The sequence below is a fragment of the Sminthopsis crassicaudata genome, chromosome 3 (assembly GCF_048593235.1).
Source record: "Sminthopsis crassicaudata isolate SCR6 chromosome 3, ASM4859323v1, whole genome shotgun sequence".
Lineage (NCBI taxonomy): Eukaryota > Metazoa > Chordata > Mammalia > Dasyuromorphia > Dasyuridae > Sminthopsis > Sminthopsis crassicaudata.
Window position 1 is genome coordinate 148397990 of NC_133619.1, and position 60948 is coordinate 148458937.

Sequence of the window (60948 nt, forward strand, 5' to 3'; positions counted from 1 at the left end):
ATCCTGCTATTCTGTGAATTTTTTGATACTGCATCTCTGAAGGTACTAGAGTTGCCCATCTAGCATCCCACATATTATTTCCTTTTTGGAAGAATCCAAGCCCCAAAGTAGGGAGAGATACTAAATGTCTACAAAGTTACCTGGTATGAAAGTGATACTTATCAGAACTGTTACTTGACAGCCTGGCTTTGTTTCTCTTCTGAGGGGAGCCCAAACCACAGGGTGGTGCTATGAATCTTGAGGACATTACAGGACTTTGGGGAAAAATGAAGCTCACCACAGGGAAGAGTTATATAAAGATCTTTATTAGACTTTTATGTATTTTCTTCTTTTAATTTTGGAGCAGAAAAAAGGACATTTTATGCTTGCTATGCTTCTTGAGTACTTGTAACAGAGCTAGGGCTCGTTTTACTTATATCTACATCTATGAAAACTTAGAGAAATTCTAATTTCAATTGTTGCCAGAGCTATCCCTAAGGAAATTCTGGATAGGAGCAAAATAGGTCAAAAAGATATGTTTTTTAACGGCCCCAAATTTTTGACCCAGTCTCTTTAAACTTAGAGATATTACATATCTATACTGTTGATACTATGTAAATGAGAGCAGCTAGGTGACACAATAGAGAGAGTGCTGGACCTGGAGTCAGGAAAACCTGAATTCAAATCCAGTCACTAATTAGCTGGAAAAGTCACTTTATCATGTTTGCTTCAGTTTTCTCATCTGTAAAATGAGCTGGAGAAGGAGAGGACAAAATTACTCCAGTATCTTTGCCCAGAAAGCCCCAAATCGGTGATGAAGTAGGACTTGACTGAACAATAACCACAAGAACATCTATGTAAATGAGGAGGGAGTCATAGTCAAGAAGCCATCTTAATATGGCTAATTAAAATTTAAAATATACTTCACTTAAAAGTCTCTTGGAAGTATGGAGGTAACCTTAAATTTTCAATGGGTTTAATGAAGTACTAGCTCAGTTTTTGCTAATTTAGGAAGACTTCAATTAAAAGCCAGATGACAGACTGTTTCATCTGAAAGCCAAGTAACCAAATTCATATTACCAAAATCGACCACAAAGATGTCAAATTTTTGGTCCTAATAACTTAAGAAGACTACCTAGTGATGGAAGAATAAAGGAATTATGGTCTGTGCTAGTGGAAGCAGGAATCTTACTGAAGAAAATTTTGTGCCCTTAAAAAACATATTAATTGTTGTTGTTGAATTGTTTTCAGTAGTGTTTAACTCTTGATGAAAGAACTGAGTCAAACAAGATTTTCCAAGTTATACAACTAGTAAGTGTCTGAAATCAGGTTTTAATTTAGGAAAATAAGTTTTCCTGACTCCACATCTAGTGTTCTATCTGCTATACCACATAGCTGTCTATTATTTTAAAGATTTACTATTTTTTAAAATATGAATTTATTATGTCCACAAGCCACTTTTAAGAAGAATGAATCTTTGATTTTGTAGTGGAAATCAATAGGAAAATACAGTAGGATTTAACTTGGCCAAAATTTAAGAGTAAACTTTTCAGGAAGATAATTATTCCATCAAGCATTTATAATTAAATATAAACTTAAACAAATAGTAGTAGCCTTTTAACCTTATTTTGTTATGAAGACAAATTATTTTCTTCAAGAATATGATCTTCAAGTAATAAACTAAGAGAAGAATCACAATATATAATGAAAGCTCTGGATTTGAAATCAGGAGATCAAGGTGTGGATCTCAGTTTTGTTACTCAAGAAATTGTGATCCTGGACAAGTCATCTGTCACTGAGCCTCAATTTTCTTATCTAAAAAATGGGACAAAAGGGTAGTTATGACTAAAATAATTTGCAAACTTTAAAATTCTATACAAATATTAGGTAATATTATGATTTATTATTATTATTAAGCACCAAATATCAAACTGAGGATATGTGCTGTTTCCTGTCCATATCAGGTCACTTGTGGTTTTTCTTTGTTTTCTAAAGCATCGTCCTACTGAGCTTTAAAGGTGTAATCTTGACCTTTTAACAAATGTTTACCTTCGAGAACTATTCAACACTGAAATCTGCTAGGATGCATCTCAAATTACAAAAGATCAGTTTTCTGCTGCTAGCAAAATGTGAGCCCTACTGCAGTCAAGGTAAGTATGTTACTTTGGACAACTTGGAAAACTTTTAGAAAACTTCCATTCGTTTCTTACCAAGTTTGAATTGTAAACCTGGATCTGAAAACAAAAAGTAGTATTAATTTTTAAAGTGGACTGTCTTCACTTTATGTAAAATACAATCAAGCCTCTAGCATAACTTAGCAGCTTAAGCAATTGGAATCATGAATTAAGTTTTGTTCATGTCTTAGAATTCTGCCTCTTGCTATTGAGACTGACAATACCAGTTTACTTCCAGATGGCTGAATGCTTTGTTATTTCGTTTGGAATCTCTTAAATAGATGTTTAGGATTTTTTTAGTTTCAAGGTTTAGAAGTTGAGCCTTTGCTAGAGATTTTCTGGTTTCTGAAGACTGTTCACAAAATAAAATAAAATAAAATAAATACTAGAAATGGCTCATGGAGATGTCTCTTTCCATGATGAATGTGTGCTTTGGAACCTCCTGAAGAAGGGCCACGTGGCTCAGTGGGCGAGGTCACTGACTGAGAGTTCAGCAGCTGGAAATTCTAAATTTGGCTCCATCGCTCACCTGCCATGGGACCTTGGGCAAGTTATTTAATTCTAGCCATGAAAATAAACACAAGCTCCTCTGCCCTGGGTCTAAAGGAAATCAGGCAGTGAGCATGACATAAAATGAACACAGTCTGGGCTCTCCCTTCTAAAATCTTTTTGTTTGGTTTTCCCTGGTTGGGGGAAGGGAGGAATTTGTAGTGAATATTCTTCAGGCAGGTGTTTGTGCTCTTTTCCTTTAATTACAGGACAAATGGAAGCTGAGCACACGAGGAGGAAGAATTAGAGAAGCTGTAGGAGATGTGGACAGGGCTGATGCAAATTTTTTCTAGTAGAAAAACCAGGGGCCTACATGAGCCTAGGGAGAAAAGGGTCAGGTGATTTCTTTCCACAGCTTTTTTTTTTTTTTTCCTCTCTGCTGATTTTGAATGGGTGCAAACTGTCCCAGAGTAGCCACAGCCTTCCTTCTCTCCCTCACTTCCCTCTCATTTTTTTTTTTTTTTTTTGGCAAAGTTCAGAGTTAGTAGGCTTTAGGGAAAACTAGTAAAAATGATTGATAAATGAGGACAAAATCACTCCCGTTTTCCTACATTCCCCAAACCCTAAATCTAAGGATTTTTGAAAACTATTTTCAAAATGGATTTATAATATCAGGATCATTCTCACTCAATCACCACATATAGGTAGTTGTTTGCCAAGTTTTATAGATTCCATTTCCATAACATATCTTTTACCTTCTCTCTACTCACAAGGCCACCATCACCCTAGTTCAGTTAAGGTCCTCTTCGTTTCTCCATTACCTTTTGCAGGAACCATCTGTAATTGTACATCAACTAAATTATTGTGTGATCCTGAGCAAGTCATTTACCCTCTCTCAGCTTGTTTTCTTGTCTGTACAATGGGGATAATAATAGTACCTATTTTATAGAATTTTTGTGAAGGTCAAATGAAGTACTATATGTAAAGCACTTTGCAAATGTTAAAACACTATATAAATGCTAGATAATGTTATTATTGCTATTTTTAATATTACTGGTTTATCAACAACTTAGGCTCCCTGCTACCAATCTTCCCATTTCTCATTCCATTTTCCATATAGCTGAAAAAATTATCTTCCTAAGTTACAGATTTAACCATGTCACTCCTCTGCTCAGACTTTAAGTGGTTCCCTACTATCTCTAATATTGAACATTGAAAGCTCTCCACAATTCTGCTTCTATCTACCTTTATATACCTATTTTATATGTTGCTGTTTCATAAACCTTCAATCTAGCTAAAATGAACTATCACTATTCCTTGAACCGAATCCTTAGTCTTCTTACTTCCCTCTCTGGAATGCATTCCTACCTCATTTCTGCCTCTCAGAATTCTTTCCTTCTGTCAAGTTTCAGTTCATTTGCCACTTCCTCTATGAAGCCTTTCCTGATCCCTCTTAATATTATTGTTCTTTCGCTCCTAAGATTGCTGCATTGTATTATAATGTGTGTTTATGTGCGTGTGTTACATGCCTTTTCCCCATCCCTACCCTCAATAGAATGTAAGATGCTTGATGTCAGAAATTATTTTGTTTTCATCCTGCATACCTATTAGAGCCTTGCACACAGTAGGTTTTTAATCAATGTTTGTCAAATTGAATTTACCTCTGTGCCTGTTTGCAGTTCTTTATTTGTAAAATGAGGTTACTAGCAGTTTGTTGTTCTTAAATTCACAATTACACACACAAAATGCATGCGATTTCAATTGACCATAGCAATGTTGTTAAGCTGACTAATAAGAAGAATAGAAATAAGTGGAGCATGCTATAAAAACGATTTTGTACTTTTAAAAGCTACTGTCCCTGTCTTGCCCCATGCAAGTACAAAATTCTATAAGTTATCAGTTGTACTTCAAAATATATTTGAGGTTTAGTCATAGTTTCACAGACTGACAAACTAAAGCTTTGTCATCTTGGTTTGGCCAGTACGAGATGTTATGTTTGCCTGAGCTGTGCCAAGGAAAATATTGCATGAGCAGTGTGCATGTCACTTTCATTAAATGACTGAATGCCATAAAAGGAATAAGCAAAAAAAGAGCCAAATTCGGATTTTTTCCCCCAAGAGTACCAGCAAGGAGGAGATATCAAAATCCAACACATGGAGAAGTCTTCTGTGTGTTTTCCAACACAAACAGCCTGGTTTTGAGTAATCTCTTATTTGTAAGGGAGAGCCAGTGTCATTGTAGATGTATACATAATGTTAACTGGACTCCTGCCTAGTACATCTGTATTCTAATTCTCTTACCAGATAGAGTTTGTACTTTTTCCTGGGCCTTTAATTTCTTCCCATCTGGACTGTCTAGGATGAAGAAGTATTCTGCTAGCAAAAGCTGAAGATACAGACAACGTGATGATCCTGAATAAAGATTCAATGCCTTCTTCACTATATAGATGATAGAAAAGTTGCAAGGTATAGCTCAGAATCCCAAAGCCTGGCTGTACAACAATTAAGACAAATCAAAAGTTGCTGTCAAACTTTTAAAAACAAGAAATGTCTATTTTTTAAAGAAAAAACCCCCGCAGTCTTACTGGTAAAGTCAACTAATAGTTAATATGACCAACTAAAGTAGGAGATCCTGAAGTATTGTTTTACTCTATAATCTTAACCAGATTATAGCTTGAGAAAGCTTGTAAGCACCTAACTTTTAAACCATTTTAGAAGATTATTTACTATAAATAGCTGATAAAATTGGGAGTTGTCTTTTAAATTTCTACTTTATATTTTACACAGTAATTTTATTCACTTGTCCTTTGTGTTCTATTCAGTTGAAGAAGTGTTATAGCACACCTAATTTGCACCTAGCAATGTGCAAGAGCTAAGCTTTAGTAGCTTCAAATTATATTAAGACTTTTGGGACATCTTGTATTTTCTGCTTTGGGTCATACACAATATGTTGATGCATTTGCTATAATGCATTTTTATTTCAAATTATTCTTAGTAGTTTTTATATGTAAGTAAACTTTGCTTTTACTTGAGTTCCTGCACCTATATAAATGATATTAGTCTTAGTAAAATGTTGTACAACATATGTACTACATTGCACATCTTAATTTGTGTTTACTTTTTAATTTTTTTTTTAACTTGGCAGAAGAATCTCTTTGGGAAATAAATATACTGATTAGCTTTTTGAAGAACAACTCCATGGACTAATGGTAGAAAGTAGATAATCTATATCATTTGTTTTTAGGAATCTTTCTGTTACTGGTCTTAATAGTTGCATGCAAAAGAGGACTTGCATTTGGCACTCAGATCTGAAACCAGTTTCACACACTCACACATACAGAGAGAGAGAGAGAGAGAGAGAGAGAGAGAGAGAGAGAGAGAGAGAGAGAGAGAGAGAGAGAGGGAGAGAGAGAGAAGGAGAGAGGGAGGGAGGGAGGAAGGGAAGGAGGGAGAGAGAACACACACACTCCTTTGCTTTAGCTTTGAAGTACATATAAAGATGCATTATCTGCACAGTCTCTTTCCAACATAAAATGTCATTGTTTTGTTGTTTCTTTGTATGTTATTGTTGAAAATTTATTTCCATAGAAACAACTAAATATCAATTGGAGCCAGAAGGATTTTAATAATGGTTTAATTATGATTTACTTACTAATAGCTTTGTATGTCTCAGATAAATATATAAAGAATATCAGTTTAAGTGTATGACTTCAAAATTTTGCTAACTCTTCAGGATATGGAAGCTGGGACACGAAAATAAATTAATTTTCAAATACATGAACCTTATTTTTTTATTATAGCTTTTTATTTACAAAACATATGCATGGGTAATTTTTCAACATTGACCCTTGCAAAACCTTCTGTTGCAACTTTTCCCCTCCTTTTCCCCACCCCCCTCCCCTAGATGGCAGGTAGTCCCATACATGTTAAATATGTTAAAAGAAATACATGAACTTTAAAGGATAAATACAAATTCAGTTTTTCTGACTACAAAAAACATTGTTATATTTTGTTTTAGTGAATTTATGGTAGACATGGATTAAAAAGAGATGCAATAAGGGCAGCTAGGTGGCGCAGTGGATAGAGCACCAGCTTTGAATTCAGGAGGACCTGAGTTCAAATCTAGTCTCAGACACTTAACACTTCCTAGCTGTGTGATCCTGGACAAGTCACTTAACCCCAGCCTCAGGAAAAAAAAAGAGAGAGAGAGAGATGCAATAAATGTAGAGAGCTGGTCCTGAGATCAGCAAAATATGGGTTCACATACAGCTCCTGAAAGATGCTAGAAGATACTTGGGCAATCTCTAAGAGTTCACATCAACTCATCATAAACTACAAAAGAATTGTCCATCTGAATTGGAGGGAATGGGATTTCCTATTGAGAAAATTCACATAAACAAAAAATAAAGATCAGTTCAGGAGACTTTAAAATTATCATACAGCTCTATTTTTGTTTCATCATCTTTAAGCCATTTTTAATTAAAGAGATTAGCTTAGTTTAAAGTAGTTAGACCCAAATTCAGACAGAGGGAAAAGGGGACTTTAGATTGCTGTGAAAGTTATAATTGAGCCTGGAATAATGGACAATGTGATATATGGAATCAGGAAAACTCTAACTAATTGTGTGTTGTATCTAAGCCAGTTTACTAGGGATAATATTTACCTCAAAAAATGACTATATGATTCAAATGACTGTGTAAAGTACTTTGTAGATTTTAAAGTGCCATATGTCTAGGTTATTATTATTATTTGATTACAGTAAACACTGTTTATATTTACAAAGAAAAGGAAAAATATATAAATTTAGATTTTTAAGAAATTTCACCTGAAATATACAAATAATCAATGCAAAATAAGCTGTAGAAAATTGTCGTAGTTTGACATTTTACTTTTGAGTGTCATTATAGTCATAAAATAAAATTATATTGATAGAAGTCTCCCTTTAAAAATTCATTATGATTTATTGTCTCTTAGGTTTAAAATTTTTTTTTGAAGAAATAAGTTCTTATGTACTTTATTTGACCCTTTAAGTTGCTAATTGTTGATTTTACTTCAAATTTTCCCACATGAAACATGCTAAGTGGAAAATGATTTCTAAGTAGCCTTTTCAGAAACAACTAGTTCTCACAACAGTGAAGTTAAAGAAGAATAATTATATATATATATATATATGCAGATATATATATATATATATGTTTATATGTATATATGTTTTAGGGATGCTGTGCTACAATTTTTACTTTGTGGTCTTGGTAAATGTCTTTGCTAAGAATTAATTGTATCTCCTTGCCTATTCTTAATAGGAAGTATGCTGGCAGAATCTTATGAACTATATATAGCATTAGGAGTTAAGTACTCATTGGATAATTCCTAGAACCTAAGTGTAGCAGCCATTTTCTCCTAAGTACCTAATACAGTTGTGTGAGTAAACATGGAGGGGGGGGGGATATTTCTGAGAAAGTCTTCCATCAACAAAATAGATACCACTAAGTTGGGCTTTTATAGACTTAAGAGCAAGCAAGTTTTAAGTATAAGCAAAATGGATACATGGGGCCTCTGAAAATAGTTCTACGTATGAATATGTAAATAATTGCAACATATTGTCTTCTGTAATAAAGCTTACATTTGTTTTTGTATCTCCAGTGTATCTAGCACAGTATCTAATGCATACAATATGAGCTTAACAAATATTTTGTAACTGATTTATTCCCTCCCTTCAGACTTTTCCTTCTCTTCAGTTCCCTCTGTCCTTCTATCCCTACCTGCCTGCTTTCTGAATCTCTGCTTTTCCCAAATTACATTGCTCTCATTCTCATCTTTCTTCCAGATCACTTCTTTCTTATTTTTATCTTCCTTTCTTCAATTTGGATCAGATTTCTCCTTTCCCCCTTTTTTTCTGATCTGTCCATCTCTACCTATTATGTCTTTCCCTCTATGTCCTTGGAGGTAAAATTTTTCTGGATTCATGTTAAAGGCTAGATAATTCACCCTAATTGTTTAAAGTCATTTTTAAAAATATTAGAGAATTTCTTTAGGAGTTTTATCATTTTAAATAGAGGAAAGAATTACAAAGAGAATGTGACATAAATTAGCATGCCACATGTTCTAGTCAAACTTACATCCTGAAAAATGAGACACCAGAAACAAAGATATGTTTTTACCTTTATGATAAATGTTATATGGGAAAAAATGTAAAGTCAGAAATATATGAGAAAGAAGTATATGGCCAGGATAATAAAGACTAACTTTGCCTATTTTTCCTCCTTCATCAGTTATCAATAATTGAGGTTCATTGAGATCAGTTTTATTAAACTAGCCCTCTCTAGCTAATAGAACATGGTAGTTGGTTTTTGTTCATATTTGTAAAAAAAAAAGTGATCCAGAGGATCTTAATGTCCCACACTGCTGGCTAGGCTAGTTCTGTGACTTCCACTGAGGAAGTTGTAAGCATTTCCAGAGCCAGCTCAAAACTCTTATGATAGTTCTAGAGCAGAAATCATAGACAATGTCACGTGCTTATGTTCCTGTTCTTTGAGCTAAGAATGGATTTTACAGTTTTGTTTAAAGATGTAAAAACCATTCTTATTTGGGGGCTGTACAAAAACAGACTGGAGATGAAATTAGGCCTGTATCATAGCAAGTGTGCCAACCCCTGTTCTAGAGGAGACACTACTACAATTTCGGACAAATTTAATTCAATTTACCAAGCACTTATTAAATGCTTATAAAGTGTGATGAACACTTATCTAAGGACTAAGATTAAAAAAATAAAAATGAAAATGCTCTCTGTCGCAAAGGAGTCTAAATTTTACTATACAAAGATAATAAATTACATATAAAGTATATAAGCATCAAAATACAAAATTGATTTGATTCAAAACAAAAGATAATTTTGATCATCTACCCCAACCTATCACAGAAGTAATCAAATACACAATGATAATTTGATCATTTTAGAACTTAAGATATATTTTAAAATTTAACTGATTCAATATTGATTTCCCAGATTATAATATAAAACAATATTCTCTATTTTTTTGCCAAGTAAATTATAAACTTCAAATAATTGGTGCTAATGATCAAGATAAAATGAGAAATTAAAGTAATGGTATCTGCATCAATTTCTTCTTTTTTTATGGAATTATAATTCCTTGATTTGGGGTCACTCATTTGTCCAAGCTACCATATGGTTATGAATATTTTTATGGCTTTCCTACCTAATCCAGAAATCCATTTTATTATTGCTATATTCTGAGACACAATTTGATGCTTAGACAATTCTTAATACCTCTGTTCTTCGGCAGGTGAAATGTATCTTAAACAAAGCATTTCTGCAAATCTGCTTTACTTGGCTAAACTGGTTTGCACTTTTTAAAAGCCTTGAACTGACAATTAAAAGGGGAGGGAATCTTCTATTTTTCTTACAAAATCAGAAAAAGCAGAAAAAATGAATTACAATGCTAATCACAGTGGTGTATGTCTCAAAAAATAACTTAGATATTTCATCTCAAAGTACATAGCAGTACTCTAAATCTTTTCGGTCCAGTTTTATTAACTACAAAATGATTTTTAGCAATGAAAATAAAATCACCATTTAATGTTTATGATAAAGCTAAATATTTGTCAAATTAGAAATATGTAGTCATGGAATTTCAGGAAAACAATGAAAGAAGAATGTACTACACATACATTTACTTTCTTCCAAATTTCATGATTTTTTTTGGTGAAGAATCTGTGACCCCATGACCTTATTAGTATTCATGATTCCTTTACTAGTACAGAATACAATTCATATTTCAGTAGCCTAAACAGTACAGAAAATAAGAAACCATTTATCCATGGAAATATATTTTGTGGATTTCAGCTCTCCAAAATAATCTTCAACCAAGATGATATAATCTCAAAGTGAAGAATAATATTCAAACTTTGCTTCTTATCTTAATAAAATTGTATTCTGTTTTCAGTTTAAAACAAAACATTTTAAAACCAAAATTCCTTCATGTATTTCATATGCATTACTTTTTAGCAAAATGTAGGATGGTTTCTTTTAGTTACACATGCCTGAACTAGCAGAGTAAGATTTGAGATTCTGAAATGACTAACTCTCCCACTGAATATTCTTCAACATTAAAGAAGGTTAATAACCCTTTGAAATCAAATAAATAATTTGGTTTCTTTGATCAGATTCTCTGAGCTCTAGAAATACAACTTTCAAGAACTAATAGCCAAGACAAGGCCCTAAAAGAAGGAGGAAGAAGGGTTTGGAAAGGCTCAATCCCATTGAAAGTAAAAAGACAAAGGATAAAAGTAAAAGAAAAACCAATCCAGTCCACAAGCATGACGACCCTAATCTGTTTATGCCAAAGAACAAACACTGCTGTCAGCTAGCAGTTAATTTATGGAATAAAAAGGACTATTTGTGTTGAATTTATGTGAATACATAAAAACTCAACATTATATATATGTATATATATAAATTATACAGAAATAGTTATTTTTCTATAGTATATTTCTCATACTTTTTTTTTTAAAAAGGAGAGTTTTGCACTTTATATTCCTGTACAACATTTAGTCTTTCTGCATATACTATGTATATGATTTTAATAGGAAAATAAAGCCTGTTACATTTGAACTATTTGCTCAAATAATCTGGAGAGGACAATAAATCTGCATTTAAGATGCATTAAAATTATAAGCACAAAGGCTCATAGCCACTGCATACCTCTAATACTTTCTAGGTTATGTTAAGGGAAAGTCGAGAGTCTAAAGCTAGAAAAATTATTGTTATTATGGCTCAGTTGTTTTCGGTGTCCAATTCTTTGAAACCCCTCTTGGGTCTTGGCAAAGACACTAGAGTGATTTGCCACTTCCTTCTTCAGCTCATTTTAATGATAGAACATTAATTTCCTAGGGAGAGCTAAATTGTGCAATGTATAGAGTACCTGGACTGGAGTCAGGAAGACTTGATTTTCTTGAATAGCATCTGGCTCATAGGGGTAGCTATGTAGGGCCAGGCAGGTGGTGCTGTGGATAGAGTGATAGGCTTGGAATTCCTGGGGTTCAGGAGGCTCTGAGTTCAAATCCATCCTCAGATACTTAAAAGCTATGTAATCCTGAGTAAATCAATTAATTCTCATTTACCTCAGTTTCCTCATCTGTAAAAATACACTAAAATCTTTGGTACACCTATATAAATTATAGTCATTATTATTGTTATGTCCATTAACTTCAGGCAATTTTAATCCTCCTGCTTCTACTCCTATTTCTCATATGTACTAACTGTATGACAATAGATAAGTCACTTACTTTTTGGCTCTGTCAGACATTTTTCTAAGGTGTAAATTATGGAGAATTTGCTGGTTTGCGTCAGTGCAGGGTGTTTCCCATACTGAGGAAATCACAGGTCTGGACAACATCAAGAAACACTGAATAAATCCTGCAATGATATAAAAACTGATGATAGTAGAGATTGCTGTTCAATCATATACACTCCACCACCACCACCACCAAGCTCTGTTTTCCCTGTGACACAATGGTGAAATTGGTTTTCAATATTCTAGCCGCCCCTTTCTGAAATCTTTTCTATTGCATTCTCAGGTCATGTTGAACCCCAGCAATTTCCTCCTCCCACTACCAGGTTTACTTGTTCCAGTTCTCTCCCCCTTCTCCTCCTCCTCTTCAAAAATTGCTTTTAGGAAAACCAATTTGAAATTCAAACACCTTGACAAATGACAGAGAGCTTAAATTCCTGAATCTCCCAATAATGTTTACATTTTAACAGAGATCAGGACCTTGAAGCAGAGGGATGAAGCTTCAGTGGTGAGAATTTACACATAAGAAAGCTATTTTTTAGGAAGAGCACTGACCATTTAGTTGTTTTACTCCTCAGTATTCACTCATAGAATTTCTCTACTATATCAGGGCTTATTACTGACTATTCATTCCAAATCTGCCACTAACATCACTGTATGTATGACACTAGATGAGTCACTTTATCTTAATGGATTCCATTTTTCCTCATTGAAGAATGAGAAGTTTGAACTAAATTCAATTCAATCTGACAAATGTCTATGAAATGCCTACTGTGTGCAATATAAACTTTTCTTTTTGAGAGAAAAGCCTTTAAAAAAATTACAAATATCCTTGTGTTATTATTAATGAAAGGTTTCAAGTCAAAGATGATCTATCTCTCTCTCAATTATTAAAATTGTCAGGCATTCAAGAAATTAAAGTTGCATTCTTCTGTGAGTTATAAAGGGTTTTGTCAGAAAGCTGCATCAGCAGAAATAAAATTGCTAGTTATACAGTCTGTGCAATGAATAACTAATAGAGATCTCTTAAACTCCATGGGCAGAGGTGGTTTTAAGGGATGCAGATTAAGTCATCAATACATTTAGTATACCCAATATGGAGCATTTATACTAGGATTAGGAAAAGGATGGGACAAAGAATGGGCAAATAGGTTGCAAACAATACTGTTGGAGGAAATGTCTACATCGATAAGATGATTAAAGTATCAAAGAAATATTTTTTAAAATAACTATGTTCAGCAGTGAGGATAATACTTTGGTACTTTAGGAATATCTCATTTTTGTATGTGAAGCCTATGGACCCCTTTTCAGAAAAAATTTAATCATAAAATTACAAAGGAAATCAATTTTAATGAAGTACAATTATCAAAATATTTTTAAAGTAAGTTCACAGATATCAAGTTAAGAAATCTTGCTTTAGAGCATCTGAGAGTTCATTTGTGTGGCTATTCCTTTTATCAGTATAGATCAGAACTCATCCATAACTTTTCATCCTGTGTGATTCTTTTCCATTTTTCCCATGCATCTAAAGGAAGTTTTCCTTTAGATTCTTTTATATTTCATGGCTAGCAGTGCACATTTTCTGTCCATCTGTGTTTTTTCTTTCATGCTACATAACTAATCCATCTCCTTTTCAAATCATACATTTCCTGGATGGCTTATTTCTTATGCCAATTCTCAGCCACAAACCTGTAGCTTATTTGTGCCCACCATGTTTCTTTCCATTGATCTTTGTGTGACCTATAATTTTGATTCCTCAAAGTCTTTGACATTCTGAGATTTATATACATCATCAGGAGAATAATACTGAAAAAATGAATCTTTGCACCGGGGAGAAATTTAAGATTACTAAAAGCACCACACAATTTCTAAAACACAGTCCAGGCTGCTGTCTTTTTCTTTCTCAATTTTGGGCCTGTTCATCTGCAATAGATAACTAACAATATCAAAGTTTTCAGAAAAATCAAGAAGATTTAGGACTAAAAAAAGCCATTGTTTTAAAAGAAAAGAAATTATGGGTAACCTTGGGGAAAACAATTTCATTTGGGTATTGGGATTGAAAGCCATATTGAGATGGGATTAAATGAGTGGTGATAAAGTAGAGATAGTGAGAGGGGAATAACTATTTCTAGGAGTTTGGCAGTGAAAGAAAGGAGAGATTCATGGCAATATCTCAGCTGTATCAAGTAAAGGCTTTTATTTAAACATATGGAAGATAAGAGTAGTTTTGTAAGTAGCAACATGGGGCTTCTGGTTCTAATAGTCTATGCCAAGTCTTATGCGTCCTTTCTTCCCTCAACCCACATAGAGACACATTCTTCAACAAAATTCTTTCTCTAGATGAGAAAATTTTTAATTTTAAAAAATTCTTGAGAATGATAACTGATAGAGTTACAGTGTAGTACATATATATGTATATATTTAGTTACCCCATCTAATAAAGTATATTTTAAAAATAATATTTTTCCAATTACATGTAAAGATGATTTTCAAGATTCATTTTTATAAGATTTTGAGTTCTGTATTATTTTCCCTCCTTCCCCAATTTGGCAAGCAATCTGCCAAGAATTATACATGTGCAATCATGTAAACTTATTTATACTCCACTAATTCTTTCTCCAAATGTGAATAGAATTTATCCATCATTATTAGTCTTTTGAAATTGTCTTGAACCATTGCATTGCTGAGAAGAACTAAGTCAGTTATAGGTGATCATCACACAATGTTACTGCTCCTATGTACACTAGTTCTGCTTATTTCACTAATCTCATGTTGTCTTTCCAGTTTTTTTCTAAAATCTGCCTACTTATCATTTCTTATAGTAAAACAGTATACCATTACATTCATATATCGCATTCTCCAGTTGATGGGCAATCCTCAATTTCCAATTCTTTGTCATCACAAAAAGAGCTGCTATAAGTATTTTTGCTCGTGTAGGTCTTTTTCTCTTTTTTTTGTAATCTCTTTAGGATACTGACCTAATAGTTGTTTTGCTGGATCAAAGGGTATGTACAGTTTGCTCTTTAGGCATAGTTTCAAAGTGCTCTCCGGAATGGTTGGATTAGTTCACAACTCTACCAATAATGCATGCAGCACAATTTCCCCACACCTTCCCCAACATTTGATGTCTATTTTAATGCATTAAATCCTTAAGCTACATGTTTCAGTTGCTTTTCTGAAACAGAATTTTTCTGCTCAGAATTCTTTAGTTTCTCTTTCTTGGTTACTAAAGAAAACAAATCCCTTTACCTACCTTCCATAATCTATGCAGTTTCTCTTTTCTTCAGCTAGTACCATCAAATATTCTGTGGTCCAACAAAACTGAATCTTCCTCTGACCACTGTGTAGTTTTTTTCTGTCTTTGTTATTATGTTCACAGTAATCCCTACTCCTGAGGTGCTATCCCCTCTTTGTTAATTCTTTCACCCTTTATTAATCTATTTGGGCTTTTAAAGCTCAAATCAAATATCATGTTTTTCTGCTTGAGCTCATATATCATTTTATGTGCCTCTTTAACAAACTTATCATGTATTATTTTGTATAGTTATCTATATCTGTATCATATCTTCCTGGGCACCTAGATCCCTGGAGTTAAAAGAACCTGAGTTCAAATTCAGCCTCAGACACTAGCTGTTTGACCCTGAACAAGTCACTTAACCATTTTTGCCTCATCAGTTCCTCAGCTGCAAAATGAGCTGGAGAAGGAAATGCCAAACTACTTCAGTACCTTTGCCAAGAAAACACTAAATGGGGTCATGGAAAATGGGAAATGACCGAATAAGAACAATATTTCCCCCTACTACTAAATTGTGAGCTTCATGAGAACAAAGATCATGTCATCTAAAGTTTTTGTCTCTTCAACTGATCGCACTGTAGCATCCATATAGTAAGCCTTATTAAATGTTTGTTGAATTATTACACCTTGCTCCATGAAGTAATACTACAAGCAATAGATAGTCATTACAGAGAGACTGACATTAGTTCAATAAAAGGATGGCAATTGTAGCAATTAGAGTATCCAGCAATGTAATGGTTTGCTTTTTTTTTTTAATTTTAATTTTATTTTATAATTATAACATTTTTTTTGACAGTACTTATGCATGGGTAATTTTTTACAACATTATCCCTTGCACTTACTTCTATTCAGATTTTTTCCCTTCCTCCCCAAACCCCCTCCCCCAGATGGCAAGGAGTCTTATATATGTTAAATATATTACAGTATATCCTAGATACAATATATGTGTGTAGAACCAAATTTTTTGTTGCACAGGAAGAATTGGATTCAGAAGGTAAAAATAACAGTTTACATTCATTTCCCAGTGTTCCTTTTCTGGATGTAGCTGGTTCTGTCCATCATTAATCAATTGGAATTGGATTAGCTCTTCTCTATGTTGAAGATATCCACTTCCATCAGAATACATCCTCATACAGTATCATTGTTGAAGTGTATAATGATCTTCTGGTTCTGCTCGTTTCACTCAGCATCAGTTGATGTAAGTCTCTCCAAGCCTCTCTGTATTTCTCCTGTTGGTCATTTCTTACAGAACAATAATATTCCATAACATTCATATACCATAGTTTACCCAACCATTCTCCAATTGATGGACATCCATTCATCTTCCAGCTTCTAGCCACTATGAAAAGGGCTGCCACAAACATTTTGGCACATACAGGACCCTTTCCCTTCTTTAGTAGTTCCTTGGGGTATAAGCCCAGTAGTAGTATGGCTGGGTCAAAGGGTATGCACATTTTGATAACTTTTTGGGCATAATTCCAGATTGCTCTCCAGAATGGTTGGATTCTTTCACAACTCCACCAACAATGCATCAGTGTCCCAGTTTTCCCACAGCCCCTCCAACATTCATCGTTATTTGTTCCTGTCATCTTAGCCAATCTGACAGGTGTGTAATGATACCTCAGAGTTGTCTTAATTTGTATTTCTCTGATCAATAGTGATTTGGAACACTCTTTCATATGAGTGGAAATAGTTTTAATTTCATCATCTGAAAATTGTCTGTTCATATCCTTTGACCATTTATCAATTGGAGAATGGCTTGATTTCTTATAAATTAAAGTCAATTTTCTGTATATTTTGGAGATGAGGCCTTTATCAGAACCTTTCACTGTAAAAATGTTTTCCCAATTTGTTACTTCCCTTCTAATCTTGTTTGCATTAGTTTTGTTTGTGCAGAAACTTTTTAATTTGGTGTAATCAAAATGTTCTATTTTGTGATCAATAATGGTCTCTAGTTCTCCCTTGGACACAAACTCCTTCCTCCTCCACAAGTCTGAGAGGTAAACCATCCCATGTTCCTCCAATTTATTTATGATTTCGTTCTTTATGCCTAAATCTTGGACCCATTTTGATCTAATCTTAGTATGTGGTGTTAAATGTGGGTCCATGCCTAGTTTCTGCCATACTTATTTCCAGTTTTCCCAGCAGTTTTTGTCAAATAATGAATTCTTATCCAAAAATTTGGGATCTTTGGATTTGTCAAAGATTAGATTGCTATTTTTATTCACTATCTTGCCCTGTGAACCTAACCTATGCCACTGATCAACTAGTCTATTTCTTAGCCAATACCAAATGGTTTTGGTGACTGTTGCTTTATAATATAGCTTTAAATCAGGTACACTTAGACCACCTTCCTCTGACTTTTTTTTCATTAGTTCCCTTGCAATTCTCGACCTTTTATTCTTCCATATGAATTGTTGTTATTTTTTCTAGGTCATTAAAATAGTTTCTTGGGAGTCTGATTGGTATAGCACTAAATAAATAGATAGTTTGGGGAGTATTGTCATCTTTATTATATTCGCTCGGCCTATCCAAGAACACTGAATGTCTTTCCAATTATTTAAATCTGACTTTATTTTTGTGGCAAGTGTTTTGTAATTTTGCTCATATAATTCCTGACTCTCCTTTGGTAGATATATTCCCAAATATTTTATACTATCGACTTATTTTGAATGGAATTTCTCTTTGTATCTCTTGCTGTTGGATTGTGTTGGTAATGTATAAAAATCCTGAGGATTTATGTGGATTTATTTTGTATCCTGCGACTTTGCTAAAATTCTGAATTATTTCTAATAGCTTTTTAGCAGAGTCTTTGGGGTTCTCTAAGTATACCATCATGTCATCTGCGAAAAGTGACAATTTGATTTCTTCATTTCCTACTCTAATTCCTTGAATCTCTTTCTCGGCTCTTATTGCTGAGGCTAGAGTTTCTAGTACTATATTGAATAGTAATGGTGATAGTGGGCAATGATTTGCTTTTTCAGGTAGTAAGATTTCTGTCAGAAAATTTTCAAGCAAAAATTAAATTACTTTCTGTTAAGTCTGTTATAGAAAGGACTTCTTCATTGAGTAGGAAGGAGATTCAATGAGATGATCACTAAAATTTTTTCTTACTTTACAGTCTACACTTACATGATTTCCCCTCCTCTCTTCACTCGTAGATATTACTACCTTTACCTTTTGCTCTCTTGGCAAAAACAAAATGGTAAAAGGGAATGAAAAAAATCTGAAGAAACCCAAGTTTCACTGCATACAAATTGGGAAACAATAGTTATGATGGGAAATTTAATTTAGAAAACTGGTTTTTGACCTAGTATTATTATCAAAGGAAAGAAAAACTTGAAATCAAAAATAATTAAAAGAACTTTGAAGACACAAATTAAAATAATAAAATAAAAGCTTATGTCTTTTTACTCAAGACCATACAGATGTTCCCAAATATTGACCTCAGATGTCTATAATTTTTGTGGTCACCTTGAATCATCATTGGTTTGTTCTTAGACTATTGAAGAGAAATGATGATACAACATACACACTTTGCAAATATAAATGTGCCTCACTTTAGATATCTGATATCTTGTTTCACAGAATAGAAACATATAATCATACACTGTTAGAGCTGGAAAGAAACTTAGAAATTAGCTATTTCAGTCTTCCCAGTTTCAGGTGAGAAAACCAAGGCCCAGAGAGTTAAGCAACTTATGCAGGGTAACCCAGCTTAGTCACAGATTCATTATGTAAAAACATTGTCTCTTGGATAGAGTTCTTTTCCATGTAGTTCAGACATCCTAAAAGAGGCAGGTTTTTGGTTAGTCTTGAGAGATGGGTAGGATTTAGACAGAATTGGAAAAAGACAAATGAAATATGATAAAAGACATATGTGAGAAATGAGTTTACTCTGGGACTATGAGTCCTAACACAGCAAACAGAATATAGAGAGAAGTAATAGGAGATAAGGTGTGATAGATAGGCTAAGATAAGATTACGGAGGGCCTTGAAATCCAGACAATGGAATTTAGACTTGTGGTAAGAAACCAGGAATTGCTCAAGGTTGTTAGGTTTTGTATGTTTTTGTTGTTTTTGAAAGCAGAATCTATAACCAAAATGATATTTAGTAATACCTAACAATTATATAGTATTTTGTGAATTGCAATGTGCTTTTCCTGTTAAGGAAGAGTCAGCTAGGTGGCATACAAATCTGACCTCACATACTTATTGACTGTGTAACTCTGGGCAAATCACTTAAACTCTCTGACTTAGTTTCCTCATATGCAAAAATGAGGATAATTATGATATATTTTATTATATCATATAATTTTATCTAAATATATATATACATATATATGACATACATATTGTTATATTATTTATTATATTGCTCTCACCTCCCAGGGTTTCTGTGAAGATAATTGGAGGTTATATTTGTAAAGCACTTTATTAATCCCAGTTTTCTATTATTAACGAAGATTAAGCTAGCAGTTGTTTCCAAGATATATTTGAGGGAAACTGGACAGATGTTATTGCAGTTATGCAAGTCTGAATGCCTGGAGTATAGAGCTGGCAGAAGGAAGAGAGAGTAAGCAGAGAAATGAGTTATTTTGAAGGAAGACTCTGTAGGATTCAGTGAGAAAATGTACAAGGGAAGAAGACTTTTTGACAATAGGCCTATTACAGATGACTTCAAGGTTTTAGTCCTGTGACACTCAGCTATTCTTCTGTGCTCCCACTTCTTTTATGTGTGAACCTAATCACAAAGGAAATATATTCAGCAAAAAGAGTGTGGATGGTGACACATGAGCCCTTCACCACTACTAGAAAACATAAGGCATAATATAAAGCAGGTAAGTCACCTTACCTCCCTTTATGAAAGGCAGGACTCTGATTAGAATTTTTAAGCTTATATTTTTGATTAAATCAAAAGACTGCATGTATGTTGATTCTGTCTTTTATTCAAGTATTTGGATAAAGAAATTCGGTTCAATGAATATTTATTGTGTCTACTATTATATGTAAGCACTATGCTAGGCACAACAATTCATAGTCTAATATGAAACAACCTTCAAGAAACTCATACTCTATTTGGAGGAAACCATCTGTACATAAGTAAATATAAAGGAAGCATAGATAAAATAATTGCAAAACCTAAAGAGTGTCAATAACTGGAGGGGGGGTCAGGAAAGGATATTATTAGATAGAGGTAAGAAAAGAGGGCATTTCAGACATGGAAAACATTCCATGTGTAAAAGTAGTGGGAGGAAATGGAATGTTATGAGTGGGAAAGAATTAGCAGGCCAATTTCACTTGAACTGGGAGTGTACAAAGTACATATATATGTATACAGAAGCTTCATGCTGCTTCCAAAAGCTGAGTCTGCTCAGTTAACCCTTCTTGACTATGTCATTTAGGTATAACAGGGTCAGTTTCTCAGACTTACCATGAAGAATTACAACTCCATAATGGAATAAGCTTGTCTTGTTAGACCTTATCACTTTAGGCTTACCTTTCCTAGCAGAGTACATATACACACAGAGCTGTCTCCTTTCAGTTTTAATAAGGTACTTTGGAAACCAAACTATTTGTCATGGGTAGGACATAAAGAGGATCTGTTCCATCAGATATGCTACATCCGGCTGCCCTTCTTCCCCTTCTATAATACCTCAGAACAAGGGCATTTCTTGAAACCTCATGTTCAGATCTCTGTGGGTTTTAGCATCTTTAGACCATCCCCCTCTAATAAGGGGCGCTCGTTGGGTTGGCAGGCTGGACCAGCAAACTAATATGTGTACTGCTAGAGGAAGAGAAAACAGTTACCGAGAGAGGTACATGAAGGAATGTGTTCTTATTGATATGGGCACCTCGCCCAATTTCTGAGGAGGGAGTAAGAGGGCACAGCAGAGTGGTCTTCTCTAACTAGGAGAAAAGAAAACCCTGCTACAGATTCAAGTTTGTGAAGATCCGGACTAGGGGGCAAGAAAATCGAGGAAATGACATCACCTCTTAGAGATCACTCTCTGTCCAACAAACCAGCTTTCTAGCATTCTCCTTACCCTCTTATGTCTCTCATGTTTCTTCCAAGGAAACCTGGCAGAGCTGAGGAGAAATCGCCCTGAATCTTCAGCGGCAAGGAACGGTGGGAGTGAAATTTGGGGCACAGCAGGACAATGAAGTTTTTCATTTTCTATCTCTTCTTCCTCCTCTCATTTAAAAATCATAGTCTATAAGGCCGAGTTTCTTAGTTTCCCTCTACTTAGAAGCAAAGTAAGGGGCGGGAGTTTGGGGGGAGACGAGAACAAGGAGCGGTGAAAAGGAGGACCTAGTTGGGTGGAGAGAAAGCCAGGGCTGGGGCAGGATGCTGTGAAACAAACTACTGGGACTCATTTCAGTGAGCTGGTAGCTCCCTCGACGGAGCTGACTGAACTGTGGGCTCAAGCTCCGGGGCTCTCTTCGACCCTCTCTTCCGTCGCGCTCCCTGGGGCTGTTGGAGGAGGGGACCCTGGAAGGAGGCGGAGTCGGGGGAGGGGTAGGAGTGGGGAGCAATAGAAGGAAAAGGCGCTAGGCTGGGGAGTGGATGCGGGAAGCTCTGCAGCAGCCAGCGGCATGGCGAATATGGCCTCAGAGATCATCGCCTTCCTAGTATCCATCTCCGGTTGGGTGCTGGTCTCCTCCACGCTGCCCACCGACTACTGGAAAGTGTCCACCATCGATGGCACGGTCATCACCACTGCCACCTATTGGGCCAATCTGTGGAAGACATGTGTCACCGACTCCACGGGTGTCTCTAACTGCAAGGACTTCCCCTCCCTGCTGGCGCTGGACGGTCTGCATCTCTCCTCCTTTCCCCCCGTGACCTTTCCCCTCCCCCCCAATCCCTGTCTCCCCCAATATCCCTTTCTCATGCTCTTCCTCCCTTTTCTTCCTTCCACTCCGAGAACTGCGCCTTGCACCTTAGCAGGGCGCACAAGAAAGGGATTGCGCGTAGCTGAAAGCAGCTCAGGACCTCAGGGGGCCACATTTTAGCTGGGGTCCGATACCTGTGTACTGCTAGTCCTTTAACGTCCGGCGGGCACGATAGGTTTCAGGAAGCCGGAATGTGGGAATTGTGTAGGGATAGGAAAGGAAAAGAGGGACGTACAGAGGACAGCATGGAGTTCGATTTCTTTTCGTTCATTCTCGTAATCTAAGGAATGGATTGCTCTAAAGTTCTTAACCTGGAGTCCGTGGTTACATTTTTAGGGATCCGTAAACTTGGACGGGGGAAAAGACTCATCTTTAATGTCATTAATCTCAAACCGAAATGTAGCATTTCCTCCAACTATTTAAAAACATTGTTCCAAGAAGGGATCCATGGGATTCTCCCTCCTGCCAGAGGGGTCCATGATTTAAAAAACTAATAATAATAGTAATATGGTTAAGAAATTCTGCTCTTGAGAAAGATTGAGAAAGTGAGAGAGTGAGCTGAAAGTGTCTCTGGTTTAATTGCCAGGTGTGAGCCAGCCAGAATGAAGGAAGGGAAGTAGCAGGTGCACAACTTGGGCCGCCCCTTCTAACTCAAGCAATACTCCCGAGATCGCTACCACCCCAGAGCGGCTGCCAAGGGCTGAGGTGACCCGCCTCCTGTCCTGCGCGTGTGTTCAACAAGACCTTGCACGCAGGAGAAAAGAAGGCGTTTGGGAGAAAGGATTTGGCAATCTGGGGTGGTTATCCCACTGCTAAGAATACCTTTATTATAGAAGAATTCTCTAGCAAAAAAATAGTGTTGTTGTTTTTACAGCTAGTAGCTATAAAATGATGCACCAGCCCCTCTATTTAAGGTTTCTTTTTTGAGGAGGAAATCATGGTATAGTGTTTAAAATTTTGCACGTAGTTTCTAAACAACCGTGGTCCAAATCCCACCTCAGATAATGTGTGTAACCTTGGTCGGATCATTTTGCTTCTAAGTACCTCCTAGCAGCTAACTCGCTAAGATTTATTGAAAAAATCACACCCAAGTTATGACCGGCGTTAAAGGAAAAAAATCCTCGCTATTGCTGAACTCACAGCTTTATCTGTAAAACGAGGAATTGATTAAAAGCAAAAATCGTTTGTCCTTACATTTTGGTCACATTTTTAAAAATCATGCATCAGAAAATTGTGCTTCTTTAAAATTATAAAATCGCCCAGTTGGATTTAAATATTTTCTCTAAGTTTTAAAATAATAGACTAACAATTGATTATTCCTTTCCAAGTCACAGAGTGATTGGTTATTATTCTACTGCTTCTGAAATCTGAGTTACAGCATGGAGAAGTTTGGCATAGAAAGAATACTTCCGTTTTCTTCCTCCTGCTTTTAATTTTATTAGTCAAATTTTTCCTGGTGGGATGATCTTTCCTACGTGGGTTTTTCCTTTTTCTTTTATTTGAAATAGACTTTGGTTTTTCTTTCAAACAGTTATGCATAAGACTAGATTTTTTTTCTTTCTTGTAGCACCTCAGAAAATCTACAAAGTTATTCTCAGATAATACCTGCTTTGTTTAACCTTGAGGACAATAGAGTTTTGAAGTAGAAATTAAGATTCTGATAAAGAGGGGGAAAAGTAATTGGCTGAACTGCATAAATTAACTGCTATAGCCTAAGAGGAACGATTACACTATTTTTAGTTTTAAGGTGATTTTTTTTTCTAATTGTAGTATTTCAAGTTTTTATTTACATAGCTGGGTAAATAGTAGAGACAAGATTTTGATGCCTCTAAAGTTGCACTTGTTTTAGTGTATGTAATTGTGCTCCTTGAAAAGCAAACTCTTGCTCAATGTATTATTTGAGGAGGACACAGTGAATAGGAAATGTAGTCATTGTTCTAAAAGGAACAACTTGAGTAGTACCTTCATCTATGAATGATCTGGGTCATGTTTACTCCCTAGACCTACTGTTGAATTGTCTCTGTTGTCCAAAACACAAAGCCAGGCAGATGATGTGAACAGGTAGATTCTTATTTCTATGCTTTGCCATTCAGGAATATGGGATTTACAGTAAATGTCCTGAGAGTATTCTTCTGTTAAAATAGTATTGAAAAGAGAGTTTGAGCTATATGAGCTTCCTTTTAAAGTGGCAGGGAAAAGGAGAGGGAAATAATAGCATCAAGAACATTATTGGTAGGATGCTGAAATGCTCACCTTCTCAGTGGAGGAAAAGTGATAGAATGGATGGATGGCTGACCAAGAAAACTTAAATGCTAGTGTTGAATGGTAGAACTAAGAGCAGTCAATTGTATCCATACTAAAATCACTTTGCCTTTCTATTTTGAAATCACTATAAAGAATGAAAAATTGAAGGGGAAAGGGAGGAAATAAAGGCTTGATGCTAAAATCCAAACAAATATTTATTTATAAAGTGTCTTTTATGTGTAAAACTAGAGACATTATGGTGTAGTGAATAAATCCTCTATATGTATGTGTGTGTGTGTGTGTGTGTGTGTGTGTGTGTGTGTGTGTAAGGAATAGCACACTGGATTCAATTTCCAGCTCCCACCTATCTTGGAGAAAATGTTTCTGAACAAATCACTTATCTTCTTATTGCCCTGAACAACTTTAAGTTTAAAAACTTTGTTGATCTGTATTAGCAGAAGGAATTTACTGGACACGCTCTATCCCTACATTTGATTATATACAGGTATATACACATATATGCAAATGTACTAAGACACTTATAGGTTACTAGGATACAAAACAAGAAAAAAAAATCCAAAATAAAACTAGTGTCTTTTCTCAAAGAGCTTATATCTATAGGAGGTAGAGTGATAATAACTTTTTAAGAAAGAAAAAACCCCCAAGACAATCGAGAAAGGTAGAGAACACAACCAACTGGGAAAATCATGGAAATTTTCACTGAGCAGGTGGTACCTGAGCAGAGGCTTAAAGGAAAATAAGAATTTTTAAAGATGGTGTTGAAGAAAGTGTGCATTGTAGGTCTGTGTGAATTTATGGAAGCAAGAGATAATATCTCATGTTTGGGGAACATTAAGTCAACTGGTTTGACCACAACATAAAGAACAATAGGAGATATGGTTGGAAAGGTAGGTTTGAAATTAAATTGTCAAGGAACTTAAATGTCAGGCTGAAAAATTTTTATTTTATCCTAAGACAAAATACAGCCACAGTTGATTTTTGATCATGATGTTTTTTGTTCTTTAGGAAGATTGTTTTGTTAATGCTATAGAGAATGGATTGAAGAGAGGAGATTATTAGAAGATTATTACAGTAGTTTAGGCAAGAGAAAATAATGATCTGAATTGGGTGTTGGCCACATGAGTAGAGATATCTTACAGATTTAAAATCACCAGGACTTGTCAATTGATGAATTTTGGAAAGTGAAGAAGAGGGTGAATCATCTACTGTTGTGGATGTTCAGCTGTGTCTGGCTTTCCATAACCCCAATTGAAGTCTTTTTGGCAGAGATATTAGAGTTCCTTTTCCAGCTCAGTTTACAGGTGAGGAAACCAGGTCAACAAAGGATCACACAGCTAAAGAGGCCAGATTTGAACTCAGGTAGATGCATCTTTCTGCCTCTAGGGCTAGCTCTGTTTTCACTATACCACCTAGCTTTCCCAACTAAAGATTACTCTCTGATTTTCATCCACACTTATGAATGAAATATCTCTGGCCAGAGTTAGTCAGCTTTCTAATTTCTCATTATTTAGATCAGGAAGATGGTGTGCAGTGGTTGGAACTGAAGGCTATGTTGTCCATAAAGCAGAATCTGATAAAGTACCTGATATTCCAACCTTGCAACAATGTATTTAATGGAGTATGAAAATGTTTCTTTTTTAAAAGCTGCCTCAGTAACATGCAAACAATTGACTTTAGGAAAGTTAAACTAATACTGAAAATGAAAATAAAGCCATCTTGCTGAAAGATTTAAATAGGAAATGGTTCCTTTTTTTGTGGTTCTCCCGCCCTCTCCCTCCCAATCTTAAAGGGGGTAATCAAACCAAATGATAAATATGATGCTAATTCAGTTAGTAATATTGTATGTGAAGATGTATTTGTGAGTTTTAACAAAATTGTATAACGATCACCTCAGTTTTATAGATAAAGTAGCTTAAGGAATAGACTCTATTTAGGTGTAGACACCCTATTGATAAAGGGAATTTTCTCATCCCTCTGTCAGTAAAAACACAGATCCAGTCTAATCTCTCTTTACATGAGTGTAAAATCCAGTTTGTGAGCCACTAATAGTTTCTTTTCAAGTGAATATTTTACATTTTAGAGATTGACTGAAAATCAAATGTATATTTCAATTGATAAATTAAGTTGTGTTTACTAGACCTTCAAACTTCAAGTTTTGGGAAAGTCAGAATGTAGTTTTTTCCCCCTATCTTACAATATCTATTGATACAAATTCCAATTCTTTTACTAATTGAAACTATGTCCTAGTTAAGTGAGCTAATGATTTCTGGCTATCTTGCTAAACTCTATTACTCTCAAAATGCCATTTGACCTTTAGATGGGAATCAATCTCAGCCATTTTGCTGTTAGTATATGCCATCTATTTTTGTTACGGTGAATGTTTGCCATTTCTCCTAGGAGATTTAACTATAAATTTTGTTTTAGAGAACTTCTGAGTAAATATGTTCATGCTTCAGCACCTTAATGTGTTAATTAGCTATTAACAGTGCTAGTAAATTAGGTCTGTCAGAAATAATGGCCTCCTTGGCCAGTTTTTACTACTATGGTATTATCTAAAATAAGTTTTACCCTCAGGAAATATTAAATGGAAGGTTGTAGGTACCCACATTGCAAAAGATATATCACTATATAGATACTTATAATGATCTTTAATCATGCAAAGATTAGTTCTGTCAATAGAATGGAAAGAAACCAGCATTTATTAAGCACCTACTAGGTATGAGGCACTATGCTAAGTACTTAAAATATTAAATAATTTAATCCTCAACAACTCTAAGAGGTAGGTATTATATTCATTTGAGGAAACTGAGGCAGACAGAAGTTAAGTACATTGTCCAAGGTCAAACATTAAGTATCTCTAAGGAAGTGTTTGAACTAAAGACTTCCTGACTACAGATTCACAGCTCCATTCATTGTGCTACCTAGTTGCTTCTTAAATTATAAGACAGATCTTATCTAATTTATGGATAATTTACTTATATAAATGTATGTATATATGTACACACACACACACACACATATATATATATATATATACACACATACAAATATATGTATACTTATACAAGAAGTCTCCACCATCCATGAAACTGTCCTTCCTTACCCAATTCAGACCCTAAAATATTTTCTATATATAGAAGTTATGCTTCTATATATAGAGTTAACATGTTACTTCAGAGCTGCTCTTAATTTTTTTAATGCCGTGGGCTGCTTCTGAGAGCACTATTTTTAAATAATTGAAGAAAATGCTAAATTTCAGTTAAAGGTTAGTGAAAGTTGATTATATGTATAATTTTTTCCAGTTCAATTTCATAAACTCATTGAATGATATTCATGGACCTCTCTGTGGATTGCTAGGGTTCAGAATCCTTGCTCCAAAGCTATCTGTCTCCTTACCTTCCAACTGATACTCTAATAAGATATGATGCTGCAGTTTTTCAGTTCCTTTGCCTTCATCTTGCCACAAGCAAAAGGACAGTTTACAAGATGTGTCTCTGATGTTTTGAAGTGTAATTTGGTCTATACTTTCCCATGGACATGTTACAAATGTAGTTAGGTAGGTATAGAGAAGAGCATTCTCCGCCTTTTAGCTCTGTTATGATCTTTTAGGAAATCAACTTAAGAATTTAATCACTATTTATAAGTACTGCTTCTTTTTAAAAATGCATTTAAAATTTCCAGACTATAGAATTTATAATTGTAACTGTAAATTGTAAACTGGGACTGCTTGTACTCTATCAATTCATAATGAAGTGAAGAATAATTTCCTATCCTATTCATATATTTATTTATTCGTTCATTTATTTTTAGCATTTTTGTTTTGCCAAGGTCTGACATTTGTTCAGTGATTACAATTGAAGGCAGGACAAAGAAGTTTAAAGCCATAGACTAAAATTAGTCTCTTTGATCATAAAAATGGTAGAGTACTGGCCGAACCTTTGCTGCCAAACAATGAACTAGTCCTGTGACTAATTTATTACATTCTCTTGAAACTTCCCTGAAGTGGAATCCATGGATAGAGTTCTGGGAGACCTGGGTGTGAAGTCAGAAAGACCTGAATTCAAATTCAGCATCAGACACTTACAAACTATGTGGCCTTGAGCAAGTCCCTTAAGCTATGTCTGCCTCTATTTTCTCATCTGTAAAATGGGGATAATAATAACACCTATCTCTCAGGGTTATTGCAATGATTGAGATAATAATTTTAAAGTGAATAGTACAGTGCCTGGCATGTAAGTGCTTAATGGATACTTTTCTCCTTCCCTTTTGAGGATCCTCATTCCAGCTTCCAAACACCAAGCTTGCTACCTGAAGTCTAAATCAGGCTTCCTGATGAAAAAAAGGAGGAATAAAGGGATACCTATCCATGAAGAACTTTTAGGATTCAGTGTTCAGCAGCAGTGTCACAAGTAAAACCATGCCATAATGACTAGCATCCAAATTAATTAGTATTAACTGTATTCTCTGAATGTCAGTGTTTTTATGCTGTTTTTGTAAGGTTTTTTAAAATCACAATAAAATTTTTATCATAGGAAAGCAAAGCTACTTCATAAATTTAATTTTTTTCTTTTTTCTTTTATTAAAGTTTTTTAGTTACAAAACATATGCATGGGTAATTTTTCAACATTGATCCTTGCAAAACCTCTTGTTCCAAATTACCCCCTTCTTCCCTCCACCCCCTCCCCTAGGTGGCAGGTAGTCCAATACATGTTAAATATATTAAAATATATGTTAAATCTAATATACCTCATGAACTTTAAAATAAAAATTATATAAAGAAAAAAGTAGACATCTGATATCTTTGAAAACATATTTTTATAATACAATAAGTTGTGTGCTAAAAAAATCAGTAATGTGTTCCTTTTTCTATTTGAAGTGTCAATTGTCATTTAGGACACCTAAAGAGCAAATGCAGTTTGCATTAATAACTTGGATTTTACTTGTATCAGCATGGAGGAGAAATTAGTTCACTGTTCATAAAGGCTCCCTCCTTAGAAAGAGAAGCTTATCAGGACTTAGACGACACTTTACATTTGGACGGTCTTGAATTTTTTTGTAATTGGAATTTCATATAATAGCTTGTGTCCCTATACTGATATGAAACTTTTGGTAGTATCTGCATGACCTTCCCTTTGGCAGATTATTCTTGTCATAATTGGCCCAAATCTTTGTATCTGTCCATGTATTGCTCATAGAAATGTAGGTGGAATTGGTCTACATTTTAAGGTTGATACTTAATAAACTTTTCTTCAGTCCTTTCCTAATAGGAAGGGACTTCCTGATTCTAAAATTCAATACTAGTCCCTATCAGAAGGGAGAGAAACTTCAAAGTTTGGTGGTTCTTGGAATAATTAAATGGTAAACAAATATATTTTATATAACATATTACTGCACTTACAGACTTTATTCATTCATCTATCACATGTAAGAAAGACACTGTTCTTTGTTGTAGATTCATTAACATCAAACAATAAAAATTCATTAATTTGCATATTACTTATTAGACATTGTGAGCTAATAATATATTAATTCCAAATTATTCACCTCTATTTTTTTTAAAAAACAGATTCCTACTAAATGAAAACCATAGATTACATCAAGTACTTGTGTCTGTGTGAAAATGATAATTTTTTTTTTTTGTTTAGAACTTAAGATTTGTCAGAGCCAAATGACCTTCCAACTAGTCTTAATTAAAAAAGTTTTACTAGAATTAGTTCTCTATGGGGCGTAAACCCTATAGTCACAACTTTCATATGTCAGACACATCTTTTAATATGAGTAAGATTGAGGAAGAGTTTCAGGGTGTGGCATTGAAAAGAGTATTTCCAGTGTCAACTTTCTCACCATAAAATAAAAATGATGGAATTTTAACTATTGCAGTTATTCTTCCAGAAAACTCAAAAATGGGAGTTTTTGTAAAGGGAGGATTTACCTCTTCAAAATAACATAAATTGTTGTAATATAAAAAAATTGTCACATTGTAATTTCAGGTTATATCCAAGCATGCAGAGGATTGATGATTGCTGCTGTCAGTCTGGGATTTTTTGCTACCATATTTGCACTGTTTGGAATGAAGTGTACAAAAGTTGGAGGCTCAGATAAAGCCAAAGCTAAAATTGCTTTTTTGACTGGAGCTGTGTTCATTCTTTCAGGTAAAGAGTAAATTTCCATCTGTTTCATGAATGAAATAAAATTGTTACCCTCATTCTAATGTTAGTATCTTCATTCTGGTATGTTCTAGGACTGTGTTCTATGACAGGCTGCTCCCTATATGCAAACAAAATCACAACTGAGTTCTTTGACCCTCTTTATGTTGAACAAAAGTAAGTACTCTTTTTGTTCACATATCTTAGAATACATCTATGAATATTATGAAGAAACATATATCTTAATGAATAATGAAAATTAGAGGTGTTTGGTTGTATGACTCAAGGCAAAGGATGTATTATAGAGAGGAAACTGCTAAAGCAGTAAGGCTACATTTAATTCATTTATGAACTTTATATAGTGTCTTTTCTTCAAATAGCACTGAATATAATCAGTCATTACATTGAACATTAGAAAATTGAAAAATAATGAGAATTGCTCCTAAAAAAAAGAAGGGAATTAGAGAGGAGGTAAAAATGGGGAAGAGAAAATGAAAAGAAATAATAGAAATTCAAAGTGATGTTTCATAGAGGCCATCAACCTATGTATGTAGCAGAAAGCTTTCTGTGGTTGTATTCATAGTTTCATCTATTAGTTTATTAAAATTGCTCAGATAAGTTTTTAAAATAATTGCATGTAAAAACAATGTTTAACATTTGTTGAGGTTTTTATTTTAAATTCCAAATTCTATTTCTTCCCCTCCCAGGCGTTACCAATCTGATATAGGTTATACAAGTGCAGCTATATAAAACATTAGTCATTTTGTGTGTCTGTGAAAGAAAGAAAGGAAGGAAGGAAGGATGAAAGAAAGAAAGGACAAGGGAAATGAAAGGGAGAAAGAAGGAAGGAAGGAAAGGGAGGAAGGAAAGAAGGAAGGAAGGAAAAAAGGAAGGAAAGAAGGAAGGAAGAAAAGAAGGAAGGAAGGAAGAAAGGAAAGGAAGGAAAAGAAAGAAAGAAGGAAAGGAAGGAAGGAGGGAGAGGGAGGGAAGGAAGGAAGAAAGAAAACGAAAGAAAAAAGAAAGTGAAAAATCAGATGGTTCAGTCTATATTTGGACATCTTTTTTTTTGGAGTTGGACAGCATTTTTCATCTGATAAATTTTTACAGTAAATTATGCCTAATAAAAGTTTTTCAATTAATTTTTTTTCCAACTAAAATTTTATTTTCTTTCCCTTCCAATTCCTCTCATTGGGGAAAAAATGGAAAACAAAATCGCTGTAATAAATATACAAAGAAAACAAATTCCTATACTGATTGTTTCCCAAAAATGCATATTTAATTAATTCATCTTGAATCCATCACCTCTCTGTAAGGAGGTAGATATCATTCTTCATAATTAGCCATCAATAATCAAAGCTGATCATTACTTTGATCAGAGTAATTGAGTCTTTCAGACAGTTCACTTTTACAAAGTTGTTATAATATAGATTGTTCTCCAGATTCTGTTCAGTTTACCCTGACTCAGTTCATATGAATTATCCTTTATTTCTCCAAAACTGTTCTTTTCAAAGTTTCTTATGGGTACTATAATTTGTTCAGTCATTCCCCAGTTGATAGACACTTTTAGTTTCCAGTTTGAAATAGCTACAATAAATACTTTTTTGTATGGAGAAACTTTTCTTCTTTCTATGGAGGTATATGCATAGTAGAGATCTAAAGAAATTTAACACTGCAGTTTTTCTTAAGTTCCTTGGAAACATTAAAAAAGTTTATTTTTTAAAAATCTCAGTTGCAGAGGAATAACTGAATATCAGTGGGCTATTTATTGCCTTTGGACTGTAGGTTGTTGATAGTTTCCTTAAATTATTAATCTAGACTTGGAAAATTCTAAACATACCAATGTGGAAGTAGCAAACTCACTGGAAAAGTATCCTTTATGTTTTGCCTTAAAAATTGTTTTGCCAACTGTTTGGACATGTATACATTGTATTTAATTTATACTTTAACATATTTAACATTTAACATAAATCTGCCATCTGGGGTGTGGGAAGGAGGGGAAAAATTAGAACAAAAGGTTTGGCAATTGTCAATGCTGTAAAATTATCCATGCATATATATGGTAAATAAAAACAATAAAAAAAATAAAATAAAATAATTGTTTTGCTTGATTTAAGAATATGCTTATACATAGATGTATAAAATTGCAGTGTAAAAATATACACTTTTATATACACTGCTTCCCCAGTTAGGATATTCTTTCTTATTTTATTCTATATGTTTAAAAAAACACCAAAATTTCACCAAGTACTTGGAATTATACTGTACTTCTTGCATCCCATAATTGGTGTGATTCTCATCCTAAAATTCTGGGAGAATAACTTTGTAGCACTTGTCGCAGTTTAGGATGTGTGATTTTTACTTATCAAAATCTCTCAGAATGTAACATTCTCCTCTTGATGACAGGGATCCAAATTGTAATTTCAAAGTGTACTATATACTGCAGAGAGGAAATGTATCTTAAAGGAAAACTAAATTATTTTAGTGTTCCTTATTTCATTGAAAATAATCCTAGTTTCTTTGTGTTGGGAAATGGAATTAATTATGAGTTCATATGTACAATATCAATCTATTGTTTTAAGGTTCCCCACCCAGAATAACTACTATTCTTTGTGATTTCCTCTTCTAAGACTTTCTACCTCACCTTGACATTATCTTCCATTTTAGAAATTTTCTTTTAAACTTATTTAAACCATCCCCTCAAAAAAAAAACCCTTAAAAAAACCAAACTGATACACAACACAAACTTTGTATGGAATTTGGAAAGTTAAATTTTCTGGAGACCAAAGTTCTGAATGAGATAATAATAAGCATTTTATAACTTTAAACATTATCTATGTTTTAGCTATAAATATTATTATAATATACTGTTGTTTAACATTTTTAAACTAAAATCTCCAGGCCTTAAAATGTCTTTGCTCATCTTAACATGAGATATCATGTATATTTTATAAACATGTTATCGTTTTCTATGTCTAACTTTTCAGGACCTCATTTGAAGTTTTCTTGGCAAAGATACTTGAGTGGTTTGTTATTCTTCTCTAGCTCATTTTATAGATAAGGAAACTGAGGCCAACAAGGTTAAATGACATTATCAGAGTCCTTCAGCTAGTAAATGTCAGAGGCTGGATTTGAACACAGGAAGATGAATCTTCCCAACACCAGGCTCTGCATTTATCCACTGAGTCAACTGGCTGCTTCTTACAAACTTATAGCTGTTATAAAGTTATGTATAATATTCTCCTTATGTGTCATCACCTATTAATCTTTCCTGGCAACAATTTCTTCATTGAACTTTTTTTAAAATTGTGAATCTCCTCCTTGGAAAGTTACAGTGAATTCAGTCATGTTTAGCCTTGTCAGATAAACATAAATTAATGTTTAGCAAAGTCAGATTTTTTTCCCAAGCCCAATTCTCTTGGCTATTATATGCTTGCTCACCTCATTTAATTTATTATTGGAATTGGTGTGATGTTGTTTTTTAGGTCTAGACCTGTGATTTCACTAGTGGAGGGAATTCCCAAACTGAAAATTTCATTCATTTATATAGATTAGCAGTTCCTTTGTGATTTGTACCCATTAAATCAATAAGTATTTTACTTAGCTAGTTACCAATCATTTAATAAGCACCTACTATGTATCAAGCACTTATTATGTGGCAGTTGTTTTATGTTGTTTGTTGTTCAGTTGTGTCCAACTCTTTATGACCTTAATAAATATCTGAGGCCAGACTTGAACTCAGGAAAATGAATTCCTGACTCTTGGCTTGGCACTCTTTTCATTGTACCATCTAGCTGCTTACTTTATAAGTTGTCTATAGTCTTACTGCCTTTTGCCTCTGTCCCTAAAAGTATAATTACCTTATTGAAGAATCACATAGTCAATTGTGGCAGCTAGACGGTGGTAATGATAGAATGCTGAATCTGGAATAAAAATCTGGGTTCAAATCCTGCACTTGGCAACTGACCATCTCGTCTAATGAGTTTCTTCATCTGTAAAACAGAGACAATAATAATACTTCTGAGGTTAACATGATATAATACTTGTGAAGTGTTTAACAAAACTTGAGTGTTATGTCAATACTAGTACTTATGAATATGTGCCATATAGGAGTTTTTCTCACTCTAAGGCTGGCATTCTATTATTACACAAATATACTATTTCTGCTACAGATCATTTTTGTTTTTTCTTCTATTCCAACATCCCTTTTTTCTTTTTCTTTTTCTTTGAAATATGCAGCTTTTATTTGAAAGAGCTAATTACTTTGCACATATAAATTCAAAGCTTAAACTGAAGTTTTATTTTTCCATAAGAACACTGTAATGGAGATATCCACATAATAAGTGATTTAAATCATTTTGTTTTCTTGTTGTGATAATAATGCCCCTGAAAAGCTGGAAATTGTAGTGGTTGCTATATCTGACCAATGGACTGAATTTGGGCAACTGTCTGGACTCTACCTTGCTCCTCACATAATTGATGTATTTATTATGTACTCCTGGGAGGCATTTTATATTATCACTTTGATTTATGTGATTTTTATCCTGACTCAAAGGAGTTAAAGACTGTTTTCAAATAATGATTAAAAAGTAAAGCACTTAACTTTGTTGGAGTTAATTAAATACATTGGATTTTAAAAAATCTCTTTATATCCATTGACAGAATTGAATGCAATAAACAAAAGAAAGTCCATAAGTTTCAAAAATGTTCTTTTTATAAAAAAATGATATAATTTCAAATATCACAATGCTTAAAATGCTACAAATTGTGATTAAAATACTTTTATCCAGAATATTAAAATAAAACCAATATTTATAAGAATTTTAATAATGAGTAGTATATGTAGAATATACATATTGAAAATTTCCTTCCTCCACCCCAATTGGAGCTAAATGACTTGCCCAGGGTTACACAGCCAGGAAGTGTTAAGTGTCTGAGGACATATTTGAACTCAGGTCCTCTTGACTTTAGGACTGGTGCTCTATCCACTGTACCATGTAGCTGCCCCAAACTTCTTTCTTTCACAGGATACTTCAATTTTGTACCCCAAGTCAGATTTGTTTTTGATTTGAAGGACTCCAGAATCCCTCAGTTTAATAAATGTTAGGTGTAGCAAAAATTCTCATAACTGCTATTCCCTTTTCTGATGAGTCATTGTAAGGATTAAGGTTTTATAAACAATTATGAGAAAGTATCTGGTCTATAGAGACTCATACTGAAATTATCCCATAGAAATAGAAATGAAGACTGTATCAACACACTTCCAGAGATCTACTCTGGTCTTTTTGCTCCAAATATTTCTTACCTAAATATAATATGACTGCATGTCACTTTTCATTTCTCTTTTATTCTGCCTTAGACACAACAATTATTGTCCTACAGCACAGAAAAAGCTAATATAAGGCCATCATTGTTGACATTTTAGAGTCAATACCAAATTAATGTTTGTTTCTCAATTAATTACAATGGAGATTAAAATGAGAAATAGGATTTTCTGATTATTTCCCTCTTGATACCAAGGACAGTGTTACATACAGTAAGAGTTCAATAAATTCATCAATAAGGCTAATAATTTTCATTATCTGTCATTGCTAATTCATTAGAAACTAGCTGTCATGGCATACAGTCATTCTGAGAAAGCTAAATAACTATACCAGGTTAAATCAATTGAAGAATTTTTAAGATTACATGTCATCTCCCAGGAAAAGAAATATTCTTCTCATTCACCCTGTCATGCCACTAATCCATAATATATCCCAAGTTTGAACTGAATGAATCAGCAGGTTCTCTTTTGGTAAAGTGTAATTAGTATTATTTATAATTCAGGCATAAGTTTTATAATTGGTTCATGAAAGTTGGCTTTATTCCTATAGAATTGATTCAACTACCATCATTTATTCATTTCATTCAGCTTCCTGGATTCAGTTTTCCCTTTTCAAATTACAGTTATTTGATTACCCTTTGAAAATATGAAGTTATTAATTTAATTATGATTATTAATAATAAGTTTTCATTGAGAAGAAATGTATGTTTTGTTCAATCAACAAAGATTTAGTGAGTGCTTACTATTTGTAAGGCAGTGTACTAGGCTATGAAATTTGGAATTAAAAATTGTTTTATGTAAGCCAATGTATGAACTAAATGAGTCCTATGCAAGATTAAAGCTTTAACTGAAAAACTGAAAAAAAATTTAGCTAAAAAGAAATTATGCTAGCATGGAAAAGCAAAACAGTGTTGCAAATGCACAAAACATAGTAAATGCTAAAAGATACTTTCTAAACTTTATATAACATTTTACTACAGCAAGAAAACTATCCATTATAATATTTATACTTTATATAAGAAGGTAGTAGATAAATTGTATATTTAATAAAAACTTTATCCATAGCAAATTTGTTTAGTTTTGAGGGATAGGTGAAGTCAAGATTTAAAAATATTCATTTTCATTTAACTCTCCCCATATAGTGACTTTTTGAAGATATTATTTTATACAGTTAGTTACTGAACAAATGCACATTGCTTAGATGGTTATAAATCTAATTTCAATTTTACGACTTTGGATACAGTTCCAGATAGAAAAATTTCCTAAGGTATTTTTGAATCTGCAAAATGATATTCATGTATTTTATTATGATTTTCTTTAATGGTTTTCCACATAAGTTCAAGTAACATTAATTTATTTAATCTGTTTAGCCTTTGTGTTAGTACTTCTCCAGATATGATGGAGATAAATGTATATAAGCAATAAAGAGATGACAAAGAAATCATCTAGAAATCCTAGAATTCCAAACAAGGTTTTAGAAACAAAATCTAAGATTGATATCAGATAGAAAAAAGCCCCCAATAAACAAAATAATATTTTATTGTGGAACATCCATAAAAGGTTCTGGACTGAAAACATTTCCCTGAATATATGTCTCAGTAAAGTTGGCAGATCCATAATTCTTTCCACAATCGATCTGGGTTTTCCTGAGAATCTTCGATTATAGTCATTAATATCTTGATACAATTCTGAGACATCCTAACCCTGATTACCTTCACCAAATACTGGTAAAATTAAGATAACTGTTTGTAGATTGGACAACTAATGGTCCCAAGCATGAACCATATCATCAATATGCATTAAAGCAGGTACCACAAAAAAAGATGTCCACAGTTTGTTTCAAAACGAAGAGAAGTCTGATGCAAATAGATTGGACAGAACATATCAGTGTAGGAATTGCTGCCAAACAACAGCAGGTGCATCCTACTGATCTGTCTGAAGTTGTTACTAAAGCACCCATACTAGCTCTTGTTTATTAGGGTGAAAGTTTTGTTCTTAAAAGAATCTATATCAGTGTAGCAGTGAAAGCAAAACTGATCACAATTGGCACAAGCACTTGGTCACTTATTCCTTCTATAATTGAATCATCCAGTTTCAGACTTTGAATTCCAGATTGATGTTTGTCCATTCCAGTTCAGGTATCAGTAATCATACAGGGGCCTTTAACATATTTCCTCTCATATGTGTAGGCAGATACACAAAGGAACACTGAGAAAGCAAGGACACCTTCTAACTCATTCCATTTTCTTCTATTGGGGTTTTTGTACACTAGTGTTAAATGTTTATGCTGGGACTTTAGTATAGATCACAAGTGATAGAGTTTTAGGGCTGGGAGGAATGTTCAAGATTTATCTAGTCCAACCTCATTATTTCACAGATAAAGAAACTTCTCTAAAGGATTTAAGTGACTTGGTCAAAACCATACAGCAAATTAAGGCAGTGCATGGAGATCTAATGTATATCTCCTGTTTGGCTTTCAATTCAGAGATATAATGGAAACACTATATGATGTTAGTTCTCATTAACCCCAAAGCCTTTCTTTGAGATTGCTTCAACTACCTGATATCTATAGATTACTCTAGACCAAAAAAATAGTTACTTAATTTTATGTAAAACAAAGCACTACATATTAATTAATAAAAATGGCTAAATTATACCAATTTATATAATTATATATTATACAAATTCATAATTATTCTATAAAATTTATTTAAAACTATTAATAAAATTTAGAAATTATCTATGTAGTTCTTATGCAAAAGGTGCAAGGAATTCTATAAATCTGAGAACTGTTCAACAAACTCAAGGACTCAGTAGCATTTATTAAATGTCTATTATATACATAGTCTAGTAAATTGCTATTCCAGAATTTTGATGGATGGAATAGAAGGATAGATGAGTAAAATTCATAGGTAACCCATATACCTTTAGGTATCAGTTGTCCCTTCAGAAGGAAAGCCTGTTCTTCCTTTCCCTGTTCCTTCACTCTAATGAATGTGTTTATGAGAATGGAAATGCCTAAACTTCAGAAACAGGAAGAAGCAGGAAGAATCAATATAATGTTGAATAATAGACCTGGGGGGAATGAGACAAAACAATGGCCTGGAACTACTCTGTGAACAGTCATATCCCAAGGGATTTTCTATGGATCTGTGATTTCATTGATGTGGTTACAGCTGCAAATTACAAGCCATCCATGCCTTCTGATTTTGTGGAATTCTTGCCCATACTTTTCCAAAAGTCCATTATAGAGACTCTCTCTATAATGCTACATATTTTCTTCTGATTTTTTTTTAATATATCATGGATACTGGTACAGTACATAGACTATAACCTATTAATCCCTTACTCTTGCCATATATCTGATACACTTCATTTTTTTAAATCATACATACAGCTAAAATTCTACTTTTTGAAATAAGCTTTTTCTGATTCTACTTAATGCTATGTATGTATACGTATATATATACATATGTACATATGTATATATGTATACATATAATCAGTTGATTATCTGTTATCCTGTATGTATCTTGTTTCTATATAATTGTTTACATGTTGATTCTCCTCAAGACACTATGAAATTCCTCAAAGCAAGATTCCTGAATATATGTCTCTTGCTTTTTTTGTATTCCTAGAAGACTATCTCTTGCTTTTTTTGTATTCCTAGAATTTAGCACAGTATCCCATTTACACAGTAGGTGCTTAATAAATGTTTATTGACTATTATTTCCTCAATTAAAATTGTGAATATTAAAAGAGAGACTCTTACTTATCTACTTGTATCTTCAGCCCTTAGAAAAGAGTTGACACATATTAAGCACTTAATAAATATTTCATTCATTCATACATTTATTCATACATTATATCTCGTATGATTTATCATGAATAATTCATTATTGATAGGATGCTGACACCTATTTACTACACCCACTACTCATTCCATTTCTCTGTGAGACACATTATTCTGAGATTCCCTGACTTTGGCCCAAAAAGCAACATCAAGAGAATATTTTAATATTTTGATGGACCCACAATTTCATTCATATGTGCAAGAAGTTTGAAACTCTTCTCATTTTGTATAATTCTTGTTCATGTCCTTTTGTAAAGAGTTTATGGTTCTAGAAGTAGGAGGTGAAATTAGGAGAAGGATGGTAAGGAAAAAAGGAAAAAAGAATTTCAAAGGGGCAAAGCAGCTAGTGAGGAAGAGAAAGTTGGATAGTTGGGAATAATTCAGTTTTTACTGTGGAGTTTTTCCTGAATTAGCAACTCTGGAAAGGAAGTCATCAGTCAGGAGAGTAGTGCAACAGGATTAAATTTTCTCAAGATTGGGAAGGTGGTTATAGAAGAGGAAGAGAAAGCCAGAGAATCTAAGACTTAGAGACTTACAGAATTGCCTAGGACACCAAGAATTTAAATGATGAATGTGAGATCATAGAGACAGTATGTATCACAGATTCTAATCTTGAACTCAAGAATTCTTGACTCTAATGCCAGCTTTCTAAACTCTCTACTGAGCCACTTCTGCCAGTCCTGTCATTTCACAAAGGAAAAAAAAAGATAATTTAGAAAAGTTAAATGACTTGTCCAAACTGACATAACTAAGTAATAGCACTATATAGATTAGGTACCTTTGACTCTCAATCCAGTGTCCTTTCCATTATGTTACATCTTTCCATCTTCAGACACAGGGAAAAAGTGGAGGCTAGAGTGCGTTGCCTCCAGAATTGTAGTAAAATAGGCTATTGTTTGCTTTCTCACTTCTCTCATGGATGAAAGCAAGGTCAGGTAACAATAGCATTACAAGGTTCTATAATTTACTCAGACTAGAGGAGGTCCTAGGGGTAAAGGAGGAAAGAAAATGATTATTTTCCATCTTAATAGTACTCTTCTATTAGCACATTAACATATATAAGCTACCAAAAACAATGGAAAGGAAAGGAAAGAGGATTACATTGAGAAAGGAGATATGATTTGGGAAAGTTTATTGATGCCAATTAATTACTTCCTGGAATAGCTTTCTTTAAAAAAAGAAAAATCTGTATTTTATTGGCCATAGGAAACTCCATGAGGAATCTAATACCCATAAAGATCAGCAACGTTTTTAAAGAGTTGCCTAGCAATATAATAGTTGGCCCAGGTGTTCCTGGTTGCAAGGAAGTTGGCTCTTCTACCAAGTAAAATCACTACCTTCTACATAATTCTGTGACTGTAATTAAAATTTCCCCTACTTACATCTTGTTCGTATGTGGCTTGGTATATAAACACCAGTTAGGGGGGGTTATTTAAATTTCTTTTAAGAAAATGTTTCTTTATAGTTTGATAACCAAACTTGAGATTATATCTCATAGCTATGTAGCACAATTCTTAGGTTTTTATATTATAGTTGAAACTTTGATATGGATTCATAAGACAAAAGTGAGTAAAATGGGTTGTGGTTGTCTTACAACAAAAATTTGTAAAGGCCTATATCTAAAACATTGCTCCAGGAAAAATGGCTAATGTCCTGCATATTGCCTGAAGAAAATAGAGCTGAGGTAGTAGAGGTAAAAATATGACTTTATTATCAGACTGTTTATATTTAAGTTAATGGTTTTTGTTCTTCAATTCCACCTTGTACTGGAGAAGGTCTGTCCTTTACATTAATCTTTTGGATTCTTTTTTTATTATTATTAATGAATTTTGACATGACTAAATTTTTGAATTTTGATATTTCACCATGAGATTTTATTATTATTTTTCTTTCATTTTGCTTCCTTCCTTTTATTATATACTACACTTCTGCCTTATTCCAATAAATACTCAGTGCCTTGAAAAATATTTCTCAATTCTTTCCTTTAGGCTGTTTGAAATTAAATTCCTTCTCTTTTCCAAAAACAAAAAAAAACCCCAACCATACCACAATGTCCCCCAAAAAGTCAACAAAATTTCCTTCCTAAATCTTATAGTAACAGATACCTCTGAATATGATTCATCCATTCCAAAATGATGAAACATTATGCCCACTGTCAATTAATAGTTCAAACCACAAATTTCCTGAAAGTCTTCTGTTGTTTTTCTTTCTTTTCTTTCTTTTTTTTCTTTTTTTTTTTTTTTTAAAGAAAGCTATTCCAGGAAGTAATTAATTGACATCAATAAACTTTCCCAAATCATGTCTCCTTTCTCAATGTAATCCTCTTTCCTTTCCTTTCCATTGTTTTTTTTTTTTTTTTTTTAAGTTCATTGAGCATAATAACACTACTTCCAAATCTTGTCTAATTAGACTCCTTCTGTGAGCCCTGATAATAAGGTTCGGAGGAGATACGTGTCATCTTCCCATATTAGAATATAAGCAGTTTATCCTCTTTTAGTCTGTTATCACCATTCATTCATGTTTAACTTTTTATGTTTCTTTTAATTTCTATATTTCTACTTCAAAGTGTCTTTGAAGGGCTGATCTTTTCAAGAAAAGTGTTTGAGAGTCTTCTATTTCATTGAACATCCATTCCCCTCCCCGCCACCCAATAGGATTAGACTCAGTTTTGTTGAATGAGTTATTTTTGATTGTAAGCCTATACTCTTTGTCTTCTGGAAAAATGTATTTCAAGCTCTACACTTCTTTATATTTGTTGCTGTTGTTGTTCAGTCATTTTAGTATTGTCTTTGTGACCCCATTTTGGTTTTCTTGACAAAGATATTTAAGTGGTCTGCTGTTTCCTTCTCCAGCTCATTTTACAGATGAGGATCCTGAGGCAGACACAGTTAAATGATTTCACCCAGGAACACATAACTACTAAGTGGCTGAAGACAAATTTGAATTCACAACAATGAGTCTTCCTAATTCCAAATTTAATGCTCTATCCTCTGTGCCACCTGTCTATCACAGATTCATCTGAGATTGAACTTAGGACTTGTTTCACCCAATGAGAAAATCATGTTGGGTCCTAAAGCATGCAATTCTAATTGTTTCTAATTGTGACTTCTTAATACTTAATTTTTTTCTTTTTGGCTGCTTGCTCTTTTTTTTTTTTTTTTTTTTTTTGGTTATCATATTATTGGAAGGTTTTATTTTGGGATTTCTTAAGGAAGCAACCAGTAGATTCTATTTTCACTTTTAAGAAATCTGGTTAGCTGATTTCTTGAAATTTGATGTCTATTTTTTTTTCTTCTTAAAATTTTTTCCCCTCAATCTGTTTTCAAGGTCATGTTATTTTTGTTATATTTAGATTATCTTCTATTTTTCTTTTCTTTTTGTCTTTGTTTTAATATGTCCTTATCAAATCATTAGCTTCTACATGGTTTAATTCTAATTTTCAGGAAGTTTGTTGCCTGAGCAAAGGTTTGAATCTTTTAAGTCAAATTAATTCAATTTCCAATTCTTTCTTCCATAACTCTATAACTTTTCTATTTTTTACCTCTAGCTTTCTAATTTCATTGATAAAATATTAAAAAAAAACTCATTGCAACTATTGCTTCATGTCTTCTTGAAATCCTAATTGAAATTGTGTTCATGTTTGGAATATTCTTCTTTTTCTACGTGTCTATCCTTGTTTTTAAGCAATGAGATAAAGGTATAGATAGCACGATTATCAAATATTTATAGACTACAATATTGAGTGAAATATAATAAAAACAGTGGAAATAAATGTTAAATTCTTCACTTGTTCAAGTCTTATTTGGATATTTGTGAGCTGACATGTAGAATAACCAGAGTAGTGAAAGAATTCAAGAATCAATTGAAGGAACTGGAGATACTTATCCTAAAGGAGAAAAGAGGGAGGGCATGATAACTATTATCAAATATCTATGGGGCAAGGTTTGAAATTGTTCGATTGGCCTCAGAGAGCAAAGAGTTGAAATTGCAGATTTAGGTCTCCAACTAAGGACATCTTTCCCTCCCAAAATAAAATAAACTCCCTTTGGAGGTAGGGACTTCCCTTTCAGTGGACTGTTCGAGCAAATGCTAGATGACCACTTGCTGTTATTGTTCTTGAAGAGGACCAAAGACAGTGAGTGGTGTCTTGATTCCATTGAATTGGATTTAAGTAAGGCAAAACTGTACCGTCAGTCTTTCCCCCAGAGTCTTCAAAAGGCAATGGCAAAAGGTAGATCAGGACTATTTATGACTGTCTTGGGTACAATTAGAAACCTTGGCCTTTTTAAGTTGAAGTTTTTCTCAGATCTCAATTTGTCTGAAGCAGCACATATTCAGTAATTAAAGGCTAGGCAAAAGAAGACCTCGTTTGCCTTCATAAAAGAATCAGTGTGGGAGGGGAACACCCTTAGAGTTTCTGGCAAAAACAGAAACAGTTGTCACCACTTGCAAAATAGGGTGTAGGGAAGTTATTGTTCAGGTTTCAATTGACTTGATATCTTCAGACAGTTTTCCTAAGATTCTGTGATTTGGGGGTGCCGTCTTCTAGAACATAACATACATAAAGATGGCAGCACCAGTGGAATAGGGAGAAATGATACTTGCCCTAAACTATGATAAGCAAGTAGAACCATAGAATTTTTGAATTGGAAGGAATGATAAAGCAAGGCCTCTTAATTTTTTTCCACTTATGACCTCTTTTTTGTCCAAGAAATTTTTCATGACCTCTAAATGTATAGGTATATATAATAGGTATACAAATCAAACATTTACTGATAATCATAATTTCATGATCCCTCACATTCAGTTACAAACCCCATATGGGGTTGCAAACCACAGTTTAAGAAGAGCACTATTAAATGGTGCAAAGAACTGTGCTGATGCAAATAAGAAAAGTGTGGCAATTCCTGCTCTCAGGAAGTTTACATTGTAATACAGGAGACAACATGCATATATGACACGGTTTCAGGTATAAAATAGAAAGATCTAGTGTTCCTAGCTGTGTAGCAGCAAAGCTAATGGCAATGTCTCTTCTTTTACATCCTTTCTAGTGATATTGATGTTGAATTATTTCATAGGAGCAAGGACTGTGGTGATAAAAGAAATACTTTCTGTATTTATCTTTAGTCACTGTGGCTCCAGCATCCAAAGAACCATTAGCCAGGCTGCAGCTCCACAGGGCTTGTTTCCTGGAATCATGACTGTGGGCAGGCTATGAGGGTCAATCCAGAAGCAGAGATCAATGGTCTGAAGAAAATTATATTCCCAGCGTCTTTCATTGCAATCTTGACTTGCCAGATGCATGCCATTCTCATCTCTTCTTCAGGATACCTTGCTTTTTCTGCCTGCCTGCTCTGAAGCTGGTGAAGAGGGTTGCTAAATGCTTTGAAAATTCCCTATTTCAATTACCACTTTCAATCTATTAATTACTACTCTCAAGATCTATTTTAGATTCATCATTTAAACATATTGTCCTATTCATGACAGTTTGTTGCTGTTATATTTCAGTCATATCTTTCTCTTTGAGACTCCATTTGGGGTTTTCTTGGCAAAAATATGAAGTACTTTACTATTTCCTTCTCTAGTTCATTTTACAACTGATGAAACTGAGACAAATACAGTTAAGTGACTTGGCCAGGATCTTCCAGCAAATAGATATCCAAGATCAGGTCTTTCTGACTCCAGGCCCAGTGCTCTATCCACTGCACTACCTACCTGCTCCTAGCATAACTCAAGATAAATTTAATTCTCAATTACATTAATGAATGATAGCAAAAAAGATAACTAGAAATAACAAATTATTCCAAAACAACATATTTGGCTTTGAAATTAGCTTACAAAAAATAGTTGGTTAGGGGAAGTATCAGATTTTCATTATTAATTATATTTGACTTGGGGTGAGAGGTATGCTGCATCCTCTTCATACCAGCTCACACTATTAAAGGTCCAGTGCAAACATACTTCAGAAATAAACAAAAATGTAAATGAGGGCTTGGCTTATTGTTTTGTAGTATAAAGACTTTAATAAAGTAGTGAAAATGCATTAATAATGCAGATTAAATTTTAAAGTGTGTCCTGCATGCATTTTGGGGGAGTCAATTGTTAAAACATTTCCCAGTACACACCTATTTGGAGATGTTATTAAAGTTACTTCAACTATTACTGGAGAAGGCAAAATTTTTTCATAATTGTCATGTTTATCCCCCAACCACATGATAAGTTATTAATCATAATTATTAAGAAAAGAATGACCCTGGGGTATGCAGGTATATAAAATGGTTATAAAAAGCAAATATTTAGTGATAACAAATTATAATTTCACATCCTCCCATATTCAGTTATGTGATCCCATTTGGAGTTGCAAGGACAGTTTCAGAAGCTTTGGGGTAGAGCACCAGATTAAGTGAAAACCCAGTTTGTATGAGTCACAGTTGGTATTTGAACCTAGACCTTCCTGATTACATGACTGTCCTCTATTTATTATACCATACTTTCCCACAAAATCTTTTTATGGAGTTTGTGCATTTGAGACATTTAATAAGATCATAGAACTAGGCTTAGAAGGAAGGGATTTTCATTGACTTAATTGATGAGGAAACAAAGGCCCAAAGAAGCTCAATGATTTGCTTAAAAACAAAAGCTAGTATCAGTGGCAAGATCTGAACTCATGAATGCTGACTCCAGAGTCAGTGCTCTTTCCATCATACCACCATCTCTTTATGACTGTTGCCTACACTGGTCAGATCAAGCAGATAGTGACAAATATTCAAATTGTTTCATTCTATTTAGACATATGGCCTTAGGGACTTGGAAATATGCATTGTACTTTATTGCTCTCAATACTTATAGATCTCTTGCTATTATCTTCCATTCCCATTTTGTTCATATATGTTCATAGAGGTTTACTTTAAGCTCATCTTTTCATATTTAGGAAAAAAGGTGGTAATATTTACTTTGTAAAGAATATAAGGCTCCTTGCCCTTTGTTCCATTTCTATGGTGGTGATAGACTCAGCTAGGTTAACTCCCCTTGGTGAAAACAGGGGTGCTAGGAAAATACAAATTACAGGGTGTTTTCTGTTTGTTTATGGAATGGAGATTTGTCATGTCCCAGGAGAGCTTGAGAAAGGTTGAGTTTACAAATTTTTCTTTTAAGAGATTTGCCTTTGGCATATATTTGGATAGATAGGATATTGTTAGAATATAATTCTGTCTCCAAACAACCACCACAAAATCAGCTTTTACAAAATACCATAAGCAAATAATTGTGAGTTGAGGTTGCTAGAGATTTATTCCCTTCAACAAAATGAAAAGAAGTTTCTGGGAGAAAAACCATCAAAAGACATAAAAGCCTTTGTTCATATTTATAGTAAGAAAAGGGGTTGAAGTATACAGCATGGTTAAGACATATATACTTGTGTCTGACTCACCTTGCAATGAACTAACATATTTAAAAGATTATCCTGGGCTTTTTCAACAGAATTCAAGATAGGAAATATGTAATGATGCTGAATTTGAAACTGAATCCAAGATTGGTAGCCTAAAAGAAAATTCCATTAATAAATAGGATCAAGGGATTCCAGTTTTAGAACTACAAAGGACCTTGCCAGTTATCTAGGGTCCTGCTTTTTAAACTGTGATTCATATGGGTTTTCATAATTGAATGTGAGGGTCACAAAATTATGATTTATTATCAGTAATTGTTTGACTTGTATTTTATATGCCCGAGGTCACATAAAAAATTTCTTGGTCAAAAAAGGGTCATGAGAGGAAGATGTTTAAAAAACCCTGATTTAAACCAATTATAGGTGAATTGATATCTTTAATCCAGTGCCATGATTTCACTGGTACAGGGAGTTTTCACTGGGGAAATTCCCTCTTCCAGTAGAGATCAGTAGTCACTCTGTAACTTATGAGTCTTTAGAGAATTGTCTGGAGCATTAAGGGAGAAATAAAGGATCATGCTCAGGATTACATAACATGTGGCAGAAATGAGACCTACATCTAGGTCTTCCTGCTTCTGAGGCTAGCTCTTTAGTTCATTTGTGCCTATCTAATTATGTCAATAATTAAATGTAATTTAATACAATATAAAGTTGCTTTACTTTGCATTCATTAAATGGCATGTTTCAAATATTTCATTTTAACCAGTCATCTACTGCCTCATACCACTCATACTACAAGGGGTTAGAAGGATTATGAAACTTTCATTATCTGAATCTGGATATTTTTTTCAATCACATCTTTTACACAGGGACTATTCTTTCCATCCCTTAAAGGCAACTAGGTGGTTGAGTAGAGTTCTGGAGTCAGAAAAATCTGAATTCAAATTCAACCTCAGACACTTAACAGTGTAATTCTGGACAAATCACTTAACCTATCTCCATCTGCTTTCATTTACTCCATAATACAACAGAGATAATAACAGCACACCTATCTCCCAGAGTCTGGAGGATCAAATGAAATATCTGTAAAGTGTTTAGCACAGTACCTGGCACACAGTAGGTTCTTAATAAATAGTTGTTCCTTCTCCCCTCCTTTTCCCTTTTCCATTAGTGCCCCTGATCTGTACCATTTGGGGAAATGACCTTGTGTCCAGTTCACTGTCAAGGAACTTATAGCTTTGATACTTCTCAATTGTGTATGAAGTATGAAAATGTTTAACAGTATGCAAACTTGATTGCTTTTTTATTCTTTTGAGATGTAGTCAATGATTTTGCCCTAATTTTTGTTTAAACTTAGATATCAGACCCATTTCTAAACTTTCAGAACTATTACTCTTCTCTTTCACCTTTGAATGACATATCTCTCTTATGCTAAATAATTCAGGAAGATGAGGCAGCTAGAAATTAATTGGACATTCTCTTTGTGTACATTACAGTACAGAACACTCTGCAAGATCTATATTTCCAGAAATAATGTAGGCCTAGAAAAACCCCAGCCAGGCAATCCTGATTATTCTATGGTGGATTGTAAATTCCTTAAGCCTTTACCTACTTCCACAGAGAAACTTGCTTCCTATTCCAATTTGGGAGTACTGCCAGTGTTACCTCAGTTACAGCCACTACATTTCTTTCTAATCTCACTTTCAAATCAGGAAAACAGGTTGCTGGTTAGGGAAGGAGTACAGGGAGTTGGGTCTGCCCTGCCCTTCTCAAAACCACAGAGTTAGACAATGTTGAGGATTCCTCTAACCTAATAATAACAGCAGCAGTACAGTCTGACCAGGTCAACTCCTGGGGAACTGGATAGCTGCTTGACAATATAAGACTCAGGAGTATAAAAGTGTGAGAAGAGCAGAAGGCTAAAGCCAAGACCAAGGTTTGATGGGGATGAGATTACTATATGAAGAAGGAATCTGGAAATCCCCTCTATTTTTGCTTTTCGCCTCCTCTAGTTCCTTTCCTTTCTTTCCTGTGCCCTCTCCACTGTTCTTTTCTATTTCTTTTCTCCTCACTGATTCATCATTCAAAAAATAATGAAATTAGCATTTACTTAGTGCTCTAAGGTTTGCAAAAGCACTTTACATGTTATTTCATTTGATCATCATAATAAACCTCTGAAGTAGGTAACATGATCATCCTCATTTTAAGGATGAGAAAACAGCCTAAAAGAGATTAAATGAATTGCCCAGATTCCAATAGCTAAGTGTTTAAGGTAGGATTTGAATTTGGATCTCTCTGATTCTGCGATATTGCATTCCCCAGTTGTTCTAGTGATAATATTTTTCTTTGTTTTGACAAGTGGGAGTAGGTTGTCCATAGGGTTTTGTGTCTTGTCTGGATAGTCTTTGGGTCAAAAAGAAATTCTTGCTTTATTCTGGCCAGATGTGAAGACAGATATAGTCAATTGAAATATATATATATAATATGGCAGAGTTGGGACCTGCACTTAGGTCTTCCTACTTCTGAGGCTAGCTCTTGCCTGTGGAGCAAGTATAATTTAGTTCATTTGTGCTAATCTTTGTGATTTAGTTTAATAAAATAAAAAGTTGTTTCTGTATGTATATATATATATATATATTCATATATATATAAAATTTGTAAACAGCTGTCTGTATGGTTCCTTTGTTTTAGCCATGAAACTGCTTTTAATTATATTGTACTTGTTTGTCAATTACATGGATTTTTGTTTTTAGTTTTACTGGTATGGAAAAAAGAAACTCAAATTGCTAATAATTTTTAGATACACAAACCATATTTGTGTGGAGGAGCAGAGTACATATTCACTATTTCCATTAGCTATACCAACTACTCTACCACACCACATTCATATATATCCTCATACCCATTATTTTGTGATCACACCCATAAATGCTTCACATCCATATTCATGAAATCAGAGATTCCTTTGTTAGATCATCTTCTTCCATTTCACCTCTTTCTCTGCCTTAAAGCTCCACATCCCATTCTTCATCTGCATTGCAATCTACAATCCTTCTGTTCCTTAGTTCTTTCCAAGGTCATCATCTTAGCTCTAGAGACACTTTTCCCTTCTCCAGTTTGATTCTCCATTTGAACTGTGTCCTCTTTGTTCTGATGAAGATCTTGCCCTACCAAATACCAACCTTAGATTGTTTCCACCATCCACCACCTTCCCTCTTATTCACATGCTGCTAAATGAAGTTGGAGAACATTATAAAGCCATGCTGAATAATTCACTACACGTTTATGTTATGTTGATGTCACTTGTACCTTTACTATAGCAAGGCATACCTTTTACACCTGCCTAATTGATTCACCGTCGTCCTCATCTCAGCAACTTTCCTAAACCTTTTCATCCCTTCTCACACTTCCCACAGTTTCTTTCTCCCCACCTTCTAGGCTGGGAATCTTGCCTCATATTTCAACAGAAAAAAAAGAAACAGAGAACTTTCTTTTCCCCTTTCCCTCATCTCATATTACTCATATACATTCTACCAGTATTTGTTCTTTTATCACTTCTAACCTCTATTTCACATGAAGAAGGGACCCTTTTCCCTGCCAAAGCAAACCCCTCTCTCTCTATGCACAAAAGATCCCATTCATCCTGTCTTCTCTAACAGATTTCTCTTTATTATCATCTCTGCTCTCATTCATGTTAAAACATGCTTCTTTTACTTATTTTAAACATGCCTATGTCTTCAATTGATCCATCCATACCTTCTAGTTATCTTTCTATTCCTTCATTTTTAGGCTAAATTCCTTAGAAGGCTGTCTGCAATAGATGGCTCCTTTTCCTTTCCTCTTGCTGTTTTAACTCTTTTCTGACTTCCAATCTAATAATTCAACAAAAATTCTCTCTCTAAAGTGACTAATGATCTTTTAATTGCCAGATTTGATGGCCTTTTCTTAGTCTTTGTCTTTCTTGATCACTGTAACTTATGACACTATCCTTTCTCTTGGATCTCTTGGATCTCTTCTGTATTTTAAGAAAAAATGTATTTTTATTTTTATTTCTAAATTCTCTTCCTCCACCCATCCCCTCACTGGAGAAGGCAAGAAATACAATACTCATTATAAATATGAAGTCATGTAAAACATATTTCTACATTATTATATATGATATTATTAGTAATAAATTAAGAAAAATAAAGTGAAAAAATATTCTTTAATCTTCATTCAAAGTTCTTTAGTTCTCTCTAGAGAGTGCATATCATTTTTATCACAAGTCCTTTGAAATTGTCATGGATCCTTGTATTAATTAAAGTTGCTAAGTCTTTTATGGTTGATTATTGTTTGAATACTCCTATTATTGTGCTCAATGTACTTCTAATAAACATTCCCCTGATTTCCAATTCTTTGACACCATGAAAAATATCCTATAAGTGTTTTTGTACACACAAGTCCTTTTCCTTTTCCTTTGTTTTCTTTCAAGTACAGACCTGATAATAATATTGTTTAGGTCAAAGGGTATTCACAATTCTATACCTCTTTGAGCATAGTTTCAAATTGTTCTCCAGAATGGTTGGACCATTTTACAACTCCACCAATAGTTCATTAACATGACTATTTTTTTCATATTCCCTCCAGCAACTTATTTTCCTTTCTTGTCATGTTAACCAATCTGAGGGGGGTGAATCTGTGAGTTGTTTTAATTGAGAAATGCAAATTATATGCACCATTCCCCAGGCAATAAATGGTCAAAAGATATGAACAGTTGGTCAAAAGATATGAACAGTTTTCTGAAAAAATAAAAGTAATATGTAATTATAATAAAGTGAAAAAACTGTTCATATCTTTTGACCATTTATCGCCTGGGGAATGGTGCATATTATAAATTTAACTTAGTTTTCTATATAGTTTATAAATGAGGCCTTTTTTAGAGAAACTTGTGAGAAAATTTCTCCCCGTTTTTTTTTTTTTTTGTTTTGTTTTGTTTTTTTGCTTTCCTTCTAATCTTGGCTGCATTGATTTTGTTTATATGAAAACTTTTTATCCATTTTGAATCCTGTGATCCTCTCTCTTACTTTTTGGATTGTGAATTCTTTTCTTATCTATAGATATGATAAGTAATTTTTTTTCATACTCCCCCTAATTGCTTATGTTATCATCCTTTATATCTAAATAATGTATGCATTTTGAACCTATCTTGGTATATGGTATGGGGTGTTTGTTTATGCCTAGTTTTTGCCAGACTGCTTTACAGTTTTCACAGAAGTGTTTGTCAAATAGTGAATTTTTGCTTCAATACTTTAAATCTTTGGGTTTATCAATCACTAGGTGATGTGGTCATTTCCTTTTGAATATTAAGTACCAAATCTATTCCATTGATCAAGCACTCTTTATTATCCAGATTGCTTTGACAATTATCACTTTGAAGTATATTTTGAGATTTTGTACCATGAGATTGCTTTCCTTCCAATTTTTCATTGATTTATCTTTCCCCTTTATGGATTTTATTATTTGTTTAGCTCTATAAACAAATTCTTTGATAGTTTTATTGGTATGGTACTGAATAAGTAAATTAATTTAGATAGAATTGTCATTTTATTATATTGGATCAGCCTACACATGAGCAATAAATTGTTGAGATCTGTCTTCATAAGAAAAGCGTTTTGTGATTGTGTTCATATAGTTCACATAGTTTCAACATAAAATACTTTTAGGTATTTTATGTTGAAAAGGCTTCTACTTTATCCCTACTACAAATAATACTTGCTCTTGGTTTTGCTTAGAGATTACTTATCATTTTTAGAAATACTCCACTTACTCGTATGTTTTCTATTGTTTGTTTGTTTTTTAAAGAGGAATGAATGTCATGTTTTGTCAAAAGCTTTTCCAGCATCTACTGATAAAATCCTTATTTTTTTTTTTTTTACTATTTTTGCTATGATTACAGTTTTCCTAAAATTAAACCAACCTTTCTTGATATAAATCCAGCCTAGTGATAGAGTATAATCTTTGTGATTTATTCTGCATCAATATCTGTTGGGATATTGGTCTATAATTTTCTTTCTGTTTTGCTTTTTCTGATTTTGCTTTTTCTGATTTTTCTGATCAAAACTATATTTGTAGTATAGAAGGAATCTGATAGGATTCCTTCTTTGTTTGTTTTTTCAAATAGTTTACACAATATTAGAATTGTTGTTTTACATGTTAATGGAATTTGCTTATAAATCCATATAATCTGCAGGGACTTTTTTCCCCATAAGAACTTCATTTATGGCTTATTCAATTTTTTTATACATTAATGTTATTTAAGCATTCTGTTTCCTCTTATTATGGGCAATTTGTATTTTTATAAACATTTATTTCATTCATATTGTGTTTTATTGAGATATAATAGGACAATAGAGTTCCTAATATTTGTTTTGATTTCATCTTCATTGGTTGTGCATTTACCTTTTCCACTTTTGATACTATTTGTGGTTAAGAAGAAATAGAATATATTATGAAATGCAAAATGGATAATTTTGGTTATGTTAAGTAAAAAGGTTTTGCACAAATAAAACCAATGCAGACAAAATTAGAAAGGAAGCAGAATACGGGGAAAATTTTTTATATCCAAGGGTTCTGATAAAGGCCCCATTTTAAAAAATATATAGAAAATTGATTCATTTGGTTTTCTTTCTTTTTAAAATCAAATTAGCCAATGATTTATCTAATTTATTGGTTTTTCCCAATAAAAACAGATTCCAGTTTTCCTTATCAATTTCATTTTTTAAACTTTACAATATATTAATTTCTCTTTTGATTTTCAGGATTGTCATTTTGGTATTTAGATGGAAAATTTTTTTACTCTTTTTCTAGTTTTTTTAAATTGTATACCCAATTCATTGATATTTTTCTCTCTTATGTATATGAAAATTTCCTTAAGTACTGCTTTTGTTGCATCTCAGATTTTGGCCCATTGCATCATTATTCTCTTTATCTTTAATGAAGTTATTATTCCTATGACTTTTTCTTTGACCCACTCATTGAATGTAGATTTCATTTCCAATTAATTTTTAGTCTATGCTTCAAAAACTAACTATTGAATGGACTTATTACATTGTGCTCCAAAAAGGGTGCTTTTAATATGTTTTTCTGTACTACTTTGTGAGGTTTTATGCCCTAATACATCATCAATTTTTTGTGAAGGTGTCATGTACAGCTAAGAGAAAAGGTAGGCGAACTTCTATCTATTCCCATTCAATATTCTCCAGAAGACTATCATATTTAACTTTTCTTAAATTCTATTCATTTCCTCACCTTTTTTATTTTATGATTATATACAATCTTCAGATCTATATCTGAGAAAAGTAAACTGAAAACCCTCAACTAGTATAATTTTACTGTCTATTTCCTCCTGTAATTCATTTAAGTTTTCTCTCAAAAATTTGGATGCTACATCATTTGGTGCATATTTAGTACTGATATGCATTGATTAGCAAGATGTATTTCTCTAATTATATCTTTTAATTAGATCTACTTTTGATTTTGCTTTGTCTGAGATTAGGATTGTTAGCTATATATATTTTTTTTTTCTGAGACAGTTGGGGTCAAGTGACTTGCCTAGGGTCACATAGCTAGCAAGTGTTAAGTGTCTGATGTCAAATTTGAACTCAGATCTTTCTGACTTCAGGGCTGGTGCTCTATCCACTGGGCCATCTAGCTGCCCCAGCTATACATTTTTATGTCAGATGAAACAGACTGTTATTTTTGACTTTGTGTGGGTTTTTTTTTCTAATGTGTTACTAGTTATATGACCCTAGGCAAGTCACTTCAGCCTATTTGCCTCAGTTTCCTCCTCTGTAAAATGAGCTGGAGAAGAAATGGGCATCTACTCCAATATCTTTGCCAAGGACACCCTAGATAGGATCATGAAGATTCAGACAAGACTGAAAAACAACTGCAACAATGTGTGCTAGAAGTAGCACTTAGGACCCGGGATGCAAATGAAAGCATAAAACAGCATCTGTTTTCTAGGAGCAAAGTATGAGTAAAATATTAATAACTCAGGGGGAGATAGTATGTTACAGTGGAAGCTACACTGGGTTTGGAGTTAGAAAGCCTGGCTCATCCACTAACTGCCCATGTGAGAAGGCATGTCACTCAATTTATTTGGACCATCAGCTATGAAAAACAAGGGTTGCACTAGATGTTCTCTAAAATATTTTATAGCTCAAAATATATTTTACAAACTAATTTTTATGATTTAAATGGGGCTTTATTCACAATAGACCTGTAAGGTAGGAACCACTTTACACATAAGGAAATTGATACTTCAAAGTGATTTGTCTATAGGAATAAAACCAAGTGTTGGAGTCAAGATTCAAGCCCAAGATCTCTGACTCCACGTCTGATACTCATCATCCAGCACACTAAGATTCTTTATTCTCATTATGACTTGGGAAATTATGAAATGGAATCTGACCATTAGCAATTGATTTACACTTATGTTCTTTAAACTTCCCTTAATATTTTCTCTTTTCTTTACTGGTCTGTCATTTCTTTTCTCATAGCAAAGACTCTCACCTCTCTTTCTAGTTATGTTTCATACTGACCTTATACTTTCTTCCAGCCTGTAAATTGTTTTCAACATATATCTTTCATCTTCAACCTTCATGCTTTTGTACATGTTCGAAATACCTTCTCATCTCCTCATCTTAGAATTCATTTCTTCAAAGCATAGCACAGTTGTCACCACTTAATAGAAAGACTTTACAGATTCCCACAGTTGTAGGCTGTTCTCTCCCAATCATAAAGTAATTTTTATATATTTTGTATTTATTCATGTATATACATATAGACCAATAGTAGAATGAAAGTCCCCTGATGACAGGTATTCTTTTGTTTTTGTATACCAATATAGAAGTTTAGTGATTTAAAATAGACTCTGAGACAATAGAATAATGATATACTCCTTCTCCTAGAAAAAATGTGGTGATTGTTACTAATAAAATACAAATGGCATATAAATTATTCCAACTCATCTTCTTTTGAAAAGCATGATTTAATAATTCATCACCAGAGTTTTAAATCTAAAATACAATTTGCTTTCAAAATAAGTAATTTAGAACTTATGTCCCATTTTCTACAGATATGAATTAGGAGCTGCTTTGTTCATTGGATGGGCAGGAGCTTCACTTTGCATAATTGGTGGTGTTATATTTTGCTTCTCAATATCTGACAATAGCAAGACACCCAGGTAAGAAATGCAGCCAAAATCTATCTATTTGAAAACTCCAAAATTGTTCTAATCCAAGCTCGGCTACTATATGTATTACCTTAGGCAAATCTCTTCCCTAAATCTCAGTTCCCAATCTTCAGGAAAAGGAGAATTGGACTTGATACATTCTTAAATTCCCTTTGATACTTCTGAATTTATGCAATTAATATTCTAAATTACATGTGTGAAAAAACAAATTGAATATAGTTAATATAATTCTTAAAGAGAAACTCTACAGAATCAAATTTGGAGAGGTTGCATATAAGGAAGCCAGAATTTTTAATAGATTTTCTTGGCAGGGAATACTCTCAGTTAATCATATCAGTTACATGGCTGTATTCCTGAAACTATATAAATTCAATTGTGTGCTGTGTAAACCTTTAAGAACAGTATTGAAAGAAAGGTTGCTATATTTTAATATGCAAAATAGTCAAGTGTAAGTACACAGTGAAGAAACTGCTGCAATAGAGTGTTAGATTTTAGCAGTGAACTCTCTACCGTTAACCTAGAGGGTCCAGTAATTTTACCTACTTTCATCAATCTTTCACAAGATTGGTGAGAGAGATTCTCCAGTCAAGATGTCCACAAACCCTTTTACTTTTAATTCAGCTCAGATAAGGAAAACATGCAAAAGCCTGATTTAGGTTTTAAAGGAAAGAGTAGATAGAGGTTGCGAAATCATAACCATATCATTTTGGCCTGACAACAGCTCATTTTTTTAAACAACAGAGACAGAAACTATTATTAGCAATTTCTAATGTCTTCTTGACTAAGATGAATGATGTGTATTTAAGAGTTGGGGGGAAGTTACTTAATGCTAAGGAAATGCTATCAGAATTATTTATAGAAAAAGGAGGGAAATATTTCTCTCCCTTCACTTTCTTCATACCACAGACATATGTTTTAATATGCAAAATTGTTTCCTTGCCTTTCAGAATGGCGTATACATACAATGGAGCAACATCTGTTTTGTCTTCTCGGCCAAAGTACCAGAGTGGAGAAGGAGATTTTAAAAACCCAAGCTCTTCAAAACAGTTTGATAAAAATGCTTATGTCTAACCAGCACTGGTACAAATCACAAACCCAAGTTTGTCATTAAAATGTGAACTGTTCATAGAGTGATTTCCATCAAGGTTCCACTGTAATTAACACAAGCTATTTTTAAAATATGAATTGTAGCATTGCTGATTTTATGGATGTAAATTTTTCTTACATAGTTATGTACTGATCATTTTCTGTTGCAGCTTTCTTATAAAAATAAACAGGTTTACTTACCAGGTATTTTAATTGATTAATATAATAACTAAAATAGAGAATATTTTGTTAAATACAGTTTAGCCTATAGATATAGTATTTTCAAATTAACCTTCTAAGTGACTCAAATAATGAAAGCTTTGACTTTCTGTTCATTTAAACTAGAATACTAAATGATACTAAATATACTTAAAAACCCAACTACTTGAAGCTGGCTCCTACATCACTCAGGAAGTGCTTAATATTATTTGTTGTTCCACTTTTTTTTCTTGAAGAGGACCAATGGCATCCCGAGGATAATGTCTTCACTTCCTCTGAATTGGATGTAAGTGCTAATAAGGAGCGTTTGTTGAATCGAATTGAAGCTGAAAATCCATTGGGGAAATCAGAATTAGTTTCAAAACTATTTTGGTTTTGGAACCTAAACTTAGTGACATATTGACCACTTTTATTGTTTCTCATCATTGGTCAAAGTGGTAACACTGATGAGAATAGTTGAGAAAAAGGAACACTGATATTGGAGTGAAAATGATTTTAACTAAAATCTTATTGACACACAAGTCTTAGGGTGAACTTTAATAAAAGGATGACAATGACGATGATGATGATGATGATGATGATGATGATGATGATGATATGATGATGATGATAGCTAGCATTGATACAGCACTTAAATTTTGCAAAGCAGGTATTATCATCTACCTCACAAATTTGTTGTGAGGACCAAAGGAAATAATATTTGTAAAGCACTTAGTAGAGTACCTGGCACATAGCAGTACTAGATAAATGGTTACTTCTTTCCCATATTTCATTTGATTCTTACAACAATTCTAAGGGGGTAGATGCTATTATTATTATTTCCATTATACAGATGAGGAAACTGAGGCAGACAGAGGTTAAATAACTTGCTCAGAATCATACAGACATTAGTGTCTGAACCTAGACAAATTTAGATCTTTTTGATTCCAGGAGGACTCTATCCCTTACACTTCTAGCTGTGGGGGTAAATGCTAATGGTGTAGTTATTTTCCACTGAGGGTTTAGAGACTTAACCTCTACTAGAGATGGATCCAAGCAAGGCTCAGGAATTTGTACAGAAGGTTTTTGTAAATCATTTGATACAGAATAAAGATCACAATATGATTCTAGGGAAGAGAAGAAAAATAAATTATATTTTTAATACATCAAAGAAAACCTAGAAAATGAATGGAGGAGATTCCATTTGAAAGGATACTTTATAAAACTGAGATAATTTGGGATTGGATGAGATATTTCTTCATAAAAAGAAAACTGGTTTAAAGCTACATGACAAAGTATAGAAAGCAAGGATCAGTTTGTGAACCAGCTACCTTATTTTCCTTAAATGATCTGCAAAAAAAGAGCACAATGTGAAATTTATTAGTATGCAGTTAATGTTTAGCTTCTTTGAATCCAGGGAAATCTCATGAATCTTTGTGAATGAAGAGAAATAAACTAGATAAGCAATACTGGGGGCAACTAAATCAATGATTTTGGGGGGAAAATCTAAACTCTAAAGTTATTGCTTTAAACTATTGATTAGTTCATGAAAGGCATATGAAATTGTATTGTTCTGTCATGAAAGGAAAATACCAATTGAGTCTACCAGAAAGGAGAATTAAGGAAAGCTTGAAGCTTGAAAGATAAATCAAGGACATGAAAAAGGAATTATCTTAGTTCTTGATCAAGTCTTCAATATATAAAACTCATTTTCCCTAAGAAGTGAAAAAATACATAAGCTAAAAGAAAACCAGGAAAATTTAAGATACATTTATGATCAGTTAATAAAGAATTTTGCATAAAAAAGGTTATTAATAGAAGTTGAACATTTCTCAGGTTGAGACTGGGGAAAACCATTATGTATGTCCTCCCAAAAAATGTCCTTTGATGTCACTGCAAGGGATAAAATTTAACTATTCTGTGACACATTAATGATCAATCACATTTTTTATGAACCATGTAAAATAGATGACTTACCATGTTCTCTATGACAAGAGAGGAAGTGCAAATCCTTAATCATTGCCAAAAACATCTGAAATTTAAACTTATTCTTCAAATTCACTGACTAAAATTCACAAGTAAATTTCATGAGTAATGAATACACAAAGGGAGTAAATATGTCTAAAGCATTCAGATAATATAAATAAAAACTAAGATTTAGGTCCCTGAGTAATTTTGAGCAAACTGAGTATGAAATGCAAAATTCAGATTTCTAAGTTTTAAGTTCCTTATAAGTTATTTATGGGGATTACAGAATAGACTTAAAAATCTTAAAGATTATATAGTCCAACATTTTTCTTTTACACATTTGTTAACTGAAATACAGAAAGTTGAAGTGACATAAATTGGCTTGGTATTTTATGGCAGAGCCAATATTTGAAACTAGGCCTTCAGATTTCAAATCTCGAATTCTTTATATTATACTACACTAGTAATGGATTATTTGCTTAACAAGAATTCCTTATAGTTTCTCTGGATTATTTGTTTTATCAAAAATTCCTTATAGGATTTTAAAATAGTTTCTGTAATACAAAGGTCATCAGCATTTTAAAATGGTGAACCAAAATTCCCTTATTTTTTCCTTGATGGGAGTGATGAGAGAGGAAGCAAGATAATGCTAAGTCCTAATTCCCTACAGGTTGGTTGGAGAGAGGCCAGAAGGGGAACATGGCATGGCAGTAGCTAAAGATGGTGAGCATGTTGATAGTTGCTTGTCTCTTGTCTAATAAATGAAAGTTTGATTCAATCTCATACTGTACAACTTTTCTGGAACACATTATGCAAGGTGAAGTACATCAATATAATGTGTCCATTGTGATTATGGAAAATCAGAGGCAAGTTCTTAAATTGTTATAATAATGAGTTATAAACAAGATCTTACAATTCTAACATTAGATCACATTATTTGCTCATTATGACAATTGAACATCTCCTTTACTGAATTCTGAAATAAAAAAAATTAAATCAGAAAAAAAGATCTCTAAAGAAGTAGTTCAGATATTTCTGTAATAATTCAGTAACAATGATATAATATAGGATTTTACTTAGGAGGTGTACAACTAAAGAGAAAATCAAATTAAAACCTCATCATAGTCATTTAGTTGAAATGTTTCTGTTTCAAAGTGTAGAGGGCTGGAACTCTGGAAAAGTATACTTGAAACAAGGATACTTACAACAAGGTGTTAACTCAGTGGAATTGATGAGATGATGATTCTCTAATTTACATATATTTAATACTTGGCATGGTGATGTAATGGTTTTCTAGTTCACACATATTCGGTATGCTGTAATGATGTAATTGTAATAGGGTATATAAG

General features: G+C 33.5%; 1 protein-coding gene and 1 pseudogene across 1 annotated transcript; one reads left to right on the forward strand and one right to left on the reverse strand.

Moving 5' to 3' along the window:
- Positions 1–21055: 21055 nt before the first annotated feature.
- On the forward strand, positions 21056–57638 carry CLDN10 (claudin 10). Its single transcript, XM_074299361.1, has 5 exons — positions 21056–22064; positions 30400–30561; positions 30651–30732; positions 56231–56338; positions 57295–57638. The coding sequence occupies exons 1-5, from the start codon at positions 21845–21847 to the stop codon at positions 57416–57418; spliced, it is 696 nt and encodes a 231-aa protein (XP_074155462.1). The 5' UTR covers positions 21056–21844; the 3' UTR covers positions 57419–57638.
- On the reverse strand, positions 37138–38003 carry LOC141559581 (E3 ubiquitin-protein ligase RNF170-like; annotated as a pseudogene).
- Positions 57639–60948: the final 3310 nt, after the last annotated feature.

Excerpts from the sequence above, each read along its gene's own strand:
- CLDN10 (XM_074299361.1), top strand. The coding sequence starts at position 21,845 with ATGGCGAATATGGCCTCAGAGATCATCGCCTTCCTAGTATCCATCTCC. Across the intron at positions 22,065-30,399 it reads CTCCCTGCTGGCGCTGGACG|GTTATATCCAAGCATGCAGA; the intron begins GTCTGCATCTCT and ends TTGTAATTTCAG. Across the intron at positions 30,562-30,650 it reads AGCTGTGTTCATTCTTTCAG|GACTGTGTTCTATGACAGGC; the intron begins GTAAAGAGTAAA and ends GGTATGTTCTAG.